General features: G+C 39.9%; 2 protein-coding genes across 3 annotated transcripts in view; one reads left to right on the forward strand and one right to left on the reverse strand.

Annotated features, from left to right (window-relative positions):
- The window catches only part of PSMD6 (proteasome (prosome, macropain) 26S subunit, non-ATPase, 6), a 6125-nt gene extending 509 nt beyond the window's left edge, over positions 1–5616 (forward strand). The window contains exons 2-8 of one of the 2 annotated variants that reach the window (XM_009883600.1): positions 110–315; positions 871–1016; positions 2167–2386; positions 2495–2603; positions 3790–3958; positions 5079–5156; positions 5301–5616. In XM_009883600.1, the coding sequence (XP_009881902.1) occupies positions 112–315; positions 871–1016; positions 2167–2386; positions 2495–2603; positions 3790–3958; positions 5079–5156; positions 5301–5397 (1023 nt within the window). In that variant the 5' untranslated portion in view covers positions 110–111 and the 3' untranslated portion in view covers positions 5398–5616. Of the gene's footprint in view, positions 1–96; positions 316–870; positions 1017–2166; positions 2387–2494; positions 2604–3789; positions 3959–5078; positions 5157–5300 lie in introns of those variants that run through there. The other variant, XM_009883601.1, reaches the window with a different exon arrangement.
- Positions 5617–15073: 9457 nt separating this feature from the next.
- Positions 15074–52361, reverse strand: ATXN7 (ataxin 7). The gene is made up of 10 exons (XM_009883602.1): positions 52259–52361; positions 23818–24070; positions 22863–23125; positions 21995–22077; positions 19992–20257; positions 19370–19568; positions 18371–18492; positions 17133–18087; positions 15572–15707; positions 15074–15285 (listed from the first exon to the last, which is right to left on the reverse strand). The coding sequence occupies exons 1-9, from the start codon at positions 52359–52361 to the stop codon at positions 15690–15692; spliced, it is 2262 nt and encodes a 753-aa protein (XP_009881904.1). The 3' UTR covers positions 15074–15285; positions 15572–15689.
- Positions 52362–72089: the final 19728 nt, after the last annotated feature.

Consider the following 72089-nt stretch of genomic DNA (forward strand, 5'->3'; position numbering starts at 1 on the left):
GTGGCTGGCAGTGATGATCAGTTGTGTTGTACTTCAGTGCTCTCCACTAGAAACAGGCACACGCTTATTGCAGTCATTAATAGCAGAAGCCTTCCTACTTTTTTTTCAGATATGGCCCCGTATTATGAAGCCCTCTGCAAGTCTCTTGAATGGCAGATAGACACGGATCTGTTAAACAAAATGAAGAAAGCTAATGAGGAAGAATTGAAACGTCTTGACAACGAATTAGAAGATGCGGAAAAGATCTTGGGGGAGAGTGAAATCCGAGATGCAATGATGGCCAAAGCTGAATACCTGTGCAGGATTGGGGACAAGGTTGGTTCGTGGCAGAGGCTTTATGGACTCATATTAAAAACGCTACACCGTAATCCTCTTAGCTAGGCAGGTTCCAGTGAGCGCTGTTCATAGGAAGGAAGCATTTTCTCCGTGGCAGAACTCAGACATGGATGGGGGATAGACGAGGGTGTTACTGAAATTTAAATTATATAGAAAAAAAACAAGTAGTCCTTGAAAGAAAATATTTTTTTCTTGAAAAGGGAAAAAGTTATTTTCATTTGCAGGTGTTATTTGTTGCTTTCCTTGTCTCTTTAGAGTTTTCTAAGCTATTTACAAAGTGCAACTTAAAATGAAGTTAGAGTAGATTTTCATAGTCCTTAGATTTAGAAGATAAGATAGATAAGATTGGCTCTTTTAACTTGGTTTAAACTTTGATTCTTTAAGATTATTCAGAGTGCATAATGTTGAAGTTCTGTGGGAAACTAACAAAGTCACAACTATCAGCAGAACACAACCTGTGTACTTATGACAGACATTTTGTAAATATTCTAGGTGCTTTTAACATTCTTAGAGTAGAAAATACTGTCTTGTTAGGAGGGAGCTCTGACTGCGTTCCGCAAGACTTACGACAAAACTGTGGCCCTGGGACACCGTCTGGATATCGTGTTCTACCTTCTAAGGATTGGCTTGTTTTATATGGATAACGACCTCATCACACGGAACATTGAAAAGGCAAAAAGGTACTGCTTGGGTTGTTTGAGGGCACTAAAGCACTTTTGAGACAAACTGTAACAAAAGAAATGGAAGATAAATACCTTGCTGTCAAGAAATGACACTGTCTCACTGGTGGTGAGACAGAATCACGGAGTGATGGGTGGGTGTTACTTTGTACTTGAGAGCTTCCTATTCCTCAGGTTTTTTATGAGGGGGAAGAGAAAAGAAAGGTTAATATTTTGTGTCAGCTATTTTCTAGCAGGTGATTTGATTTGTATTTGTAGCCCACCCTCCACTCCCACTTACCTTTCCATAGTGGTTAGAAGACGAATAACTTTGCATGTGATTAGATCGTATGATGAAGTGCAGTGCAGGATTGCCAGCTGAATCCAGCTGCTGCCAGTGCCACCCAGCTGGCTCTATGAAGCATCAGCCTTTCTTCTGGAAGCAAGAGCCCAGTCTCAGCACAGTGTGCTTTGGTGCAGTTCTCCTTCCCTCCTTTCTGCTGCTACTTTCGGTGTCTCCGTGCTCTCTACATTCTGAACTTGAGTGGTTCCTGTAGCAAGCTGCAGTTTCCAATCTCTTTGAGAGACTAAGGCAGAAGGTACAAGCTGCAGTTTCCAGTCTCTTTGCTATCTCTTTGAGAGACTAAGGCAGAAGGTCTTCCCAGTTACCATGTTCCTTCGGCAATGATTTTTTGTGTTGTCTTCTCAGCAGATTTTTCCCTTGGCCTGTGCTCCTGCTTATGGCCACATCAATTTTGTGTTAATATTATTCTTGAGAAGTGGCAACTTTTAATTTTTTTTCTATACTGCTCGTTGGATGGCTTTGAATTTAGCAGTATAGGCAGTGGAAATAAGTTGCCACAGCCAAGTTTGACAGTAATGTTTACCTGCACATCTCGGAAGACTGTTGTCACAATTTAAGAGGCTGTAAACTTTTCCTTTCAGTTGAAACTTGCACTGTGCAAAAGCGTCTGGTCTCACCTGTCCCAAGGAAGCCACTTTCCTACCCCTGACAGGTGTACAAAGCCTGGACTGTTTCAACAAGCTGTAACAAAAACCAAGTTACTCTTCTCTAATCACATGGTATCAGTTGATTTACTGTACTTGTTTCGTGTAACTTATTACATAATAAATTTACCTAAGTAAATATTTATTTTTGTTCTATTTTAAGTCTAATAGAAGAAGGAGGAGACTGGGACAGGAGAAATCGTCTCAAAGTGTACCAGGGCCTTTACTGCGTAGCTATTCGAGATTTCAAACAAGCAGCGGAGCTCTTTCTTGATACAGTTTCGACATTTACATCCTATGAACTTATGGATTACAAAACATTTGTAACATACACTGTCTATGTCAGCATGATTGCATTAGACAGGCCTGACCTTAGGGAAAAGGTAAGGAAAGCAGATGAAAACACCAGTTCAAACAGACACAGCCTTTTTTTAACCTCTTTATCTCCATGCTGAAAGAGACAGCATTTGAACATGTTTGTTTGCTTTCAGGTTATTAAAGGAGCAGAGATTCTGGAAGTGTTACACAGTTTGCCAGCTGTACGACAGTATCTCTTTTCTCTGTACGAATGCCGTTACGCAGCCTTTTTCCAGTCATTAGGTAAGGCTGTGTTCTTTCCTACAACACTATTTTAGGTGCTTCATTTATTTGTTTCAGATCATACACAACTTCTGTAGAGTAGCTATAGTCTAGAACTAAAGCTACTTTATGCAGGAACAAAAATATATTTTTTTTTTTTAAAACAATGCCCTAAAATTTGCTGCTGTTTGATTTTTCAAACAAATTAAAAATCTCTCATACAGTGAGCTTTATGAAAGGTCTCATCTGATTAGGTGGGAAAGCATTTTGAAAATGTCTGTGGAGCACTGTCTTACCTGGAGAGCCAGGTCAGATCAGAAAGTTTTTACCATTGAAACAAGTTATAGGACTTGTAGTCTAAAGGCCCTGAAATCTCAACCTGTAAAAGAAATTACATAGGAAGTTTTCATTGTTGTTGTTACCTTTGGCTTTCTGCTCTGGTTTCTGTGTAAAAGGGTGACACGGAAGAAAAGCTTTTCAGAAAACTCCCATTCTTGCCAGTTCTCAGACTGCTTGCTTTCCTTCTGTGAGATTTAGAATATAAGAAAATAAGGTATTTAGGAAAAAAAAAACCAACAAAAAAACCCCCTTCATTTTGTAGAAGGGTAGACCTGATGAGATTAAAAGCTGAGGACAACATTTTTCTATTGCTGGCCTTATCACTAGCTGAAAACTAAAACTCAGGAGAAAAAGTCACTTCAATGCCTGGAAATACTTGTAACCAAGGTAAGAGCAAGTACCAGAAAGTTAAATCATGTTTCCTTACCCAGCTTTAGGTAACAATGTTTCTTGAAGTAGTTACATACCCAGTACTGCTAATTTCCTGGCCCCACACTGCTGCTGGGTGACAGCAGGTCCCAGCGCTCACCTTCAGTGAGGTTGTCCCCTGCAGCACAGGAAGGGACTAGCCCACACCCTAAAAGAAGGGTTGTCTGCTGGCAAACAGGGTCTCATTAGCTTTGCCACAATACTGTTTGCATGTTAGTACTGCTTCTAGTTCTAGAACTGGTACAGATTATACCAATTTACTGCTCTTTAGTGTAGAATACCTTTCATATCCAGAAGTATGCAAGAATACAATAAGGTTATGTTCACACCGATTACTTATTAACTGGTATTAGGTGTTTTATTTACATAACTGATATTTTACATTTCATACAGATTACTGACTCCTTTTCTTTTTTCTTTTTTTTTTTTGTCTTTTCAGCTATTGTAGAGCAAGAGATGAAAAAAGATTGGTTGTTTGCACCCCACTATCGATACTATGTACGGGAAATGAGAATTCATGCATATAGCCAGCTCCTAGAGTCTTACCGGTCATTGACATTAGGATACATGGCAGAAGCATTTGGAGTCAGTGTAGAATTCATAGATCAGTAAGTTACTCAGCTTTTTAAGTTCATAAAGATCACACTTTACACCTTTTAATTATTTATAATGATCCCATTATGAATAAAAATCTTCGTTCTGCTTTGATTCTAAACGTGCCAATTTATGTTTCTATGGAAGAGCTTGGCTGTTTAAGTGAACCTTATGTTTCAGTAAAGAAAATAATTTGATTTTAATCTCTGATTACAACTTTTCCAGTATTTCTTTCACTCTAAATGCTGCATGAGAAACTAGTCTTTCTAGTGGACAGGATCTGATATTTTTCACTTAAACATACACTGTGTTCTCAATTTGCAATTCTCTTCTAGTGTAAAACCAGAAGATTTAGATCACGTTGAGAACTAATATGAAGAAATTGCCTTTTACTCTATGTACATGAAACGCTTTGTTTCAAATGCTTTCAAAAGAGTCCTTCTTTCATAGAGAAGTTTCAGATTTTCTAACATAGAACAGTGTTACAGAAATATGAACACTGCTTGAAATACTCAGAAATGAATAGGTGTTTCAAGAGAAACCAAATACCATTCAATTCAAAGGTAAATGTTTTAAAGTCATACTAGTTCTTATGCCTCCTAGTAATTCATTACTAGTTGTAACTTGTCTTGCTGTTGATCATGGGAACATTTTCTTCTATCATCAGTAATGTGCTGTAGACCACCAGTTAATTAAGCAAAATAATGATTTTTTAAAAAAGCGCAGCTCTAGTAGAGCTACTAGAGGGTAGGGAACATGAATTGACTGGCATGAAGATACTTAGATCAAGATAAATTCTGAATAGGCACACTATGTGACCGCTGCCTTTGAATTTGAAGAGTAGATGATGCTAAACCAAGTGATAAATTTCACTAGCTCAAGTATGACACTTTGACCTGAGAAGAAAATACTAAGACACTTTGTATTCAGATCGCTAGAATAATTATTCTTCTGTGTAACGTCCAGGCTTTAATAAGATGGGGATGCATAAGACACCTTATGAAAATACATAGGCTCTTGTTTCAGAAATACAGTGTGGTGACAATGTTGTTTTGTAGTAGCAGGTTCAGTACCACTAAGTCTACAAGTCCTTGGTGAAACATGATTTAACCAACTTTTTTTTTCTTTACTTAGGGAGCTTTCAAGATTTATCGCAGCTGGACGATTACACTGCAAAATAGACAAAGTAAATGAGATTGTAGAAACAAACAGGTATGCTAATAATTCCTGGAAATTGTTTTTGACAGCCCAGTTGAATTCTATACATTTTGATGACACTTATTACAGAAACGTAAATGGTTTGGTGTAAAAAATATTCTCACTTCTAAACCTTTTTTTTCCCCCCACAATTCCTAGGCCTGACAGCAAGAATTGGCAGTATCAAGAAACCATCAAGAAAGGAGACTTGCTGCTAAACAGAGTTCAGAAACTTTCAAGAGTAATTAATATGTAATTTTTTTAATGCAAGTGAATGCAAAATTTAGATGTTTAAACCATTTTGGAAGTAACCTATAAATATATTGTATAACTTGGTATACTGTAGGTAAAAAAATTACTAGCGAGAGAGGTAGTGTTTTTACTTTCCACTTCATTATGTAAGCAATGTTCTCTTTTGGTGTATGGATCCCAGTTCATTTATTAAATGTATGATACAGTTGGTGATCTCTTGTAATATACTTTGTTCCTTTACTTGACTGCGTATACAGTGTTCAATATTTAATAGCAAAGCCGGGTCAAGATCTGTGAACAGAGAGAACTAATGGCAATTCTATGCTTGCTTTTTTAAGACACCTGTATTGGAATCAAAGGTGAAAAGAATCAGTCGTGTAATAGCAAAGTAGCCAAAAATTTTAATTTGTGCACCGTCCAGACCGAACAAACTCTTGTTACGGGAGGATTACAGCTTAAGGGAGAAGGAATAAGGATATATATGACTGGTTTGAAGCAATAATATAACCACAAAAATCGTAAAGGACCGTAACTTTGGGAACATCTTTAACTGAAGCGACTTCTCCCTTAAAATGCCATTTTTGCTAGCGGTTGCTAATGTGCTGACTTTCTTTTCAAAGGATTGCATTTGCAATTACTGCCTCTGTTAGATTTGCAGATGTCAGAATGATGGTAGGAATGGTGGAAGATACTATTGCAGTTTGACACAACTGATCACATACTGTAGGGGGTTACGTTTCTTTCTTCACAGCTGCTGAGGAATAAATGTTTCAAGCAGGCTGCTGCCATACTGATGACACATGGTTCCTGGCCGTCGCAGAGCCCACGGCAGCAGCTGTTTACCCTGCTGGCTTGGCTTGAGGTTGCTTTCTTCCTCCCAAAGAAAGTCTGTGACTTAGTTCTGTTTGATGCCACTGCACTTAGCAACAGAATCCATTTACTGTCTGTATTCATTGCGACTTTCGTGCTTGAAGTAACACCAACAGGTAGATATACCCACAGAACCATCCTCACATTTGCAAGCCACTGTGCACCAGTTAAGACAGCAAGAACTTCCCCTGCACGCTCCTCTTACTGGGACGCCACAGAGGGTCTCCCAGCTTTGAATCGCTGCCACCTGCCCAAGTTAGACTCCTCAGCCACAATGTTGAGGGTCCATTCATTTTCTTCTCCGTTGAACTGTTCTGAAACCCAAAATACAACCTCTTAGTACTTACTAGAAGCTGTTTTGGGTTGGTGTTGTGTCCCGCCCTCCGCCCCCCCTCCCCCCCAAAGTAGCTATTTAGCTAGAGTTTAAAGATCTACATTTCAGACAGTACAAATTAGAGGAAAATTATGATCTTCACCTTTTTTAGAGTAGTAAGAGTAATAAAAAAGAACTCTAGTTTGTTTACCATGTGGTCAACTAATGATTTTATATTTTGTGTGTTCACACACATATTACTTCTTCCAAAATTTTAGTTAATTTAGGCCAATATTCAGACTTTTCAGAGCTGCAATAATCTCTCCATTTTTCTAGATAAAGTACTGCTAGCTAGGAAGACTTTAGTTCTGGTTGCCTCTGGCTGGTAATGGCTTTTCCACCTTCCATACGTGCAAACGTTAAGTGCATCAGAAGACCATGCTACAGACGGTATGAGCCGTTGGCTTCAATGAATTGAGGGATTTCATTTCTGGTACACAGATGAATTTTCCATTTCCAACATATTTGTACTTGAACTCGCCTTAATTAACTGTATCAAAGCTACGCGAAATAAATCTCAGGATTTCCATTCAACATATATCAGCATATATATTTTTAACTGTAAGTTGAAGGGAATAAAAAGTTACTCAAGAAAACCAGGCTAACAGAGGCTTCCCTCATGTAAGAGAAATTTTGCTGTTCTTTTAGTGTAAGTAAGAACATCAGGAAAAAACCATGGAAATGTCTACTTTGTGAAGAAAATAAAAGTGTTACTAAAGATTCATAGTGTGCTGTAAAACATTTGCAGAGCTTTCACTTTTTATTTTATTCTGACCATCGCTGTCATCCCGTGGGAGCCAAGCGTTTCAGAATGGGGTGTTCCCTGCTCAGCTGGGTCAAAATCCAGAATGTTCAAAACAGAAGCGCACATATCCTACCAGAGCAAAGTGAGAATTCGTTTTCAGTGTGCCGCCGATAAATTAATTGTAGTACGAATATTTGTCAACATGTCAGCATCATCTCAAAAAATGCTAATTGTGCTAGAGACAATTTTTAAAGACCTCCTCTAAAGATCCCAACTTACTTTGCTCATTTCCTGATCTCGGCCTGTGTCCTGCAAAGGAGGATCCAGGAGGAACCTGCAGAACTTATTGACAAAGCTTTTTGGGCCAAGGCCTGGCAAGAAAGTCACAACAATTTTACCTGAACAATTTTAAGGCTTTCAGCAGCAGTTCAGCCTCTCAGCCGTGCCAAATAGTGGTGGGGTAAAACTGGCCAGTTGTTGGGAACGGCAATGCCTCCTGAAGTCCACAGCTGGAAGCACAAAACATAGCCGGAACAGCTACTTATTGCTCTCCTGAAAAAGAAAAAAAAAAAAGCAATGTGGTACATAGTCTTTTCCAAAGAGTGGGAATGCCGGGGGGGTGCAGGGTGGTCAGGCCTTGACCTGATCAAGGGCATAATTTTTTCTATCATTTTTAACTGCCTCTTTCAATTTCCACATCAGATCAGCAATAGGAACTCTGCTCCCTTTAAACCCTGAAGTAACTTCAGGTTACCTTTCACTGTCCTGTGATCGTGTTTTACCTTTGGTGTATTTCATCTCATGATTTCCGTTTATTTAACTCCGATTGCGAGCGCCGCTCCAGACACACCCTTTCATGCTTCAGTCTTGACACCTCTCCACGGATTTATAGTCCACATGCCAAAGTTGTACATTCTCTCTCGTAATTTAAGCTTGTGCAGTTCCTTGAACTAATGCCATTCTCCAATTTCGCTTTGGAAGGCTGACTTCATGCTGGCAACGAGAATCAGGCACAGGTTTCCAGATGCAGCCGCGCCGCGGGGACGCTTTCCACCTTGCGCTGCACCGCGTGCACTGCCCTCAGCAGTGGGAGCGCGGGAGGGAAGGTCGGGAGATGGAGTGTTTTAGGGTTTCTCAATAAAGTCCTGCGACAAAACGGTTGAGATCTAGTCTGTGCGCAAACGTGTTTTGGCTCACCGCTCTGCTGGCCTGCCAAAGGCTTCGCTGCTTCCCTCGCTGACCGCTGGGCTCGGGGGTTGAAGGTCCGGCCTTGCAGATGAGAGACAAGGCATTTGCTTTTGGAAAAAAAAAAAAAAAAAAGTCCCCTGCTGTTGTTGGGAAGGGACACAGGTGAAGGGAGTTCTCCTGCGAAAATGGAGGACAAAGAAAACTTCCAGCGCTGTGTTGGAGAGCAGCTAAACCCAGCAGCAACGCCCCGTCCCTGCTGATGCTGAAGAAGGCTTTCCTACCGATTTGGTTATAGATGTCGACGACCGTCGTTGCCTACGGGCTTGGATGAGGCTTTTTTGACTGACTGCATCTCTCACACCAGTTTTTGTCCTTTGCAATGAAGTTTTTACTCCAGGTTAGTTTGAACAACTTCACAAAAGGTTTTTGAGATTCCCCTGAAGTTTGGTGGGTCAGAAACCCAAACCCAAAAGAAGCACATGCCGCTTTTCCCCGACAAAGATCCCACGCTGCTTGTTAGGAACAAATCCAGCGGCTCACGCAGTTCCGAGCCAAAGCACTGAGAAAAGCCGTCAGCCAAATTGAGAGTTCCACAAGCCACGTGTGTTTGATTATTTGTCGCAGCAGAAGGCGATAATAATGGACCAACAGGAATTTGCATTTAAATACAGCCGATTGCCAGCCCTTGTATTGGTTGTTTCAGGAGTTGACGTAAGTAACAGCGGCCACGGAGCGCTTCAGCCTACAAAGGCGCCGAGTGTTGGGGCTGTCCGCTGCCGGCCCGGCCGTGCACGGGCAGGGCTGGGGTTTACGAGTTTTCCCACCAAAGGCGGGTTGTAGCCTTTGAGCCCAACGCGTCTCCGCCAGGAGAAGGCTGACACCTTCGGGCTCAAGGGAGGCATCACCGGCTTCCATTTTAAATGCACGGGGCAGTGACAGTCCGTGCCCAAAAGCGTACACACCAAGGAACGCCAACACCGGGATTTGTGTTTCACGCCCCATCGGGCTCAAACTCCATCGTCACACAGTAACCCTTCCTGGATATCAACCGGGGTGTTTTCGGGGTGTTTTCGTAGAATCACAGAAAGGTCTTTTCCAGCCGTAACAATTAAGATCATCAAGTCCAACCATTATCTAACTCTACCGGGCCCACTTCTAAACCATGTCCCTGAGCACCATATCTAGACGGCTTTTAAATACATCCAAGGATGGCGATTCAACCACTCCCCTGGGCAGCCTCTTCCAGTCTCTGATAACCCTTTCAGTGCAGAAGTTTTTCCTAATGTCTGACCTAAACCTCCCCTGGCCCAACTTGAGGTTGTTCCCTCTTGTCATATCGATTGTAACTTGGGAGAAGAGACCAAGGCCCACCTCTCTACAACCTCTTTTCAGGAAGTTGTAGAAAGCAATAAGGTCTCCCCTCAGCCTCCTTTTCTCCAGGCTAAACCGCCCCAAATCCCTCAGCCACTCATAAGACTTATTCTGAAGACCCTTCACCAGCTCCATTTTCCCATGGGACAATCAGAGACAGGAGAGAAACTGCTTTCTACCCACTTCAGGGGAGTCCATGTCTGCGGGGCTCTACTCCAGCACTGGGTCAAAAAGGCATTTGTCACAACAAACCCCTTTTTATGGAACTGATGGAGCCGCCGGGAAAAGCGCTACCCCACGGAGCGGCTCTGCTCTCTGCCCCGAGGTGGGGGCTGCCACGCTCTCGCTGCAGCGCCGGGAGCGATGCTCGACGCAGCGAGGGACGGGCAGAGGGGACACTCCAAACCCGCAGAGCTCCCAGATGCCTCAAAGACCTCAGGCTTATACGGGATAAACCCAACTTCCCCCCACCTTTCTTCACCTTCCCAGTTTTAGAGGATACAGAACCCTATTTTAAAACGCTGAGTTAATCCTTCAATTTTGAGTGAAGAACTTGCCTGAATGTGATGGGGAGCGCAGAGCTCTGCTCCAGCTCCTGCCACCGCTGGCACAGCCCATCGCCGCCAACCTCAGGGCCAGCAGCTTCCAGCGGGGGGAGCAGACCTTAGAAACCGCGACTAGAAAGGAAAGGTATTTGCAGGAAGGTGAAACAAAAACTAAATAAAAACCTTCGGTCAACACAAAAGGTAAGTTAAATGGAGAAATGTAAGGAATACTTATAAAAAGGCAAAGCAGAACCTGCTCGCTGCCTGACCCCCCCTTTGTATCTCGGAGCATTTGTTCTAAATACTAAAGAAAACTTTGTTCTTACTGTTGTAAGAGGAGAACAGAGAGAGAGAGAATAGAACGGAAGCATCGCCTATGAATTCGTATCCCACTATCAGGAGTTTTACCAGTTTTTTTTTTTTTTTTTTTTTTTTTTTTTTTTTTTTTTTTTTTTTTTTTTTTACAAACCGCTCCTCCGAAGTCATCCTCCACAGGCGAGACCCGGGTCCTGGGCAGAAAAGAGTCTGCGAGAGTGTTTAACCCCCTGAATTCACACACCGGATCTTTAAACCGTGAAAACACGAAGATGCTTTTTTGGAAACAAACAAACAAACAAAAAAAAAGATGATGCAACATAGCGCATTTGGGGTTGTCATTTGGGGTTGTAAGAGCCGCTTCTCGTTATTCTATTTAGAAAACAATGAAGCGTGACCCTTCAGGAACAAAACATCCTTTGCACGGGAAAAACACAGCGGAGTTGACAGAGGCGCCTCTCAAAACCAGGTACCAGACCCCCACGGCGCGTGAAGAGCCGATCCTACCAGGCGGGCTCTGCAGCCGCCCACGTGATGCTGACGTGCAGGGACAGAATTTGACCACATCCAATTCTCCGAAATTAGTTCACATAGGCACCGATACAGATAATGTTTTCCTTTAATGGTGAATGATTTCATAATGAAGCAGAAACATATAATGTATTCCATGCAACCAACCTCATTTATTGAAAAGTCCTAATTTTATTGCCTTGTTTAGTAACATGTTTGTTCAACAAACTAATCTTTTTCATGAAGCAAAGCACAACTTTTTCTTATAAATAGTATAAATTATTTTATTTACAGAAACTTGTTACAAAACAAATAGACTATATATTTATTTTTCTTTTAAATATCCAAAGTAATTTTTCTATCCCATGACATTTGTTCATGTACTATACAGCAGCCAACACAGAGTTCAGCTGATCAGATGCTCTTGATTATGTATACAAATTATCAAACTATTCACACATTTTACACAGGAGATTGCTTTTAGAACCAGGCTCAACACCGAGCAAGATGCTTTCAAGGCCTACATTCACATTGACATTATGTAGTGCTCATTTTAAAATTACCTTTAAAACGTAAAATATCTTGCACAAAAGGTAAAAATGATTATTTTCTGCTGAACAGTGAAACGTTTAAGAATCTTTCTAAGCCCAATTCCCTCCTCCAGGACAGAATGAGTGAAAGATGAGAGAGAGATTCCTTGGCAAGAGAACTCTTACAGGAAGACAACTGCCTTAGAAATGTCATGTGGAGATCACGTCTGTATTTTCTAATGGTTTAAAGAGGTACTTACTTGTTTTGTTTTCCTGGAATACCAACTCTTTTTGAACAATTTCTAAGTTATTTCACTTATGATTTAATACCCCCCCCCCTTCCCGAAATGAGACAGTTAAATAAACTGCTGGTTAAAACCATATTTCAAAGTCTTGGCGTTGTATTAAATATGAGTTATGGATGAGATTGTTCCAACACAAGGTATTCTAACGAAAAGATTTTACAGAAGTTACCGGCATCATTCACTTTCTTTTGTCAACCCCTCTCATTACGTTCAGACAATATATATATGTATGTGTATATACATATACACGCACACATACATATATATACACACGCACACATATATTATATATAGGTGGAAAAAGCAAGCTCCAAAATTTCAACTGAACATTCAAGTCTTTTAAGGAGAAGCTGTCTAAACAGTCCAAGCTTAAAACTAGTTATATCAGGCACTTTCAGTTTTTCCGTTAGTTTTAAACCACATGAGACCCACACAAATGCGCACGCACACACACGCACACGAACACTAAAAAAAGAGAAGCAGTGTGTCACTTAACTAAATGTAGTCTTCTGGGAATCAGGCAACTGATAAGCAATGCCGTCTCGACCATTTCGGCTCCAATCCTGCGCTCGGGTTCCCGCGGCAGAACCCGACCGCAGGACCCGGGCAATCGGTTTGCGTGTCTCCGCTCCCAAGACATGAAAAAGGGACGCAGCTTTCACAAAACCGAGGCATCCCTTAAGTTGCAAAGTAGGCATGTTAGCTATTGGCTTGGCAGTGAACCACTTCAAATTATAAAAAGGTATTTGCTTTTTTTTTTTTTTTAATTAATTAATAAATAAATACTAGATGATCTCAATTGTACCAAAACTGGATATAAGAAAAAAAGACCTGTGCAAAAATACATATTTAAATATGTACAATCAATTAACAAAATATGTCTTCTGAAATAGGGATACTTCAATATTTATAATAGAACAAGAAATTCCAAAATAAAGATACAAAAGTATGCTTTTTTTTTTCCTTGTATAATTCTTTGTTCATCATTGCAGCAATTTTTTAGGTTAAGAAAACTGCAGGAGTCATAATGAGAAGTTGGAAAGACTATAAAAACTGTATCTCTTAAATTAATACCAAAATCTGTCTAGAAACAACCCAGCCACTGCAAATTCAATTTTGCAAGGAAAATTAATTTTAAGCTTCCTTAATTATTTACAGTAAGAACTATGTGACAATAAAAGCTTCAGGAACAAATGTTCTGCTTATAACCAAGATCTAAAACATAATATTGAAGCAGGTCTATGCTCAAGGGCAGACAGAATTTACGATGCTCTAACTCTTGACCCCCAATGGCTTAAACCCCCAGGACGCAGGTGACCGCAGACACTGGCTCTGTACCGGCAGCGGTCAGGAATTCATTTTTTTAATGCGTCTGCTTGCTATCGAAGGAGCGCAAATTTGCCATTTATGCTTTCAGATCAACAGAACCTTAAAAAAAAAAAAAAAGAAAAAAAAAAAAGAAAAGGAGAGTTCGATCACAAACTCGCTAGCGTGCACTCTCGCCAAATTGTTGTTTCCTTTACCTTTGTGTCCATCAAGAGCCAAACCGCCCCTGTGAGTGACGCTACCCTGAAGGGGAAGCTCTGCACCAGGGACGTCATCAGAGCATGGATTGCACTCCAAACACGCAGGATTTAATACGCTTTGATTTCTCTTTGTGGCATATCACTTTGGTTCCTTTTACGTTGGGTCCTTTTACGCAGTCCCAACAATCCTTTCAATTCTTATTAAACACAAATCCTTTTGTTCCTGAAAAGTTGGTTTGCTTTTTGTTTGTTTTTAAAGTTTGCATAATAAGTGTCTCTAGTACGTTGCTTTCTCAATGTGATCTTTTGTATCAATTCAAAGCTAAAGTGTCTGCATAGAGGCTTCTTGTTGTGTTGCTGTGTAAGAATGATTTCGTAGCAAGTTCAGGTTAAACTGAAAGCATCGTTAGGTAAACAACTAAGCAACTGCTACTCAGAGTGGCTTTGGATTCCCTGATGTACTACTTGCCACCAGAACTGGGGAGAAGGCAGCGCTACACGAACAACTGGACAGGCTCAGATTGTCTCTTCTCAGCAATAGCTGGTGCCCCTTTAAGGCAGAAAAAAAAAATGTCATCTTGGTTAGGATTTTGTTTTCCTTCGCTTTGCCCCTTAATAAAAGTTTAGTCAGTTTTGAGACTTTACCTGATGTTTAAAAACTTAACAGAAACATCCAGACGAATCAATTCATAATACAATAAGCCCTTTAGCAGAATTCACTTTTGAGGTGTTTTGAAGCAAGACAAAATATTTCATAAAAACTGACTGGACTATATAAAACTGTGTAAAGCCCCCTTTATTCATAAAGCCTGGGGAGGTGTGGGATGACTGCGATGCACACATCCATGCTTTACGGTGAACTCAGCTATCAAATTGGCATTTATTTCAGAATTTTGGAAAAAAAAAATACTCTTGCTGAGTGGTTGAAAGCATAACATGTTAAGGATTTAGTTATACAAACAAGGCATAAAGTAATTGACTTGTATGTTTTTTAGAAAATATTTAAATACTTTAAATACTTAGTTTTAAAAGGGCTATTTTTATAGGCTGGAAGGCAAATCCAGCCTAATTTAACCAATACAGTTGTTATTTTATTTAAATAACAAAGGCCTATGGTATACAGTATAGGTCAATAAATACGTTCTTTGGGGATATAGTTTTAGAGGTTATTTGCCTTTGTCTGCTGTTTTTGCATTTTTTAAAAAACAAACTTGACTTTCATTTTCTTCTGCAATCAAATCTTATTCAAAAGAATAGAAAACAGGTTTTGTATCATGCAAGTATGACATTTTTATACTTGTTTTCGGAGCGATGGCCTCAAACAAGTTTTTCTGGTTTCTGTTGGGTTTGTTTTGTTGTTTGTTTTGTTGGTTTGTTTTGTTTTTTTTTTGTAAACTCCTGATAGCTTCTTATCCCAAATTACTTGCAAAAGGCTGGGCAAAACACAGACTATTTTTTGAATTGTGCTATTTTTATATTCCATTAAAGAAACATTGCTATAAAAACACTAAAGCCATATTCCCTTCTTGAGGGCTTCTTTCCATTGTGCCTCACACATTTTTCCCCCTTGTCGCGGGGTCCTCTCCGTTGAGGGTGTCTCTGGTTAGCTATCACCTACAAAAGACACCATCAGTATAAAAATAAGTCCACAGTAACGTTTATTTCCCCCCAGAAAACATTCGTTTGCCCAACCAATCTATGTCAAATAGTGGCAAGATGATGTACCCCTGTAAGTAAAATCTCACAGGTTTGTAGCAAACAGTCCAGACCACCCTTAACACTGATAAGAGCAATTATGTGACTGAACTTCATCCAGTGTCCATTTCTAGTATATTCGCTGCTACAGACATGGCTTCAGGGAAATTCCTTGTTTAAGTGACAGTCCAGTAGATTTCCACACCTGAGGACCATGGGAAGTTGGGAAAACTCAAGGCATCTTGGAGTCCAGAAATCCAGATGGAGGTTTTGCTTGTAGTGAAAACTGTCCAGTTCGTTTCTCACCACGGTGCGTTCAGCTATCAGGGACGTGCCTTTGGCTTTTGAGGAAGCAAAAGAAAGAGAAGGATGAGTGAGCCAGGCTGTTATAGCAGATGCCCTTAAAGGTCATTTTCTGGATAACGAGAGCATATTTGGGGCAGAATCAGCAGGCACAGTGCGACACCACTAACATGCGGTTGGCTTCTCCCAGACTTGACAATTCTCAAGCTAAAGCTCTTCAAAGTTATAACAGTTTCAGACATGATTTCTTTCCTTAATTCAGTGAAATTATATTTATCCTTTATTTATATTGCATAGCTGAAATAGTTACTATTAGATCAGTCCAAAAATAATTCAGCCATCTGAATGCCTTTTTTTGTTTGTTTGTTTATTACAGTAAACATACTGTAATAAACAACATAATGGTGAATATCTTCCTCTCAAAAATACTTCAGCCATCTGAATGCCTTTTTTTTTGTTTGTTTATTACAGTAAACACAACATAATGGTGAATATCTTCCTCTGTGGCTGAAACTGAGTATTAAGAAACCATTCTGAAAAAGCTCTTACTGACCTCCTTAGCTCTCCAGATACACAGATTTCAGGTTATTAACGCCAGAGGGAACAAAAAGTTTCTTGGCTTTTCAATCTCAAAAAAAATCTAGTTCTAAAGCTACTCTCTAAAATTCCATCTTCTATACTCTCCTCGAGTTGTATCAAATTATTTTTACCCTTCCAAGCGATCCTCCAAGTCAACTTGAATAGTATTACTAAGAAGTCTGAGCTACCGGTTTCTAAATTATCTCTCATCCTCACTTATCAAGAACTTTCTCTCCCAATACACAACTTTTCCAGTGTAATTCATTTAAAAAAACCAAAACCCCAAACTAATTTTTAAAACGGGATCTTACCTATTCATGAGATCTGCTTCCTTTATAGTAAATCTGTTTGCTCTACTGACTAAAAAGGTTTCTATTTTATTTATAACATTTAATCTTGTTATTACTAAGAAGTTAGTCAATGACACCTTGGGATAATAGGCTTATTTTATCACAGTATCACAGTTCTGTTATCAGCATCATTATGTTCCACTTCATAGAATGTTTGCTACTGACACAGAAACAAGAAGTCAGGCTGAGACGTGCAGCTCGGTTCCATGGCTGGCTGGCAAGATTTACTTTTTAAATTACTTTTTTAAAAATGTGAGGACTGAATGTCATCTTAGAGCAATTCACAGGCAACAGCTGAGGAATTGTCATATTGAAGGTTACTTTAAAAAAGGCCACTCTTTATGAGAGTGTTTATAAAAATCTTGTGTAAACGTACCATAAAACCACTCCAACTGAGCAGTGGAGGAATAAGAGAACTATCTTTTACTTGAACAGGATCTGGAATTGGCTAGCTAATAATTAAGAGAACACATGTAATACAAGCATGTGAAGAGGCATGTTCACACTGGCTTAGTTGGAGACCAAATTCCATACCTGATGAAAAAGAGAATTGTTCATCAGTCCTTGCGTCCCTGGGATTGCACCAGTGTGTTTTGCATGAACATTGTTCACCGATGTCAGTTTGGCAACTTTGTTTGATTTGCTGCTGCTGCTGCTGTTTATGCTGCTTGAACCAGGTGAGCACTTTCTTTTCTTTCCTATTAATTTGTCAAGGGAAGTATGCGAATGTGAAAAACTGCTGTGTGAGTTTACAGTCAGCTCGCTGGACTGATGAACAAACGGCCCTAAGGAGAGCGTGGAGTCGCTGCTGTTCATCATCACACTCATTCTCTTTATCGATTCTGCAGGGCTTCCAGTCGGAGGACCCCTCCCTGATTGGTCATGTTTGAGGCTAACAGAGTTAGCTTTGCTAGTCATACAGTTGAGGCCAACGCTGTGGGACGAAGCTGTCACCGACGGATGATAGGAGGTCCCAGAGTTTCCAGAGTTAACCACACAGTTTTTTCTAAAGGACTCTGTGGAATGAGAAGGTGCTAGCAGTGCGGAACTGTTTTTACGCTTCTTTCCTGAGCCGCCGCTGCTACTGACACTGCCGGTACTGTTACAGGTGCCACTGCCAGCAGAAGATTCCTTAGGTTTAAAAGACTTGCTGGATTTCATTTTCTGAGGTTTGCTGGGCATAGGTGAAGGTACAGAGGAAAGCACTGTAGGTGTTGAAGGGGACGAAGACACTTGTCTTGATTGCATACTGCAGACAGGATCCACTGCACCCAAAGTAGCAGGATTGGCATTTAGTGTTGTTCCATGTGATGGTACCGATTTATTATTCAAAGACACACAGGAAGGAGATACCAATGCTGGCGATGACATAACCGTGGTGGGTAAGAGGAACCCTGCTGCACTGACACCGTACTGTGAAGCAGGCATCGAGTTTGTCCGATGCGGTGCACGAACTGATGCCGTGTTACCAGACGCCGGAGGAATTTTCCTGCAGGTGAAGAGAAAAACAAACAAAACCTGCATGGCTACCATTCTTTGGAATAATACCCAGTCTAGTAATGCTACACTACAGCGATTGTATCTTGAGGTCGATTAATGCCACTAAAATATTTTATTAAATAGTTAATTGTTGCAAAAAATGTAAAGCATAGACTATCAACCTTTGATCCGATTAATCTGAACACAAGATTACTGTTCTTTAAGTAGAATCACAGGCTTGATGTATTTCTACAAATACCAAGAAGAATAAGAACTCTTTCACGTCTACTCACTTCCACATCTGTGAATTAAGATGCTTCTCCAACATGAAGTCAAGTGCACATCGAATATGGTTCCACCGCTTGTCGAACACATAATAACCTCTTCCAATTTGCCGACTACCAAATGTGCAAAACTGAAAAGACAGATTTTTATTGGTGTTTTCTACTTTCAGTAACAACTCTCTGAATGACAATGCACTTGTCTATAAATAAGTATTGCTAAATGAATATGCTTTTAGATGTTTAAATCAAGGATAAAAAAACGAATTAGAATTTTTATTCCTATGATACAACTACTTTAGATTTTTGGCCTTGGTATATTGGGATCAGTTTCTTCCCATCTGATACTCCCATACTTTATGACCAAAAGCAGCGGTCAAATTTGAATCACTCTGATTAAACAGGGAAGGACAGTAGTGTGCGTGTGTGTGTGTACAAAACCATAATCTATATATGCAACACCTGCTTCTGAGGAGCTATCAGCTATCTGCTTGTAGTCTGTTTAAAAAAAAATGAGACCATTTGACATATAGACAGTTAGGCAATAAAGCTTGCGCTTTTAAGCTAGACTGACTAGTTCTTGTCAAAATTTAAGTGTTGAAACAACACGTTACTGCTACCTTTACTGTGACAATTGGCACCTTCAGTAAAACATGTACGTGTGTCTGGGAAGTCCAATAACAAAATCTCACCAGAAGGGGACTGTTTACATGTCCTTATTCCACAACCACAGCCCTTCAGAGCTGTCACCAATTTCACCTTCAGTATTTTGTCATTTTGATTTCTTTTGGATTGGGGAAGAGAGCTCCAAACACATTTCTTTAGCCCATTTACTTTGCAACTGCAGTTAAACCTTCACTGCCTACTAGGCAACAAAACAATTTTCTTAAAATCTAGGAAAACGAATAAATTCACGTACCCCATAGAAAGCTACCCTTACAACTCCCAAGTAATTTGTTTACAAGTACAGAGCCAGCAAAAGACCAAGGTTAACTTTTACTTGAAACGTACAGCGGCTGGTTGAGGATGATGACCTGAATAATGACAATCCAGTTTTTCAACAGGCTCTTCTTTTTCGTCACATTCTCCCTCATCACTGGATAACCGAGATGCTGGCTCAGCTGCAGGCAAGGGAGGGTGCGGGGACTCGTGGACAGAAGGAGACTCGCTAGGGGCATTTCCACTGTGCTGGGCTGGACAGCCTGGAGGCCTGGGCAAGGCAAGCGGTAAAGGTGTTATTGAACTACATCGAGTTAAAAATGCCAAGCTTAAGTGCGTACTGTTACTGACAGAAGGAAATCTACGTTAACAGATTTCTGATATTTTCCATAGTCTCATAACACATCTAACAAGAGGAAGGACAGGAGGCACTGCAGCCCCGGAAAAGCAGCATTGCCCAATCGTTGCTGAACCATTTTCATTGATGCAAGTCAGCTTTTACTATTTCAAACACCAAACCCTCCTCGCTAGGAGTTCCAGCTCAACATGTTAATTGCTAATTGCAGACAGTCAGTCACCAGGCGTAGAGCAAAAATGCTGCCCCATCCAAGAGATGCATATCGCTCTTTCAAAATCCGCCTGATAAAGCTACCAGTATGAGTTTCATACCATTGGATCTGCAGATTTTCCTTACCTTGGAAGACTGGGGGGGTGAGGTTTGGGTTTATTAGGTAATAAAGGCTTTGATTCTGTAAGAGTAACTCCATGAGAATTTTGGTGCAGCTCCTGGGAAGTTTTAGTAGGTGAGGGATGTGGTTCCCTGAGAGGGGGCATCTGCTGATGATGATCCGAATGTCGAAGAAGTTCCTTTTCCCTGGTTTTGCTTTTGTGCTCGGCTAATAACACATCAAATCGTTTTCTTCGACCCTGTACAGCCCTCCGCTGGGTTAAGGAATGTGTCTGCAAAATCATGAATAAATCATTAATCCCAGGCTGTTAGATTTGTGGAAGTCAAACACTCAAAACACGTGTATGGAGCTCTAAAAACAGAGAAAATCATCACACTCATGGTTTAGTAAACAAATGGGAGAATGACTTAGAAAACAAACTTTAAAATCGCTTGGTGGTTGATTGTATCTTTGTCTGATAAAAAATAACAGAAACCAGCCCTTACGTAAAAGGCTTCTTTCAGATTTCTTTTCAAAAAAGAAACCACCAAAGTTCTTATAAGGTTAAGATTAAACTTGAAAATATTTTTTTTTTTACATTGCACAACCAAAAAATGCTAAATACTTTCATAAGTGAAAGTAAATATTTAACGCAACAATGTTTAAAATCAGACTTTTAATGGGAGACATGAAAAATATTTATAAAAATACTTTGGTTCCCTCTATATACTAACATATTCCTTGAAAACTAATGTAATGAAATAGATACTAAGGAATGCAAAAAAACCCCAAAAAACCAGCAGAATCCAGTCAGACAGAACTCAAAAGTCCTCCAAGTCTCCTGAATGCTACACATCACAAGACATATATGTGTATATATGGCACAAATTCTAGGTAAAGTGAAATAGATGGAAGTTATTTTTCTGAATTGTTAAAAGTCACATACAGTACATCTTTTTCACATGGCATAAAAGGTTTGACTGGGTTCATTTTAGTAGGTAAAAATTATTGTTACATAATCCAGACAAATAGCAATGCTGAAAAATATTTCATGAGTAGGTACAATATAAGGAATTGCTGAGAAATGTTTTTACTTTCTTTCTCCTTTACACCTTTGATTTGTGTAGGTCTCTTGTAACATCCTGAAGCTTTTCCCTCCTCTATTAGCAAACCAATTGCCTCCCCCTTGTAATTCCAAAAGGGCAATGTGTTCAAGTTCAGTTCCTCTGGGTCATTAGTACCAGCTTCATTTACCTTTGTTCTGTAGGTGGTTTATTTACCAGATGCTTCCCCTACTGACAGTTTAGCTGCTTTGCAGGAAAGCAGCTAAACATTACACAATTGCAGGGGATCTGGATTTTTGGTTCCTTGGGACTAAGTGATACCCCTCTATCCCCCAAGATTTTTGAGCCAGAGGACACATTTCAGCTGACCAAAAATTTTTATGCATTGTTTAATTTAGAGTTTGACCTTTAGGCACACTCCGTGGCTTTTTCAGAAGACTCATTTCTGAGTTGGCTGTGGTTGCACATCAAGCAGCATTAGCATTTACACAAATACCTCCCAAGTACCTGCTGGAGACTCTGCTGGGGGGCGGGGAGGAAGGGGTGTGAGAGGGGAGGAGCTTGATTTATTTAAATTCTGCACAAACAAATAATACTTTTAATGCTTATGAGGAATTTTAAAATTCATGATCTATGACCCAAAGGTTATCCCCCAAAAGAAGAACATGCTGGCCCCCTACTACCTCCATGAGGAGTAACACAAGCTGTCCTATGTCAACATCCATGTTTAAAGGCTTAATACAAAAATACAAACCTCCAAGGTACTTTAGGAAATATGTTTTTGAATAAATAATTAACAACTTTGAAAACAACTCATTCTTGGTTCTGGGCAACATGTTTTGAGAGGTACCATTTACAGTGGTAATTACTGACAGCAAAAAATTGTAGTTTTCTGTTTTCTATCATAATTGTCAGGAAAATGAATTAAAACTTTACACAACCTTATTCTGATGAAGATATCCTACCTTGCATGTCAAAGACCTAGTACAAGGTTTCCTGGTTTCCACATCAATGACACCACAGTATATATCAGGATCAAATTCTCTCTCTGTCAAAGGCACAGAGTATTGAAAAGTTATCAAAAGACATTCTGAAATACTAACACTTATTTTCTTCATAAAAATTAACCCTATTGGAAACTGTTTTCAAATGTACCACAGGCAAACGTACAAATAAAAATGCAGAATAAAATTGTGCAAATAAAAATTTCTACACTCTCTGCAAGTTTATGGTGTGCCGGAAATACAGATCACAAGTCTACAAACAGAATAGAGAAATTTACAGCTGTAAAGGCCCCAAAGGAGGCGCAGATCCTGCATGTCAGGATCAATATGATCAATATGAACTATGACAAACAAACGATGGTTTCTTTGTTGTTGTTTTTTGTGTTAAGAACTTTTCTACCAATCTACTAACACTCAAAGTCATTGTGTTTTAAAACTGTAAAGAGCAGACTGGGTTTACATTTTTGAGTTTATGAGGTGCTAGCTGTTCCGTTTTCTATGTACATTTGGACTTTCCATACAGAAAAAAGGAAAAGAAAAATCTTTAAAGATAGAAGCGTGTAATTTCAAAACTTTAAGAACTGACAGGCCCCTGAGGTCTGTATGGTTTCTGAAAGCAATAGCCCCATTTCAAGTCGTTTGCATCATTTAAGAGTATGTCGAGTTATAGATCTAAATTCTTACACATAAAACATACCTAACTACAAGTTACAGTGTTATAAAAGCGTTTCACTTACTTTTGAAACTTTTTTTCTATATAGCCTATATATGTGTTTCTACAGATACACTACTAAGAGGAATATAGCAAATAACAATTAAAAACAATTACCTGACAATCTTTTATGTAAAAATTTCCTATTATTTGTATTTTCTTCAGGTTTCTTTTCCAAAAATGGAGGCACAGAGAGAAGACCTTTACCATTCAGTATCTGTCCAGGGGAAGGCAAGGGTGGCTTTGGTATTGAGGGACAATTAAGGCCAGTCTTTATTGAGGAACTCACAGTAGTAGAACAAGTTGGACCAACAGCAGCTTTCAGTTGGGCACCATCTATCTTTGGATGAATCTTTTCCACTTTGACAGATGGAGTCATACTATTATTTATGAAAAACAAAGGGGGGAAATTTGAAAATTATAGTAATAAATTATAAAAGAATATGTAAGTTATTACTCAACAATACTCTGATCTATTCACAATTCAAATAAATGTAGACCTTCCTCCTTTATTCCCAGTTTTATTCTTCTTATCTTTTTTATTTTCACATTTTTTTTGGTGATGTCTCTGCTGTCCTCTTTTCCCCATTTCTTTGTTAAGTATTTCAGAGAGTCATCAGGGACTTCAGAAACTGTTATTTGGATTCACAGATACAGTGCATCACCAAAGCAACTGGAATGGGCCTGTTATGTCCAGTGAGAAATACCCCATTCTGCGACAGTAAATTATATTATCAGGTCTGCAATCACACGCGTGCAGGTCAAAAATCACCTGGATTAGAGGTAAAACTCCTTTACGATCAAAGTATGCTGATTAGATCAAAGGACTAAGAGCCCCTAGCAAAACGACCTTTATTTATAGCGATTTAAGATGCAGCTTTGCAAGAGTTCTTGTTCAACATAGTCCTGAGTATTACCTATAATCTTAGACTAGGCTGCTGGAAAAGATCTGGAGGAGTTTACAGCAGTTATCACTTAAACCAAAAACCCTCTGAAACAAAGGAAATTCTACTGATACAGCAGTGTCTATGCAAGCACTAACGTTTAATTCTTTGTCAAAACGCATACTCACATTTTATCGTGGGGAACTTTGCTATGCTGTACCGAATGCATTAACCTGTTGTTTCCGCTGATCTGCAGCTTGTCTTTGGGTGATTTCAACAACTTGGAATTTGATGATGATGCACTAGTACCTCCACTGGATGAACGATTGCTCCCACTTCCACTGCTACCTTTGTTTTTTGAAGGGAAAGATGAAATGAGGGAAAATACTGAAGAGGAGGGAGGAGTCAAAGGCGGCTTGCTGGAGGAGCTGTGTCTTCTTTCTGAAAATGAGGGAAAAAAGGGATGTTTAAGATCCCATACAGAAACAGTTCTTAAATACTTCATTGCTGTCATTTAGTCCATTAACATTTTTCCTTTATTGGCTTGGGAGGTCCCCTGCCACACACAGAGCGTAGAGGATTCAAGTCTCACTGTAATCCACGAGGCTCCACTCCTTGCTGGTCCCCAGCCGGTTACAGGAGTCTCTTAACTTTAGGAGCTACATTCCTCAGCCACTAAAGCTTAGCTTTTCATAACACTCCCCACTCTCTCTCCATCTTAAAGAACAAGAAAGTGAGAATCAGACCTAGACCTCAGACACACAAAAGCAAAGAGACCCCATCCTCAGGCCAAGCAAGCTTAAATATCGTATTTCCTCAAAAGATAACAATTCTCTGTAAGTATATCTCCTAATGGTCAAAAGGAGATCGGAGCCAACACTTAAACTTTCACTTCATGACAGCCTTGTGGCACGGCTTACTAGACCTTCAGCGTGAAATGCCCCTAACAACAGCAGCTCAAGTATTGACCTAGATTGGGTTTTGGGGTGTTGTGGTTTTTGTTTTGCTTTCCTCTTATCCATTCTACAGGATTTCTATTTAGGAACAACATCAAAAGGAGCAACAAATGATCTTATAAAAAAAAAATAAATCTGAACATTTGAATTAAGAGTGGTCAGGCTCCATCAATTACCGTGGTGGGAAAGAAACTATTTAATTAACATTAAACCATTAACATTAATATATTGCTAGCACTGTTTGAGTTAAAATAGTGTATATGATAAAGGCAGTTCTTTGGAACAATGAATTCTCAGTCACAAAACACCTGACAGCTTCAGGGAGTACCCAGCTCTGCCTACACACGGACATGTTAATTGACCTCTTGCTTGACTGATACTTGGACACCTGCGATTCCTCGATGATCTGTGTAATCAACACCTGCTTAAGAGACATGTCTGGCAATTGGCTATATGCAAACCACACATCTAAGAGAGAACCAAGAATTAGCAGGTCTGTCAGGGGAGTGGAAAGGCACCTTTCTCCTCGACAGCGGTAACACCTCTTTCTCAGCCAAGAATTGTTAAAGGTCCTCAAAACCACCACCGATCAATGCCTGGATCAGCTTACGTATTTTGACTTAAACTGCCAAAGAAGCAGGCTACTCATGAAGTTGCAACAACTATAGCCAAGAGTGAAAGTCAAATCCAGTGCAACCTGTACGGAAGTCTGTAACGCTCTAGCAAATGTAAGTTAATACATCTGTGTTCTGCTTACGTGACCTATTTTCCCCCCAATCTCAAATACAGCAATCGTATGCCACTCAGATGATGAGCAACCAGGACTCCATCGAACGAGTCAGCATCAGCCCTGCACCAACGTCGCCAGGCACATCGCCCACAGCGCGGCGCCGGCACGCGAGACTGCAACACAGCGCACCAGCAATGGCCAGGGGGAAAAAAGTCACGTCGCTCCAGCAGCGCAAGAGGAAGACATAGGAGTCTCACACCTGGCAAGCTGATTTCTTACAAAGGTGGGGAAGCGGCATTTTAAATACGTTTATTAGCTCAGGACACACACACAAAAATAATTAAAAAGCACAGAGCTCAGATGAGGAACCTCTGGCCAAGAAATTATTTCCGAGACTGAACCAAGCCCTGTGTGTTTCTCTGTTTAACTGCAAAATGGGTGCAAACTACCTAACGAACCTCCTGCAAGAGAGTCATCACTTCTTAATCAGTATTTACCAAAAAGCTCAGAGAGGCCAGGTGAAATGTTCAACAGAAATAGTAAAAAATGCCACAATTTATCGCCTGTCTCGAGAAACAACCGCTTTAAAATTATAGTACTTAGAACAACTAGTTATCAGTGATGTTCAAAACCATCTACCTAGTTTTCTAGAACCAGATCACAGAATGGTTTAGGTTGGAAAGGACCTTGAAGATCATCGAGTTCCGACCCCCCTGCCATAGACAGATGCCATTGAAGAGTTTCTAAGAGCAGTATGTTAGCATATTTATGTTCTAGTCAATGGCTGAGCTTCTAATATGACATACTGCTTATTGCCAAACGCCTTTTTATAGCAATGGCAAGAATCCCTGAGCAGCTCTGATAAATTACTATTTGAGGGGCATTAGTTCAGCGATGCTACACCCTGTGAGATTACTCTGCGAGATAATGAGAAAAGTTGCTCAATACCCTTCCACCTTCTGAATTTAGAAAATTCAAAGTCCAAGTTCTTATCACAGTTACAAATAACCTCTAATAATCCAGTGGATGACTAATGCAATGTTTGGGAGTTTGTTTTGATTATTTTTTTTTTAAAGGAAGAGAGGGTGTTACTTCCCTGGAGAAAACTTGGCAAACGAGAAGAGAAAGTGACTAGAGTAAGATTAAGACTAACTCCCTGCATCCCATCATTAGGAATAAACTAGCCACAATATTAATCTGAGATACTAATCTAAATTATATAAACACCTCTTTTCTGGCAATTTTAACCGGTACTGTTCTGGTACTACTCTGAGATGTTAATGACTGCTATTTGCATGAATGTTTCATAGCAACAGTCTCAAAAAAAGTGAGTTAATATAGAAAGAAAGAGTTTTAAGCTGCTGATAATAATAAAAAAAAATGACCTAAGAGAATTATGGCTAATGGCTGATCACACACCAAGGTTACTGTCTACCTGCCAGAGAGAATTTCCATTCTCTAGACAGACATATGATTCAGAACGCACAAAGAAAGCCAAATGAGCTTTTTCTAGAATTTGAGGACAATTTCTGAAGGAAATGTTATAACAATTTAAGCTGATCAACAAAACGAGAAGACTTTTCAGCTAATTTTTCAAAACCTGCCCGGACCTGTGTCACGTTGACTTACGTACAAGTAGAGGCAGGGCTGCTACTGGGATCTGCTTGTATTTAATGTTTCAAACTTTTTATAAAATTCATGGTTTGAAGTGAAATCTGCTTAAGGTCTGTTTTGTAAACCATCTGAAGACTACTGATGTCTCATTTTATTGGAGAAAGCTAGTATTATTTTTGAAACCAGACATGTGTTAAGCATGGCATACTTGCTCTAACAAATGTATTTATTGACAGACTGACATAGGCGTTTAATGGAAAAATTACTACACAAACTGTCACTGAATAATCAAGACCACCATGCTTATTATGCTAAGCATATTATAATGATAAATTCTACTAATCATCTGCCAATCTAATATGGTTCCCATTTGCCACTAACTCTGACTCAGCCTGAAAACATTTTAAAATATAATTATCTCCAGGTGTTCAGTTTCCAAATTTTAAAAGTTAGCACTCATGTCCCTTCCCTTCACATAACTCTTGAAAGAAAAAAAAAAAAAAAAAAATGTCATGATTGCTTTTACAGCGCTGCATAGTGGTATTTCAAATATTGCACCTGAATAACAGTTCTAAACTAAACTGTGGGGGGAGGATTTTTTTTTTTAAAGTTTTTGTTGTCATTTTTTTGTTTTTTAAATATCAGAAAGGTGTAAGTTTTTGTTTTGGACAAAGAACCAGAAAGCCTTCCTTCATCCCACAGCACTGGGTAGAATCTGACCTAAAATGAAAGCTGCATTCAACACTAAACCTTAACAGATAAACTCCTCCCTAAATATCTTTGCATTTATGTAGCATCTTTGTGACCCTGAGGAGAAGGGCTGTGCAGAGAGTCAGGGAGCTGTGAAAAGAGATGGCAATCCCAGCAAAGGCTGTCTCTACTCGGTGACTGGGATATCTGTTAACTATCAGTTTGGAAAAATACAGTGATAGTTTGTGTGCTACTGCACTCGGGGTTGAGCAAGAATTATATGTGCATACTGCCAAAGCTCACAGGACTTCTTGATAAAGTGGATATTGGTAATTTAAATCTCTTCAAGAGGTTAAAAAAAAAAAATATAATTAAACATCTTCACTTGGCCCTTACTCTGGCTGCCAATTTTCTTGGGTTTAAAAATCTTATTTTCCATTGTATATTTCCCTCTAAAGAGGCACTGATTTCTGACAAAATGCAAACAATAACCTGGAAGGGGAATTAAAACAGGGGAAAGTAAAATGAAAACTTCTCACCATGTTTGACTACTACTTCTTATTCTTCCATCAATGAGTAAACACTTGGACTTACTGTGATTTGCAACCTTTTTTCTATATTAAAATAAAAAAGATCACTCTTCTCTATAAAAGGCGATCTTTTTTTCACCAAAGGCTACTTTCTTTCCTGTATGCTTAACAAAAAAAAAAAAAAAGAAAGTAACTATACTCTTAGAATTTTTCAAAAACGTTCCTCCCAGGTCTACACTTAGTTCCCAAAATCTAGGAAGTGTTTTGTGCTGTTCATTCTCTCTGGGCATGAATTAATAGCTTTGGGCAGCACATACAAGATGTACAGATCAAATTTCATAAACCCCTTTTTTTTTTTATACTGACTTCTTACGTAAGTACCGGGCAAAAAGTCAAACTGACCTGTGTCAGTGCTAGCAGAGCCGTCATTAATAATGAAGCACACCCATTTGAACACACAGGTTTAGTTCAGTGAAACACGTTGCAACTTCAGTTAACACTCAGAAGACAGTTTTAATATAGGTTAGCCTAGGTGTAAAATCATTCAGACTACAGAATTAAATGTGTATATTGAAACAAAGCATGAAGATAACTTTTATGTTTAATTATTTCAAATATGTCTCACCTAAAGTATAAGCATGATAAAAGTGCAACTTAAAACAAACTTATTTTTTTTTCCACCATACTCAGCTACCGTTTGACTTGTCATTTGAGAACTTACTTAGTAGAGCGATATTAAAACAAACATCTTTTACCTGAGGATAAAATTTATTTTCTCTCAGTATGCCTGTTCCATTTCTGGAGTAATTGTGGCGAGCTAATTTACTTGATCTTCTAAATTCTCCAGAAGGATCAGATCCATGACACGATAGGAGAGCCCAGACTGGGACACTGCCCTGGAAGGGCACCTCACTGTAACTATAGACATCACTGCAGCAAGCAACTAAAATCCCTTTCGCGGCCCTAACCCGAACGCCTGTGTCTGATCCATCCCTCTGACCTCACCACGACAAAGAAAAAAGAAAAGAGTTCGATCCATGAGGATTTTGCAGGGAAAACTGGGGAGCTAAACCAATCGCGGGCACAGCCGGCAAATTACTCTTCCTCCGATGCCACGCTGGCAGCGTGCAGCTGCTTGGGAGCAATCGCCTGTGCGGGATCTTGATCCGCTGCTCACTCACTTATTGCTGCTTCATTATCCTGCTCTAATCACAGGGCCTAGATACCAAGGATTCTGCCTTAATCTTCCGCTGATGTCCTTTTAATCATCCCATCAGTTCTGTTTGCACTGTAAGTCAGGTTGAGGTCACTCCATCTTCCATTGTGCGGTGTTTGAACTCCCACTCTCAGCTGAACAGACAACATCTAAACAAGGTCACATTCCTCACTCCAGCAAGAAAATTACAGAAAAGAATATTTATGGAGTCCAAGCTATGAGTATGACTGACTGCCAAGGCTTGATTGGCACCAGTACAATCTGTCACGTCTCTAGAGAGAATTCTTCTTACTATTTCATAAAAACAACACTGCCTTGCAACTGACAGCTGATATTATTGTTTATCACTCAGTGTTAGCAAAACCACAAAGGGGATCTGACTGATAGTCATGTATGCTTATGGCACTCCATTCACAGAAAAATAACATTGTAGCAGAAGAGAAACCAAAAAAAAAAAGCATATAATTTATATTTCAGCATACCAAATGTGAGTCAGGGTAGCACATACGTAAGCATTACGTTGCTTTATGTATTTACATCACTTACCACAATGGTCTTCCTTATCTTGACCAGAGTTCTTCAGTATTATAAATAAATAGTAATAGGTATAAACTATTTAGCTAAGAAATAAGTTTATGTAGTATCTTTTACACAGACTATGGCCAAGTTGGCAATACTGATGCAATCTTATGCCCTGCACTTCCTCACCTAAAAAATATTCAGCGCAACTGCAGTCCAGGATGTTTCTATTGGTGTAGACACCATCACGTAAAAACGCAGTTAAGCTACAGTGATACAGCTTTACTTAAAATGTGTCTCTTCTCAAAAATCTATTAACATGCAATACCTAGCCAATTTTGAAGACTATATTTGAAAACCCAGAGCTCACCTCCAGAATTTGATATGTTAATAGCTTTCCTTTGCCTAGCAGAGATTTAAAATGTGCTGGTTTATATGTTTTTGCATTACATCTTCACCACATATGTGCTACAGCATTGTTCAAAGGCAATCTTACATTTACATTGAGACGGTTAATACCCAAGAAGGTAAAATAACCTTCTTAGGGGCAAAAGATAGAATTGAAGTCACACATTACAGAGCAAAACATAACTACAGAGATCAATGATTTTTAAAATTCCCTTTCACATTAAAGTAATTTGTGGAGGCTTCAGCTTGGTAAGCTCCATGAAACATTTATGCTCTCCCACAATAAGAACTCAGAAAATTACATTCCTCTCAGGAAAATGCTTTGTTGAAGCCAACAGACAAATAAAGCAAATACACCAAGACCTTTCTAATTGCTGGTAGGTATGCTCCAAAACTATGTCAGTTCCTAGAACATTTTTACCTCAAATGAGGGCTGTATCACCACTAAGCTGTACATGTCATCTGTTTTCTGCATCTTTGTTTGATGGCAGCATTGGTGTGTGTACCTCCCACTCTGCTGTCCAGCGCTCCTCCTCAGGGCGAAGGTCCCACTGTTCCAAGTACGAATTCCTGCACCGTTCTCTTGTCAATCACCTTCAAAACACACACTACAAGTTTCCCTAAAAAGCATATAAAATCTGGCTATGCTTTAACTCGGGTGCACTGATTTATTACAAAAACCTCATAACGACAGAGAACAAATTTCTTCATAAGATATGCTTTGGTTACAAATGCTCAATTCAGAACCCAAAGCTCTCACATATATTTGGGTTTTGGTGTATCATTCCAGTTTCAAAATCCCTTCTAAGCAATTCACGCCGACTTAAGACATGCAAATAAAACATAGCTGGATGTTTATGATGGTCTGGCACACTTAATTAATTTTCCTCATGAAATCCAAACTTCAATGCAACCAAAAGCCACCGATCTTTTTGAACGATGTATTTGTACTTTAACTAGAAGTTTCATATAACCTACTTCCCGTCAGACCAGAAGTCCTAGACTGACAGATTTTAGCTCAACTTTCACTTTGGTTTGTTTTTTAAAAGCCGGTTTCCCAGAGCACTTAACAGGAAACACGAGCAAAGCTGGGAACTGGAAAACATCCTCTGAGAAGCATTCCGGCTTTCCGCTTCCCCAGCCCCCCCCCGCCACTGCAGCCCCTCCGAAGTTTCCCCAGCATTTAAATTTGAATATTTGCAAATTATTTACTCAGCTCCCAAGAGGTGTTACGACGGTTAGTCAACCACATCCCTTTGAACAGAAACAGAATGCAAGCATTAGCTATTATTATTTCGTTCATCTCATTACAGTAGTGATAGAGAAGCACTGGCTACTTTTAAAACTGTAAAACCAATTTATCGACTTCTGATTTCTAAATTCGTGTGTTTATAGTTTTCCTTGAGATTTACTTTAGAGAACCAAAATCCACTCACAAGTTACCACTGTGCAAAACATGTTAGATAAAGAAGCATGAAATTCTATGTGAGCAGGGTTGAAGAAAACGGAGGGAGGAGTGGAAAACAGATCATTTTCACCAGCGAGATTCTGAATGCCAACTTCAATACTTTAAAATCGTATTTCAAAAAGGAGACGATCCTATAACTATAATTTAGGGTATTTAAATGATGCTTTTAAAAATGGTACTACAACTTAGTACTACAGTAGTACTACTAATAGTACTACTATACTATAGTATATACTATATACTACTCTATAGTATATACTATATACTACTCTATAGTACTCCTATGAGGAGAGGCTGAGAGAGCTGGGGCTGTTCAGCCTGGAGAAGAGAAGGCTCCGGGGAGATCTTATTGCTGCCTTCCAGTACCTAAAGGGGCTACAGGAGAGGTGGGGAAGGACCTTTTACTAGGGCATGTAGTGACAGGACGAGGGGGAATGGCTCTAAACTGGAAGAGGGCAGGTTTAGATTAAACATTGGGAAGAAGTTTTTCCACTTTGAGGGTGGTAAGGCACTGGAACAGGTTGCCCAGAGAGGTTGTTGAGGCCCCATCCCTGGAGGTGTTCAAGGCCAGGCTGGACGTGGCCTTGGGCAACCTGGTCTGGTGGGAGGTGTCCCTGCCCATGGCAGGGGGGTTGGAACTCGATGATCTTTAAGGTCCTTTCCAACCTAAACCATTCTATGATACTATTTAGTAGTACTACTAAAATGGTACTGCAACTACAGCTTAGCAGGGTGGTGGTGTAATTCTCCAACAGCACAACACTAACTGGGCAGGAACGGCCATCTCCACTACGGTCAACTGCTGCAAAACAGCCCCAGACCCCGCACACCACCCCTGCCCCCCTGAGATTGCCACCACAGAAAGGAGGGCAAGGAGCAGATTGCAAACACGGTTATTAAGTACGTAGCAAAATAAATTGTATTTAAATAAATAACCTTCAAGTACATCCCTTTCTCCACGCTGCCTCTCCACAACTCTGTGCATTACTAAAGCTAGTTTTTCAATTTTTCCATATTTATTACTAATCCTTTCAAAACCCTTTGTATTCGGCGTACGAGTAGTTCTGTAATCAATTTCCACAGGATTTAAGATTACTCTTCAAATACACAGGGTTTGCCCCCAAGAGATGTAAAATAGCCTTTGAAGCATCAACCGATACACGCTGTCACCCCACGCCTGCAGACAGACTGGGGTTTTGCTGCGTCGAGCAGTGCTCTCATGCAGTGGCAAACTGTAATTAGGGACGCTCCCGGCAGGTTTGCTTCAGCTATTCAGAGCCTCCTGGAGACCAGCAAAACTCTCCAAGAGCAACGTGGGCAAACGGATAGAGGCAGGACATTAAATTAGTTACAGAGCAGAACCAGAAGCAAAATGGAGCCAGGAAGATCAACTGTTGGGAGATCCCCTTTGTCGCCCAGAAGACGACGTTTTCCCCGTCTCTCTCCATCCCTGTCTTTGCTCAGGTAAACCCAAACACAAGGGCTTTAACATCTCAAAAAGACTCCAGCATGATATCCAGGATCAAACTTGTGGTATGCTTTGCAAAGCAACTTCCAAGAGGTAGAGGAAAGGACAGATTTCTCAGCAGGGAACCGGCCCTGCACCTTTCGGTCGGTAGCTGTCTTGTAAATCTGTCAAGCGCTGGAATATAAATTGCAAAGTTATTACGGAAGGAGTTTAGAGTGTCTTAGATGGTAATCGGGCCATGAAGAGATTATAATGTCCACATCATGAGCACTAATCTCTGTGTAGCCCGTTGACGACATGACAATACCTGCACTGTCTGATTAAAAAGCAGGTATTGAGTAAATCTTTTTTTGCTATTAAAAAAATTTGTTATTTGGAAAAAACTTTGGAGAAGCCACAGTGATAATAAAGGAAAATATCGAACAAGGGTAACCAGCACAGTTCAGCATTGTATCAAGATGCAGTACAGGTCAGCTTCCTCAGAAATACAGCTGGAAAACTGTTGTCTCTTGCCCTGAATGACATTAAAGAAAAGCTTCAGTTTTTCAAAACAAGCAGCAAACTAAAAATAAAAAAAAAGTTATACCACACTTTTTATTAGAAGTTGAATAAACAAAAGTTTAATAAAGAACTGTGTGTTGAAAGCATAGGAATAAAGAATTAAGGGGAAGAACCACCACCTAATTCTGATTTTTTTCTCTCTGTCCATTTTCTACCCAGAAATCAGGTTTACACCTTTAACAACATGCTCTTCCCCTTCAGCATCAACAATACTCCTTACAAGACCTTATCGCATAGTATTATAATATTGTGTAATGTATTCAGATGAGTTCACATATCCAAATGCCTGTCTAGCTTTCATCTCGCTAATGCTTCTATTCACACCACAATCAGGAATTTTAATGTTTTCCCCTGTAGCTATTTCTTTACATGTAGCAAACTTTAATCATTGTATGTTGACTTTCAGACTCCGCTCCGCTACAAAAAATTATGCTGATGTTGAAAACTTGCTTAAAAGCTGTTAGTGAACCAAAATACAAAGGGGATTCCGGGCTAACTGATAAATTCCTGGAGATAGGTGTAAAAAAAAAAAAAAGAAAAGAAAAAAGTCTTGAAATGGAAAACTCTCTGTACGAAAGAGATCAAGAAGAGTGAATTGACTTTGGTTTGAGCAGGAGAATAAGAGGAAATATCACAGGATATACAAAAACAGTAGCGTCAGCTAAGTAAATCACATTCTTTGATTTTGTCATTAAGAAACACCAGGATAAAAAGACATGAGCACAAATATTTTTCTTACATACTGCATGACTAATGAATGACATCCACTGCCACACAATATGAAAGCTTTGCAAGATTAAAAAAAAAAAAAAAAGAAGATAAACGTGTACATGGCTACATAGAACTAGCCACACGCCAACTACAACGGCCCCTCCTCTCCCCCGAGGTGTTACTGCTCACGGCAGGACGAGGCAATGCCGAGTGATGGAGCTGAGAAAGAAGCTCCCGTCGCTATCTCTGACATTACCCTCCTCTCACCTCTGTCTCCGTACGTACCACACTACGGATGTGACAACCCATGTGCTTCCCTACAGCCAACGGGACAAAAGCGTTACTGAGCCTCTGTACCCACAGGCAGTGCCCACTTGCAGGAAAACCTCGTGGAGAAATGAGAACAGCGTGAGGGATCCACGCTGGGCTTCTGCCTGCGTGGCTAACAGACCTTCTTATGGGCAAGTCCCTAAACACAAGAAATGTTGAACTTTTTCAGGATCGAAAATGAAGATGGGAAGCAAACCCGCAGTAGGGAAAACTGCAGTATTTTTAAAAGCTGTTTCAAGAGTCAAATAACTTTCCAAAATTTGAAATCTCTTGGAACATAAATACTCAATCTGCAACATCCATGGAAAACAGAGAATAAATATTTTGGTTTCTTGTTTTAAGTCGGCTCCTTACGTTATTTTACATGGATTTAATGTTTTTAGGCATTAGTCATTTTTCAATTATAAAAAAGGGATCATAACAGCTAATTTCATTAACACTGGTCAATCACAATTGGCATGAAACAACTGTTTTCACGTCTACAAACACTGACCATGTTAACTATACACTAATTAAAATTTTACAGCAGCATTAGCACAGCAAAGTCTCACAGAAATCACTAATACAGTCAAACGAGGGCACGAACCTACTGTGCTTGCACAATAATGTCTTTCAAATTAAATAAACCAGCCTTTTCACATTTCACTTTGAAAGAACCAAGCAATGCTGTAATTAGGATGTGTTAAATAAAATGTTTGTGCAAGTTTAACCTTTCAGATAAAAACACAACTGCACTTGACGCATCCAGGCTGTGTCTGCATTTCCCGTGTCCTCCACAACGGAGACACGAGGGCACAGACACGCTGCCCGCTGCCAGCCGTCCCCACAGCCCTAACAAGGAATGCATTTGCCCTCTGATTTATAAATTACACAGATGAGCGCACTCAGGAAAACAAGCTAAAACGAACGCTCTTAATGGTTTCTTTCTTTAATTAACACTTTGATTAACAGTCGCCAATTTATCCAGAGGCTTGATAGCATTGCAAGCGGCTGTCTACAATTTTATCACTGTTGTCTCCATTCCCGCTTTACCCGCCAGAGCTGTGGCTTCAGAGCGCTTTTTGGGGATTTCAAGTTTCTGCGGAGTGCGTTTGGAGCGGGGCCAGACCGCCCCGGTGACATTTCACAAGGGCTCACGCCGGCCGCTGGCAGCACGTAATCCCTTCGCTGCCAGATGATCCACGGCGAACTCCGCCTGGGTACCGCGATACCCATGGGCAACAGCCACCTCGCCACCCGTGCTGGGGGCTCCGGCCAGCCTCGGGCACCCTGTGGCCAACAGCTGCCCCCGGGCCTCTGGCCAGCCTCAGCTATCCCTATGAGCCCGCTGCCGACCACGGGCACTGGAGCCACCGAGGTGGCATCGGTGCTGGTCAGATCCAGCCATGGTGGTGGGCTGTGGGGATGGAGGATAATCCCCTCTGGGATTCCCACGGCCAGCTGCCAGACCCGTGCCGGCGGCACTGGGATGGTTCCTCTGGTGGATGCACTCGCCGCCCCACATCGCGACGGTTCCCCTGCGGCTGTGTCGCCCAGCCCAGGGGCGTCCAGCACCCCCAGCACTGTCGGTGGCCTGGGGGGACACGGCACTTGCCACCCCAGAGGACACTCCTGCTGCGCTTCTCCAGCGGCACACATTCACTCTGGTGTTTACTGTACTGATCTTCCAGACAGGTCTCAACATCCTAAATTTCCAGACTCTGATGTCTCAACATTAAGGTCTGACTTCCACCTGAAGTCAGCACATGGATACCAACATCTAAATTTTTACCGAATTACTAATTTCTGGACCATTTCCTAAGTAATCACTCGTAAAAATTACAGTGTATCTGCTGACAAAACAGAAAAAAAACCCACAACACAAAAACAAGCAAAAAAAAAGAATCGGAAGAAAGAGCTTGTGGCTTTTGCTCTTGGTTTAAATTACCATAATCAAAGCTGAAATTTCTGGTCTTTCCTCACTTATCATATTACACCCAAATTTGTTTTTAAAACCAAGCTAGTTTGATTTTGATTTTTCAATCAAATCAAGTTTGCCAGGAGGAAAGGCAGCTGGCTTGTACAAATGCCTTTGTTTATTGGTATCAGCGTGTAAGCATATTACTTTCTTTCCATTAAGAAGGGTTAAACAGAAGCAGGGAGTACCATTTCAGCAGGTCATATTTTCTTTGGGTTGTTTTTTTCTTTTTCTAAAGGAACATACAAAAACCTGGAAACTACTGCTCCCACTAACAAGCTTAGAAATGAGTCCCAGATCTTAAACTACAAATCCTAAATACTACCTTTCCTATGTCTATGCACTCAGAATACGAGGCGGGAGCCAGTTCCTCTTTTGCTCTGAATTTCAAGAGAAGTTGACAGCTCATGTCACCTACTCATTAATTGTTAAGGACAACTCGGGAATACAAAGACATTTCCTTGGATTACTCTGTTTTTAAAAGACATCTCCTTCCATTGCTAAAATTAGTACCAGAAGCATGTGTGTTTTTGGAGGATTTGTTTCTACTGTATACTCTTCTACTTGACACCCATAATTAAGACTGGGTAAGTCTCCAACAGATTTTAGCGGTTTACAAAATTCTTGAGTTTAAACTACTACGTGGGGAACCAGCACTGATACACTTGTTTTCTTACCAACTAGAATTTATTCTTCTTTAGTCTTTGATTTGGTCTAGTCTCATTTTAGGACCAAGAGGGCGAGTAACTTCTATTTTATTTTTTTTCTTTTTTCTTTTTCCACAAAAAAAATCCCGTGTGGAACAATACAGAAAGCTGTCTTCCCTCTGAGTAAGAGCGAGGACAAAAAGCCCGATCACTAAGAAGCCCCAGCAGCTGGGCATCAAGGCAGGAGCTGGAATGGAAGGGAGAGGCATGACGGTACATTCACACGGGCAGAGGACGGCAACGGCCCATGCGAAGCCACACAATGGCCGAGAGAGAATGCAACAGGATTTTATGCTTGCTTATGTTATAGTAGCAGCATATATGCCAACTGTCTCAATCCGTGCGTTTGTTTTTATTTACTATTTTGGAATGACTAAAGGCTTCTAAGTAACTTTATAGAATAAATACTCACGGGGTTTCACCTTGGAACAGATTGATGCATGTGCAACAGTTAAGTCACACGTTGCAATTGTACTCTGACAAATGCAAAAGTAATTTTACTTAATGTTGTAAAAACAACCCATTATATAAGGCAATGAAATTATGAAGTTCTTTTCCTGGTAATAAATATCGCAAGAGGTTTTAACTTTTATTTTCTATCAACACCACTTAAAGTCATCCAGAAAAAAATCCCCGAAACACCAACAACATTAGATTGAATCTAAACACTTATATCATCAGTTAATACCCGAGTTCAGAGGCCTAAAATTAGCCTTGCGAGCTGTGATAATACTTTCTGCAGATACATGCACAAAGGGAGATGCACGCACTGCTTGCTCCCAGGGAACGAGGCTGAAGCGATGAGGCTCCTGCTCAAACATCAGCTGAGAAGGACAGCGCAGGCAGGGCAGAAGGGAGAGAAGCAGTTCAACATCCATCACTGCCACTGCAGAGAACCTAATTTCCAGGTCTTTGGTGTTGCAAGATCATCCAAGAAGGACAACCGGAATTGTGTTGAAACCACTGTCATGGTAGAAAGTTTGCTTCCTACTACTTGCGATAACGTGAAGAACAGCATCAACCCTCTCCTTTCTTTGTTTCCTCACTGAACACATGTAACACGAAAAGATATTTATATCATGTGTGATGCTATCACTACACACACACACACAGTAGCTCCCTAAGTATGAATGAGTACTGCATAATGTTAAGAAATGCCGGGGAGGTGGGGGGAATCATTCTACAACCTCAAGTATTGTGCACATTTTGCGTTGCCAAGAAAATTGTTTTTAAGACTAGCTAGAGAATTTTTAATCTTTTACTTACATTATATTTTCTTGTCTGGTTTTGTAAAGTGAGATAAACGCAACTCTGACATGTCTCCTTCCCAACGTCTACATTTTAGTCTTCTGTATTTTGAAACAATAGGTTAATTTTAAGAAAACAGGAGGGCGAGATTTGAGGTGGTGTGCCCTCCTGCCCTCCCCCCGCACCGACAGAGGTCCTAAAGATCCCGGGGTTTATCATTAGCATTAAAATCAGCATTCAGACAGCAAAGGTAGGACCACTCAGCGCTCTAAGGAAAGAAGGCAGGAAGCTCTTCACTGGCCCATCATCACATGCACACTCCAGCCCAGTTGTGGCATGTGTATGTCTTGAAAAAGAAAAAAAAAAGAAAGAAAAAAAAAAAGGCAAAACATGCCATGAAACCTGAAGCTATGTATGTGTGCTGAGCAGGAGGTGTTGCAACAGGAGGGAGAGAGATGGCAAAATACACAGGACAAAGCCACAGACGACCAGGCTTCATTATCTCCACTGCACATGAAACAACTCATTTATCCTTTCTCAAAATTCAGCAATCTCAGGCACCAATTTCGCAATCCCTGGCTGGTGCGAGCTAATACCGCCACAGCAAAAAGCATCCCTGCCCTCTCCCCCAATCCTGACCGCTCAGTTCGAGCCTTCGCACCATCTGCTCTCTCCGTAACAAAGAGCAAAACCATCCGTTCAAAGACCTGCCAGTCTCACAAACCACAAACCTTCTTGTGCCAAAGACAGCAATTAACCGAGCGAGGACTAGCAAGAATTAAAGTGTGACTCGATCCCAGGGAACAGGCTGGAGGTCTAAGCAACCGGGGATGACAAAGAACTGTGTTGTGAGCTGCAGCAATGATCAGTTTGCCAAATCCTAGAAGTTTTGAGGGGTCCATTAAAAAAAAAAAAAAAAAAAAAATTAGATTTCCAAAGAATTTCATCTGATTGATATCAACACTGCATAATCTGGGTTTGCTTATGCTGCAGCCTGCTTATGTTTACATTTAGTACTTTCTAAAATGATTTTGTTGTAAATATTTTGCTTTAAAGAGATTGTTTGGTTACTGGCTACTATTATTATTCTTCCTGGAAGGAAGAGAATGATGGGCCTTGAGCCAACACCAAACTTCTTAAAGTTGATCAATTGAGAACTCCAGCGTGGTTACTTGGAAAACCCACTTTGCTGCTCTGGGGGGTACATGGAAAGAACGCTGCCATATGCTGTGTGACACCACAAAATCAGCCTAAGCGAAGGGAGCAGCAGAATCATACAAAAAGTAGTGCTACTGACTTGTATGTAAGGCCTCATGTCTCTTTTTTTCTGAATCCGGGAATGAGTGCTCTGAAGTACCATCATGAATGAAATTCCCAGAACCTCCAGAACCACAGGGCAATGGATTTTGAAATTAGTGGATTTTTCTCTGTAGTAGCTGTCACTTTGGAGAGTGTCTTACATGCTACAGAAAACACAAATATATCAGGCAAGATTTCTAGTTTTGGTGTTTCCTTTTCTTTTCCAAGTGGGCATGCTCAGAAGTTCCTCAGGTTTCAGAAAAGTGGAGACAGTCCAAAATAAAATGGATGACTGCGTACAGAACAACTTGACAGGCTTGTTGGTGCACAATCTAGTGACAGCATTTTATGCCTTAGTATCAACTTCACTTACACAACATGCTTGTTTATACCAGAAATACAAAATATAACTGCTACCCATATAGTACACGTGTAAACACAGACAGTGAAGGCTGAAAATACCTTCTATGTAGACTTATGCCATTTTCAGGAACTATAAACCAGAAAAAGACATTCAGCACATTAGATTTCAAGTCTACAGCCACAGCTATTGTGGACCACTGCCACCTGGACAACTGGGACAGGGCAGAGGAAATAGCAAGCAGCCCAGGAGCTCATCAGGGCTTTCAGCACGTCCTAACGATCTGCCAAGCCTGCAGCCTCCCGGGGTACATTCTTCTGGTCACGGAAAAAGGTGATGGGTATGATCCTAAAGGTCAGTACCCATCCTCGTTCTGAACACCGATCGATCCTATGGAGAGCACGCTGGACAGAGAGCAACTGGCCACTACCAAAATTAAGTGAGACTAGCTGTCATTCTCAATTGTGACAGGCAAGACATGAGCATCAAGCCTTATAATACTATGCCCGTATACAAGTTTATACCACTTCTATGGCTATCAAAGCAGTCCTGGGTATTTTTAGAAGCTGGCTGGTGGATAGCTTTGTGACCCACACGATGACCTTTGGTCAAAGAGTACATGGCACTATGACGGGGAGGGGACTGAACCGTGGCAGTTTTAAAACCTTTCCTTTGACCTTAGAGGCCAGGAAAGGGCCAACATGGCACGCTTCCAGGCGTATACATGGTTATGTGTGGCTTGTCAGAGGCTGTAAGCCAAAATGAAACTAAAGAAAATGAGTGCTAGCTAGTCCAATGCCAACGATGAGAAGGGCCAGAGCCTTACAGAGTACTGTAAGGCTTCTTATTATTATCTAGAAAAGCAAAAGAAATGAAAACAATTACTTCGCTAAGTCCACCCTAATACAGCAGAACATCAAAATACTTTGCCTACAAACTCAAATGAAGTCTTCAGCCATGCAGTAACAAAGAAGAGACAGCCAAATTTTGTCTTAGCAATGAGAGGAGCTATGAACTCCACGTGAATATCTATGGACAAAAATCAACAGCTCTTAGAACTATCCTCAAAACTTCTGATCAGCTCAAATCCAGCTCTACAAATAATCCACAAACATCTGAAAGTTTCAAGCTCAAAGGTGGAAGGGCACGCTGAAAGGGGTACACCTTCTACCTAACCCACAGAATTAGCCCCAACGCACCGCAGAGACTAGCCCTTTTCCCACCGCCAGACATGACAAACAGGTTCTTTGCAACCCACGGGGTCACATAAAGAGGACACGGCACAATGCAACTTCTGCCTGGCAGAAGAAGAAAATCCTATGGGCTAAAAACATAAGAAGGTGATCTGGCTAAAAGAGGCGGCTTCCTTCTGAAAAGCTACTCTATACAGAATTGGGAGTTAAAGATTTTCTGACAATCTTGCCAAACAACAAGGAAAAACTCAGTTATGTAGGAACTGCTTCAACTCTCCAGGAGCCTGGTCTAATTGCATCCTGTACAAACCAGCGTAAAGAGTGAGAGTTTCATACCAACATGGGCAGCTCATTATTTGGGAAACAGAGAATAGAAAAGAGGACAAGAATCTCTTGATGATGGCTCTTCTTTCTCCAATACAACCTGGGGAAACAAGTTAAAATGTAATTGCAATCTCTGTGGCCAGCAGCGCTCTCAGATATTGCAGAAGCTGTATGAGGCAGCAGAATAGGCAAAGTTTATTAGGAGTTTATACATTAGACACACTGATGGCTTTTTCTCCTACATCAATTTGCTATTGTTCAAAGGATTAACCCGTTGCCCTGCTGCATGACAACTGGAGGAACACCTACATAAATTATACAGTAAAAGTATTGATTTTCTATACAAGCACTACATTTGGGGTTTGTTTCATCAATAACAGATAATAGGGTTTGGAAGTATTTTGGCAGTTAACTGCCTGAGATAGCTAATGATGGCCTATTTAGTCAATAGTAGTACCACAGACTCACGTGCAATTTAACGTCATATTTATCTCTGTTTCTCATTTTCTACATTTTTAAAATTTATTTGTAATTGTTTAAGTTTCATATCATCATGGAGCTCTTATAGACCTGACTACTGCAAGACCTAATCCAAGACTGCCACTGAAAAGCTGTTTGAATCTTGTTACAGGTAGACACAACACAACATTTAGGAATCTGAATTGACCTTCAAGGCCATTTACATTACTTGGATATAACTATTTAGTGTTAAATTGAATTAAGCCTAATGAGGAGCTTTAAAAGTTGGCATTAATTGTGCTCTTTTGAAAGTGAATTACAGTCTGAAACGTTGTTTTTTGTTTTTTTGGGGGGTTTTTGGGTTTTTTTTTTTTTTTTTTTTTTTACTTATTACATAAGTCGTGCTTATTGATTGCTATTCATCAATAAACTTACAGGTTTCATTGTATACAAAATGGTATACACTCCCTCTTCTGGTAATATCTTAAAAACACAGTTTGTAGACTTTATGTGTATCAAATGTTAAGATTTTAAGTGATCATACTGCCTGGAAGCAGAACCACCAAAGCAGTATCATGTCAATACCTGGAAGTTTGCTTTTAAAAAGCCAGCAAACTGGTGATCAAAAATGAGCGAGTAAATAAATAGCAGGTGAAAATGACTTGATGCAATACCTAAGTAAATTACATAGCAGCTTACCTACTTTGTAGCTGTGCCTAAAACCAAAATGTTACTGATATCTTTTACTTTGGTAAAAATAATATTGTCTCAAGTTTTTCCAAAAGCACAACACTGACATACACACCCGGTTATCATTTGATGCGCTACTACTGTAGGTGAGAATATAGCTTTTCAGAATGCTGCCTACTTTTCCTGAGGCAGTAGATGAAGAAGTTCCTACAAAACACTGCTTTTACGTAGGTCCAGCATGGGTAACTTTCTTCTATCTAGTACACTACCTTCTTTTCTCTCTGCTTGCAGGGAACCAGTGGGTGTTCCTCTTGCTGCAAAGCTGCGTGAAAGCTACATGTATGTCTTATGCACCTCCTACTCTCTAAAAAAACAAATACTATTTAGAGTACAGAAAATAAGAATTTTTAAATAAACTCGAGAAGTCCAGCGAGAAACAGTAAAAGGGATGTGTAAGAAAACAAGCATAAGGTGACCCATTAATAAATGCACACACATGCACATATCCATCTCTCTCCTCGATGGTCAGTGCCTGGTAAAGCCAGGAGAGGTGTCTTAAGTAGGACGCTTTGTTGTTCCACCCGCCCCCCCCACCCCCAAAACGTACAAAATCCAAGAATGCCAGGGCGTTACACAAACCACACTAATAGCATTGCTGCCAAAACGTTAAGAGAGGAAAAACTAGTAGAAAAGCTTTTTTGTTTGTATTGCCCTGTTAAATCTCTCCTTTCTTCCACTTTTCTCCCTCAATACAGAGCAATAAAACCAGCACCATACCTCCTTCATTCTCCCTCCTGCAAGGTCATTCTTCCTTATTTAGCTTCCTCCTTATTGTCTTCATCTATTTCTTTTTATACGTATTTTACTTCAGTTCTTTGTTTTACATTTCCCTTTTTAGCTATTCCCCCGTGTCCTCTCTTTCCCCTCCTCGGACACACACACCCCCAGACTGCAAACCACTTAATTCTAGCTGTGCTGAACCAGCCCTGCCAAAGCTGCCATCCTCCTGCCCGCGCTAACTGGCCACTGCTGCCCCAGCCAGGTGCTGCACCGCTCTGCGCTGGGAGCAGCGGTATCTTGGCAAAAAAAAAAAAAAAAAAAAAAGTGTAATTGATGGTTACTGATGAGATTTCCTATCTGACCTTTGTAGCTGTGCTTGCGGAGAAAAAGCCTATGTGCAAATCCTCTCTCTTCCAAGCGCAGCAATTGTTTGAGAGTCGGCTGGTGGGATGAGAGGGTACAGTCTGTGCCACTCGAAACTATGTGCTTCCATTAAAAAAAAAAAAAAAAGGCAAAAACCAACCCAAACTATTTTGTTCATGACAGTTCAATACTCAACATTGTTTTACAAGTTTCCCAGAATACTCCTCCCCGGAATCACGAAGCGCTGTGGTGTTCATCTGAGGTTTTGCAGTTCTTGGAATAATCTACACAGTTCATGAAAACACATACTTCTCCCTCAAAAATAAGTTAGGAAGTCCTTATAAATAATTGATCTGCATGTGGTTAGCTTTTGAAATTAAACTACTCCTAACCCCACCCTCCAACACCAAGTTCGCATCTCGATGGCTCTGACACATTCCCAACCCTCCTCCACAACAGCAGAAGTCCTGCCTTTTTTTTTTTTTTTTTTTTTAAAACCTCAGATTCAGGCTTCGTGAACCTCCCCAGCGCTGAAACACGCTGCAGCTTCGTTCTTCTGCACTCAGCCTAGGGCTGCGTGCCAAACCCTGCGTGCCCATGGCCTGCCCTCGCGATGCGTGCCACCTCCACTGGCCGAGCTCCAGCCTGAAGGAGTGGCTTAGGCGTTAGAAAGAGCCCTTTTAGCTGTGAAGGAAACCTTCCGAGGACATGGAACATGTAAGCCGATGCAGAACAGCCTTCCCTGAACCTGCAGAAAATCTGAAATGATGGTTATGACAGCTGCGTTCTGCTCCACGTGCCGTTTCATCACTCAAAATGGATTTTGAATGATGAAACTTAACACCGACTTTTAGATTGGTTAACTCTCTTATTGTCAATCATTTTTAATCGTAGACCTGATGCGACTATTCCAGCTGGCGTCTTCCAAAGTGAAGCAGTAGTCAAATATACTCAGCAGCTACTTTTTAGTAGAACTACTTGTTCTCTTTACATCTTACTCAAATCTATCGACCAATACAACGTTCGCCGTGCTGCTGAACAACTATTTCTGTAAGCGACAGTGAACGTGGCACTGCTTCCTCTTTTCCCACAAAGATAAATATCTGTTTTCTTTCTTTGCACTCGTTCTTCCTCGTCAATGTTTACCTTGAAAAGGGAGCACTCGGTCCCAGTCTCTAAATATCTTGCAAGAAGATCACTATAAGAGAAGAGCATTTCCATGGAACCCTTGTATATTTTTGTATGTTAGCCTTGTTTCAAAATACTTCAATGTTTTAGTAAGAATAGAATTAAAAAAAAAGAAAAGAAAAAGAAAAGATACTCTCTATCCAGCCAGTAATAAAAGACAAGGATTTCTGCATGTAGTTGTTCTGCTGTGGCAGAACAGCATGAAATTCGATTCACACTAACTAAAGGGAAGAAAATCCAAAAGCACACCAAAGCACTTTTAGAATTTGAAATATTCTAAAAATATTTGAAATAACACGAGTTACATGGTAGGCAGTAAATTGATCAATGGATTTAGTTTTAAAATCTGAAGCTGAATATCCCCTTTTTTGTTAGCTGATGTTGAAAATCGCTTTATGTCTTCAACTAGAGGTTGACAAATCCATGCACCCACAAAAAAGGAGGAAGTTTTACTAGAAAACTGCCATCAACCTCTCAAACAGACTCCCTGTGCTTTCATGTAATACACAGAGACCACAGCCATTACGCTTACAAAAATAACCTTCTGCACATGAACCGTTTGCGATGTTACAATTAACCACAGCACCTAACTTCACTGCTCCTTAAAACCTGCATGGCAGAACTTGTTTGTGACTTTAAATCCCAAATAGCACATTTGGTATTCAGCTAATGGCTTTGGGGTACGCGTTTCAAACCCTGTAATATATTTACATGGTTTCTTTCCAGGTGGTAATACTTTCTTATTTAATGAGGCATTATTTAAAAACAACCAAATAATCAGCTGAAACGTTTTTGAGTTTTTTGGGGTTTTTTTTGTTTGCTTTTTCTAAGATGAATCCTGCACTGACCTCTGAGCCCATTCCCTTCTGGGAATATGCCAAGATGATTCTTGCAAAAGCTACAGAATTTCTCAAATCTCTGCCACGAAGAAATTAAACTAGTTGTTGCTGGACCCAGAGACTAAGACCCAACTGCTGGAATCTGGACTGTGCGAACTACTGAGAGAGGACTCTGTATTTAAACAGAAGCCGCTGAAGCTGCCAATGATAATGTGTTCAATCATATACATTAACTCGAGCCATAATATGCCAAATGCCACCTGTGCGCGTTTGGCAATATGCTTTGCAGATTACTCCAGCACATCTGTGACACGCCACATAATATTTAAGTTTTATTTTGGTTATTAGACTACTACATAAGATTACCGATGCCCAAGAAAATTCCTATGATTTATATAAAACGTTCCCTACTGCTTTAAAAAGACATTAGCGAACAGTGAACACTTAATTACTGAAACAAATTGCTCGCTGCCAAAAGTTTGCAGGCCATAATGAAAACTTATCCCTCCAAAATGCTGATGAGCTCAGGCAATCTCCCAGAGTTAAAAAAGAAACAAACAAAAAAACCCCACAACACAAAGCAAAACAAAAACTCCCACCAAACAACAAACCCCAAAATCATCAGGTCCAAAGGCTTTGGAACAAGATTCAGTACATTCCTTTCTTTTCCTATCTGCTTCAAATGCTGCCTTGTACAGACACTTTATCTTGGAGTTGGTAATCCATGCTAAACACTCTCTCTATTCTGTTCTAAACAAACACCATCTGCAGAACTTCGAAAAATAAAGCTTAAAAAATATTAAATAGTGATGTCAGATTTTTCAGAACAATTAGCTGATGCCAAATTTGAGGTAACAGAAAGAAGGTAGGACAAAATCATACTCAGTTCACAGTATGTCAGAAGACACCAAATATGTGACGCTGCAGGGACTGTAATACTTAAATTACATATGATAAAAGATCCAAAATACAAAAGCTTATTAGTGGGGATAGTTAACAGATCATTTATCCCAATTAAAATCACAACAAATATCACGTGTTCTCTCCAAATCCAAGCACTTAACACCAACACCAAAATACCCCTTATGACTAGCCAAAGTAGTAAACGTGCTCAGTAACGGTGGGTGTGAGAACTGGCTGAGGGAGGAAGGAGTACAGTTATACAATTAGATGAAGGAGATTCATGACAGACCTTACACTGACTTGCAGGATGGACCCAAGTAACACAAGTGACCATCTCTTTCTCTGCTGCCAGGATCTGCCCTCCAAGTCTCTCCAGGCTGAGCATAAGGTTGTGAGATGACCGTCTCTATCCCAATCTCACAGCCTCCTAGAAATCACATACGGTGGGCAAGTCCATATGATAATTCCATTTCTGAATGCTATGCTTCAGGTTTAAACATGCACTGATAGGAAACTGAAATGCTCGAGTGATTTGCCACCAGCTCACAGAGCAGCAAAGCAAAGCTCACGGTACTGCTCACCTTTGCCACCGTGTGCCAAACCTATGGAAGTTAATCAAAACACTAGACATAGCTTTTTAATGACTCAACAGCCCGACACACTATCATCATCTCTTTCCAATACGTACTGTATTAATGGTTTTCACAATCACTACGTGACTCACAGGCACTCTCAGTTTAAGTTTTACAAGTAGCCTTCATTACTATTGCTGAGAGTTTAACCCCACTTGGTCTTTAAGGAAACCAAGTCACAGAGGAAACAACCCTGCAAAAAAAAAAAAACCAAAACCAAAAAAAAAACCCCCTAGGAAAAATTAGAAGGAAGAAACCCCACATCTCTACACTGATGCTACTTCCACGCTGCTGAGCTCTCTCCTCTCTCTGAGCCACAAAGCAGCCCAGATGGCGCAGAGAAGCAGCTCTCCTCCGACAGGAGGCTGATAACCACAGGGAGATGCGATAAACCCGTGGAACGGCTGAAACACCAACGAAAGGTCATACGGCCCGAAAACCACGTCACTTCAGGGTTTCCACAAACAACCCGAAATAACTGTCGCAATGGCTTCTTCCAAGAGCAACCTTTTGGTGCCGTAAAAGAACCGTATCTAGCACATTTTTGTGGGAAGGAGAGAGAAGAAATAAATGGGACACAGGCACATCCCTCTGTCTGCCGAGGGGGCATTCTTGAGGAACACGACGGTTTGCAATTTGACAGACAGCAGAGTCATCTGTACTGTAAGAATTTATACATTAAGAGAGAAAATTGTGCAGGGACTTCAGAAATATACTTGATTTGAATACAGAGGGAGGGTCTATGTGGCGTGGAAGTTGGAGAGGCTGGCACACGATCATCCAGAGTGTAGAGAAATACTCCAGCTGGAGAAAAATACCTTATTTTCTCTGAATAAATCATCATGACAAGTGATCTCAGGTGCTTCACCCACAAGACTGAATGCCTGAACATTATACTTTTTTTCCCCATTTTTCCCCTCTGAATTGATCTTGAGCCATCCAAGGAAGACACTGATACCATGAAAGCGTAACCACTCAAAAAGCAGCAGCAAGAATACTGGCAATGAAGGACTTAAATCACTCGTCCGGCCCCACAAATGAAGTGGCTGAGATCTGACAAACACAGGATGTGTCTTGAAACAACTCTCCTCGTCTGCCCAGCCTGCTTCTGCCCTGCCAGATCCCCAGTATCACTGCCACCCTAAGCCAAGAGGGGAAAACCAGTCAAGTGCACTGACAGCTGCTGTTCACAGGCTAGAAGAAATACCACAAGCAGACTTCAGATATCCCATTATATTAAATTGATTTTAAAAACTAACCTAAACGTGGCATTATGCATACCAAATGCATCAACAAATTTTACAAATCAATGATAGTATGTATACCAGCAGTATAAAATAATTAAAATGGCAATTCATACTCCAAAGGCACACTTAGATTGCCTTAAAAAGTAGAATTTAATTTTGAATTAATATCTCTTCTGGTAAAACCCACGAAATATGTAAGTATCAGTTACATACAAAAATCTGTGATTTGTATCAATATTTTTCTAACAAGGTCAAATATTCCGATGAACAAGGTTACACTTACATTATTTCTGACTACTTGTGGTCCAAGGAAAAAAGCCAACGTATGTCCTGCAATGCACTTTCAGCCTAACTAGTTAAGTAGTTCATCACAAATATGCTTTGGAAGAAATTAATTAGCTCATTAGGTTTAGCTAATAGTTTGTTTAGCCTTCTTTTCACAAAAGTGACATTTTAAAAGAGCATATTCTACTTCAGAAAACAAAATCCCATGTGACAAGTTTCAAAGAACACCAAGTACAAGCGACACATACCATCAGTTGTAGAATATTCTAAGAGATTACTATTTCTCTGGTAACAATTAAAAATAACTTTTAAAGACTATAAAAACATCACAAAGGTACAGCTTCATTGATGCACTGTAATTTTTCAGAACTTGTTGAAGTAATCTCTCCTTTATCAATCCCTCAAATAATGCCACAAATAAAAGACTTAATTCAGGGAAAACTGACTGTGATAAATCCAAAGAGTGTTTTATTTTATTGTTATCATGATAGTGTACTTTGTTTTACAAGAACTGTGCGTTTTGAGTACTTCAGCAATTTCCTGAAGTACACTGTGTTAAAAAAATAAAAATAAAAATACACCACTGCCTGGTAATCAATCACCTGCTTTCACATTCAATTTGCTCACAGGAGGGACAACTGCGTAAGGATTTCAAGAATGTGAAGGCGGATAAAAAGCAATGGGAGCTAGCGCTACACAAAAAAAAAAAAAAAGAAAAATCACCAAGTCAACCTTCTTACCTTTCTGAGGCCATTAGTTTGGCATACTAAAGTCCTTTAATGACATTCACCCCACCCAAGCCTGTTTTTCTCATCAGAATGACCCCGCCTGTTTCCTCTGCACGCCGCAGCCCTCGCCGGGCGTCCTCATTGTTCAGAATGGGCTTAAGAAATACTAAGAATAACCTCATCATTTCCATCCCCTCCTTCCACATTTCTCTCAAAGTATCAATCTGCCAGTGATGTAAGGCTTACGTTAGAGAATGTTTCAGGGTTAGAGATCACACTCCTGCAACGTGAACGTTACATTAGTTGTTGGGGTTTTTTTTAATACTTTCCATACCTTCATTTTGTAGTTCCCTCTTCACTCTGTCCCTTGTAAATGGCAAGTAGTACTTACAGAAGAGTTTGAATTAACTTCACATAACAATTTAGCACTGGTAGAAGCAGTGTTACAACACCCCATGTTTTCACGTCCGTGCTCAAGAAGCAATGCTGTACCTATTCACTTCTTTAACTGCTTCCTCAATCCACCCGTAAGGCTCTCATGCCAACAACTATGATACTGGTTCCTACAGTACAGATACCTGTTTATCAGACAGTATTTGAGATCACCTGCTCATTTCAGAAAGACAACCCAAAGTGTCCACAGATATCCACAGCTCTCCATCACTACCAACCTGAGCCAGTTCCATATTACTGACCTCAAGATGGAAGATGCAATATGCCAAGACTAAGAACTGGGTACCATCCAGTCCTCCCCCATAAATTTATTTTTAACTGTCAGAATCATTTTAATATGATATTTTAGGAGGACTTACTGGACATCCCAAACTGATATCCAGTGACAGGTGAGGAATCGTGCTGGCAAGGGGTGGACTTGCTCTCAGCCGATACAAAGGCTTATAGCAACCAAAGTAAGAAAAGCTGAAACCCTTCTGTTCTTCCAGCTCCCTGCAGCTCTGAAGACTTACATCCACAAAATTCTAAATTTTTAAAAAATATTATTACTACTGCCATCCACAGAACAACCACCAAACTATTAAGAATTATGTCATAACACCTATTCTTCTCCAAGACATTCTGTGTGACACGACTGCAGAGATCCAGCAGCGAGGGCAGGGGTATAATCCATAAGGCATTATAACACAACCACCCCCAGTGAGAGGCGGAGAGGGTAAGGAGTTCACCCTCTGCACAGCGTAGGTAGGAAGACCCCCTTCCAGTCTCCAGGAAGCAGCAGAAGCAAGTATGCCTTTTCTTGCCGAAGGGCTGGAGTATTTGAGATGCAAGAAAAGTTATCCCTTGCTCCAAACACTAGAAGAGCCTCCCCACCCGTATCCAGGATCTTCTACCCTTTTAAACACTGAGGCAATCGGTAGGTGCACTGGGCTAGAAAAAAGCAAACCCATACAAATACACACACACACAGAGGGAGGAAGGAGTAGTTCTGAAGATGCTTTGCCCATCTTTTTTATTAGCACTTGGTTAGAAAACATCTCCTGAATTTCTCAAGAAACAAGAAGCTGAATACCCAAAACCTCTCATCCAAACATTGGCATGAAATTGTTTGAGATTAATTTCTAGTCTTGAGAGAAGTGTGGAAAAGAAGAACTGCCAACCTCCCCCAGTTCAGGTTTGCAGGAAGCAATGGAGCACTTGAACTTGCACAGCACTTCACAGCCTTTCAGTCCTCTATAAACACGGGCTAACACCAACCAACACAACAAAAGCTTCCTCGCATAGTTTATATACAAAGCCATTGGACCAGTAAAACAAATACAAATTGATACTTCTGAAAATAAATAAGCAAGCTTACTGGCCACTGGAAGCATATGATGTTTTACAACAACATTGCTAAGTTCAGCTTTTAGCTGAAGTTGACAGTTCACTCTGTAACAGAACCCATGTAAAAAAAAATCTGTATAAATACACAAGGAGAAATGACACACACAGACAAAAACACACTACACACACTGTCTGTGAAACAGACTATATTATGTCATTTCAAAACTGAACGGTATGTATGCAGCATTTCAAGAAGGCATTAAAAATTAAAAGGAACAAGATCTTTATGTAACTGCATTATAATGTATATAAAATGATTAAACACAGGTTATGTTCTTTGACATTTATAATGTAATGATCTATGTACCATCAATTTAAAAAAAAATTGCCAGGCTTAATCCTGATTTAACCTCACCCTTAGTTATTAAAAATAGTTAAGCACTTACCATAATGTGATTGAAATGCCTGTGGTTTTACGACCTGATTACAGTGGTTACACATCACCAAATAGAAATCATCATGAGCCGGGCAAAGACCAAATATTGGCATATCTAAAAACAAAAAGACAAAATGGCATCTCTCAGCTGCTGACAATTATTGAAAAACAGTTTAATTACAGAGCCACGACACTAGTGTTGAATCATAATTTTAATACATTTGTATCAAATTTGAAAAGGAGGAAAAAAAGAGCATATAATGCAATAGATAATTTTGTGCTGGAGTATTACAAAAGTAAAAATCTTCCTACAAAGATAAATGTAAAATGAGCGATTACTTGTAGAAAACATCTATTAGAAAACTGATTTAGGACTGATGATCTTATACCAGATGCAAGAATGTAATAAAAAAAAAGACTGACTTCAAATGACAAACACAACATAAGAGGGGATGTTTTATGTATTCTGAAAGGGGTTTGGATTTTATTCCAATTTCATTAAATGAATTCAAAAATGAACTTTATTTTCTATTTAATTTTTTTTAAACCATTTTAAACACACAGTCGTTTACCAGGCAGTATTACATGCCTAATGGTTTTATTTGTTTAACAGTGCATTATAGTCCAGCCATCTGCTGCCAGAGATCTGTGTAACAGCTATATGAGAGAGAAATACAGATAACAGTATGTCAGAGCATGTGTGGATTTCAGAGATAACACACATACTTGCAGACTTTTACTAATAAAATTAGTTTCTAAAATTGTTTTTTAAGAATACAGTTTCTTAAAACTATATTTTAATAGTTAAAACTGCATTCAGAGACTATCAGAGCATTAAATACAACATTTACTACACAACTTAAAGGTATATTACATTTATGTAACTAAAAATGTTATTGGATCATCAGAAGACAAAAAATAAGAAACTGCAAACATAACAGTATAAATTCACTATTGCCAAAACACGTGGCTAACAGATCTCTAACACTACTGAAAGGTTTGAAATTGGTATAAGAAAACTTATTTTCCTAAAAAAAAAACCCAACCAACAAACCAACCCTCAAGAAACTGATTTATGTTAAGAGTAACTTAATTTCTAAGTTAGACTTCTTTCCCTCTGTGCTAGACCTGACCCCAGAGTTTCATGTTAAAGCTGCTCATTTGCCTATGTGTATTTTTAACACCACCCATATTTTTCGTTCATTAATGCAACACCAATTACGAAATAAACTGAGAGGGTTGCATTTTAAGAGCGAGCGTGCCATAACCCCAGGTAAGCGCTGGCAGTGCGACACTGGCAGCCCTGGAGAGTCCCACGGACTCCACTTTGCTCCCCGCGGACAAGGCAACATACCCACACCGAATGGCTTCTAGAATTAAGGGCACCCCTTTGTAATAAGTATCTTAATCGTAAAAATTTCATTACTTTTCTTTGAAAAATAAGGTCTATGCCAGGTTTTCCAAAAACTTTCTAAGTGCTACATTAAAATTAAGCACGGTACCCGCAATAACAGCAGCAACAGGATTTTGCGGTTGGACGCAAATACAATGGCCACGGACATCTGACGTGGCTGTGCTAGATCAGAGCTACGCTCACCTAAATCCCAGGCACCTTTTTGCAACTGAAGCTACGTGAAATAAATTTTAAACTGGTTTGCACTTCATTAAGGAATGAATCTTGCTGATTTTTTAATATATTTATTAAAAAAAAGTATTAAGGCCTCAGGGACACCTAACTTAGAGCAAACTAGGCAAAACAGGAAATATATGCTGGGGGAGGGGACCAGATAGGAATAATAAAGTTCTATTTTTCAATATCTACTTTCTGGGATGTAATATTAAGCTAGTTAAGGAAAAAACCAACCAAACAAACTTAAATGTCATTGCTGCTATTCCATACAGGATATCTTTGGGCATGCCTGCGTAAAAAAGTTTCCACACAGCAAGCAAATGCTCCAGGGTCACTTCCATTTGACTACTCGTACACCGTGATGAATGGGACAATAACAGCGCGCGCTGCCTGCTATTTACATTGTTAATAGCACACCGACAGGCTACTACTGTGTCATATCTAACAAAGTGTAAACGCACACCCTGTAACCTGTTCTCATAACCGTACCTTTCCAGACAACACTGGATTCGCAGACTTTACACCAGCTTGTGCAGCCTTCGGGCAATCGTTAGCACAAGGAAAGGACTGCCTACTTCTGTGTCTCTTGCAAGATGGAGCACTCCTTGACACTAGTCTGAGACATCACGCTTGCACTATTTAAGTACCCTTTTATGAATATTTGCTGGCGATACAGAGCTGCAATTTTAAACAAGTGAAACAAATTGGCAGAAATTGATGTAAACAAAAATGCTTTCCTATTTCAGTTTGGGGATCGCGAGAAATCTGAATAATTTACAAGCGTCCTTTACACTCTGAAGCACATCTTCAGAGTTTTAAAATCAGAGCTCCAAGCGACAGAAAGCAATGCCAAAATACCAGGGAATACAGAAACTTTTAAAGAATCATTTTAATAGTAAAACCAGCTGACACAGAAAAAAAGGATCTGCTGGACACCCAAAATCACAACCGTGATTTCAAAGGAAGTCACGCACAAGACTCCAGCCAGATTACACAAATCGATGTAAAAGATCTCCTACTCCCACAGCACTCTCCTACACTACTGATAATAGAGCAGCATCTACACGTAACCGGCGAGGGAGTAGTGAGGTTAAGAGTCCTACACACAATTCCTTTTGTTTTCTCACATGAGATAAAATAAACTATAGGTTTGTTATTATCAAAGCCTTTATTTAAAATTCATACAATCAAATCCTTCTGTTAGAGGAACCCATAGGGCCCCAAAAAAGACTGGAACCTGACCGTGCTGCACACTGCGTGAACACGAGACCAGCCCCGACGGGCGGCCACGGGCTAGATTCCGGTGGGCAAAATGTAGTATCCACACTTCACAGAGGCCTAAACATTAGTTTTAGCAACGGGTTTGGAACTGTAAAGAGTGTGACCCAACCAAGGTCAGTTAAGAGGACTGGAAGAGACCTGCATCCACGCTTCCCAACCCAGGAGCCTCAGCCTTAGGCAGGTAAGCTCCCACGCGTTTAAAGCGCTTCGCTGTCATTTCAGTCAAGCAGAGCCCGAGCAGGTTTCAGGGTAATCTTATTTCTGTCTCTGCGTTCCAATGGAACAAGCACCTAAGTGGTATTGTTATGAAAATTACATAAATTAGACCATGCAAATATTAGAGAATATACAGAACAGTTTATCAGAACTTACATAAGAAGCATGTACCAAAAGCTTAGGCGACGGATGCCTAATTTTTCTGTTCTCCCTTCAAACACTTCTGAAAGTTCACAGGTCTTACAGTTGATATTTTTATAATACTTCATACCTATTTCATTTAATGACATGCAAATTCTCTATTTAAAAGTCTAATGAAATTTATAGTATTTCACCAGTGTCATTTCAAATGCACTGTTCCTCCGAGTTTAAAGATTACTTTTTGAAATACTTCACTGTAAATGTAAAGCCCGTGCCTCTCAAGGAAGAGCCTAGCAACCATGATTCACATGTTCCTCTTTCGACGCTGGGCTCATTTAACTCTCTCCATCTGGGAATGTTTTTCAAGGTCAAACTAAACATTTAAACCAAGACCTCAGACTTTCCATTTATTTTTCCATAAATACAGTATTTATATAGTATCAATATACAAATAGTGTTATAGGAGCTGCTAGTTCCATTGATTCTATTAACACCATAAAGAAAAACAACTTCATTTACATAAATAATATGAAACCTCTGAATGTTTTGACCTCCAGAAATCACTTCTCCTTTCAAATGTAACTTATTTACACTGTTTTTAAAAAGGTAACTTCAACATGTAATAAGGAAAATGCTTCTTATTTGGAAAAGGACAACATAGCGTATTTTCTAATAAAAAAAGGAAAACCAGTAATGGACAAACTAGCACACCACACATGAAGTAACACGAAGCTCAGCCTGTCTACTCTGAAAAACTTTCTTAAACCCAGCTGCCATCTCCTCATTCCTCTAGAGGAATGTAGAAGCACACAAGTGATCTAGTAGTTTCTTCGCATTTCCAGCATTCGCTTTCAGGACAGTTACACTACAGAAATTCACGCTCGTGGTCATTAAAAGATAACTGTGCCTGTGTACTTAATTCTATCAATTAACATCATAGACAACAGAACAAATAAAAACAAGCTAAAAATCACACAGGTAGAGAACAGGTCCACAGTCTGCATTTATGGAGCCACTTGACTCAGTGACTACCACAGCTCCACCGCGCGTTTTTATTGGATTGGTTTTTTAACCAGATTTCCTACAAATCTTGTTGTCCCTTTTCAGACTGGGCCCATTGCACAGTCCATCTATCCTATCTATCCCATCTAAGGCGACCACAACCCTTCTAGAAATGAAACGAAACATCACCAAAAAAAGTGAGGTCGAGATCTTCTCCAAGACAGCAAACTCTAGAGGAAGAGGGTAAAAGCAGCCCTAACCCTGGCTGTTCGCAGAGACCAGAACACAAGTTTCCTATTTTGCAGAAGTCTGCTCACCGCGACTGAAAAAAACGAGGAGAGTGAAAACTGAAACAGAGGAAGAGAAAGCAAAACTAGAATGGGCTGAAATGAAAGGGCAGAGAACAAACTCTGTCCGAGTCAGGGCAAAAGAATAGAAAGCTTCATCAAGCGACAAGAATAAGTAAGAGTGCTGCAGAAATCTTTTTTTAAGCCAGAACACTACTAATGCTCACGTCTTCCGTATCCATTCCCAGCATAAACAACTTGCTTATTAAGACTATTTTTAAAAGTCTGAGTGTGCTTTATCACAAATATGTACAAACCGCTTGCCATTTAGTGTAATTTGACAATGGGCGTTTCTCGCCGATGCCCGATGAGAACAGTAAAATGTGTCGACTACAAAGATCCCCACGGCATAGCATAACACACCTTCAGCACACCAGCCTGGTTATACTTCCAGAATCTTTTTTAATCACTATAGTTAATAATAGCTGCATTAAAAATGTGATGCCCTATACTATTAACTTTACACTCACAACAGATATAACCCCCTATTATCTTTACAACTCCCCAAACACAGAATTTATGTTTTCTTTTTACTGAGGCCTGATCCAAATCCACCCTAAGTAAATGTACCAACTTCTATTGATTCACGAGGCTTTCCATTAAGACATCAGGGAACTGTTTTCAAGGTACTACATAAGGAAATTGTAAATATATCCCACTATTTTGAAATGTTGCCAAATCTGGATTGTTTGAACTATTTACTTCACGGACCAAGTATGTTCAAATAATGTCCACAAAAGCTATCTTGAATACATTTGCTCCGTACTAGCTGTGTTTTCTCTTCTCATAAGAGAAGAATTAGTCTTGATCATACTAAGGTAAAAAATATGTGAGTAAACCTTGTTTTAACTTAACTGGTAGATCTTTTTCCCTAAAGCTTTTGTCTTATCTGAAAAAAAAGTTCTAATAACTTTTCACTAGCATCTGAAAAAATGTCTAAGAGGAGGAAAAAAAAAAACCCACAGCTGCAGTAACTTAAAACTAGTTGGCATCTTGAAGGAAAAGAATTTTGGTGCCACATCCCGTAATTTGCTTAGAACAGTTGTCCCAGCTACTGTCAGATCCTGTTAAAGTAATAAAAATATTTCTATTGTTTTACCCTTTATGGTTGTGGAGAACACGAATGTCATTTTAATATCTGAAAGCAGACAGAACCTCCCAAATTACTGTTTTTAAGCACTTGTGATTTGGGTAGAAGCACGAAGAGGGAGAAGGAAGGCAACTAAGCAGCGTTTAGGACTACATGAAACAGCCTGCAACAAATGCGGGCAGGTTTCAGACAAAAAGCTGAGTTTGGTTACAACCAGACTAACGGTTTATAGTCAGCCCAAAAAGCTAAAATTCTGCCAAGAAATCTGCACAGCGGGAGGCCTGCTGGATCTAGTGCTGACATCAGTTTCTTGGTTGTTTTTTTGTTTTGTTTTGTGGTGTTTTTTTTTTTTTTTTTTTTAACAAGTAAAATTACAACAAGTAATTTTCAGGTGCAAGGAGGATCTTAGATGCAAGCCTGAGGCAGCAAGCTTTCTGCACAGATAGTGCTACAAGGTATCTGAACTAAGCTAGTTATCCTCAGTAAAGCTCCTATCAATTCTAAGTCATATAGTCCCTTATTTTAATTGATGTGAATGTTTTTAAAAAAAGTTAGCATCTCAAAACTTACCTCTCATACACAAACACCTCACTTTCTGCAACTAAAATATTATTTTCTACACAATATTTTTCCAAACTATTTTCCAGAAACGCTCAAGTGCTTATCATTCATGAACACACGTGTGTTTTTGTATACTTATCAATGTTGAAATTAAACTAAACTTCTGGCAACTTTTTTACTGGGTACTATGCAAGATGAGAATAAAAAAAAAAAATTCCTGAACAGATACTGTGAACAAAATAACTAAAACCACATAATATTCAGAGTGCTCTGGGTTACACAAGTTTTAAACCAACATAAGAGATTCTAGTAAAATGTACATATTTGAGGGTTTTCCGCAAAATTTCATGTAATGAACACTTATGTATTAATAGAACACAAGTATTTCATGAACCATATGTGCAGGCATAACAAATTTGCGCTCGCAAAGAACATATGCGTAATCGAACAATCCAAACATAAACCGATCAAATTTACATACACTTGTTTTAAAAAAATCTCTCCCATAAGGTTTGTGCTTACATCGCCTCAGATACAAAAGAACCTTTTAATACAAAATAAAGCAAAACAAATGGACGTTCCCATACCTGAGCTGTTTCATTTAGGCTCAGAGGGAAGCGTTGCTAAACTATTTTCTGCAAGGTTATCTATTTTTTAAATTCCTCACCAACTCCGCTCTGTCCATTGAGTAACTTACATTTTTTGCACCCAGAGCTGTGAAAGCGCAGCTATTTGAGGAGACGTTTGAAAGGCACAGCTCTCCTTGAGTTCTGAGCACAAGTGCGTGAACTTTGTTTCACCGTGCAGTTGCTGATTGATCGGATGAAGGAAGGAACAGCTGAAGACTTGATTAAATGTTTTCACTTCATTTTCCACTTTGGCAAATACAGTAATTGCACAGCATTTTATTAAAGTCCTAAGAATACCCAAACCTCAAAGTTTTGGCTCAGAGAAATGACTTTCACTTCAAAAACCCCCACAATCTAGTTGAACTAGGCACAGGAGCTGCCTTACGAGATTTGATCGGTCATAAATCTTTCCCAGTGTTAGAAGGCTCTATCTCTAAGCGCAGAGTCCTCCTTTCTGCCCAGTCTCCCTCTGAAACTCAAGACAGTCTATTTTTCCAAAGCTACGGTTCTGTAGTTTTTATGTTGCTTTCCTAAATTCAAGGCAAAGTCTCGCCTAGTGAAACCTGAAAGGGTGAAGAACCACCTACCTCTCCTGGCTCACGTTTTCCGTGGGTTCAGCCATGCTGCATTTCCAAAATCCCACCCCCTGCACTCCCCCCTCTAGCAAAAAGGTTTGCCGCACGCTGCAGGCAGTAACACTCCTCCCTGCATACCCAAGCGGCAAATCCAAACACCGGTCCTTTTGCAAGACTACAAGAACAAGGTCACTGATCACTCCAACTCTCCTGTAGCCTTTTCTCCTTCTCTCTCTCTCCGAGGATGCAAAATGCAACACTGACAGTCGCTACATCTCCTGTTCTCTAAAATTTAACGGTCTTGGGAAATTTCTGCATCGTGCCCACCGATAAAAAAACTGAGCAGCAGATACCAAAGAGAAGTGTGTCACGCACACGCGCACCTGCAGCCTAGCGTGCAGCTGGGAGTTCTAATTTTAGGCTCCCACTATTTGAATGTTCCTGTAATTATATATAAAACACATATTAAAGCAGACATCTAAGTATTCAGTCAAATTCTTTGTATACAAATTCAGCTACACACAATTAATCTTTTAGAAAATCTAACACAAAACATATGTCATATTGTTCATTCAAACCTATTAAACAGTTTTTCTAAGTTTATTATAGAGAATAATACAAAATTTCAGTGAGAAAGTTTACAGAAGATTGTTTGTAGAAAGACTGATTAATAAATTTCTCAATGAAACACAAGTAGCATATTGAAAGCTTTTCAACAGATGAAGGTCTCCTCACACACATTGTATTCTCTTACACCAAGTTTTCACCAGCAATTTGAATGAAGTCAGTCATCTGCAAAAACTATTCCCATTTGCTCATTAATTAGTTTTCAGAGTTGAAGGTATTTTAAATTTCTCCAGCCAATTCGTATATTACATAAATGCTGAACATGCAATCTGTCATAGAAGAAATCTTCAAACTAATGCATTATTTTTAGGTCTCATCTCATATGATCTCATCATGCTTCTACTGCTATATTTTAGTCAAAGTACTATTTATGTTTTTGTGGCAAACCCCCCTATTTATTACATACCTAATCCTAAAATACCTTAAGGAACCCTCAACATTGAGTTTAATTTTGCAATTATGACACAAAAATTAAACAAAAATAAGGAAATAAACTTGGGGTTTACACAGCAATATTAAAATCTGGGGTAATTTAATATGAAAAGGTACACAGAAATACTTCTGTTATTATGCAGAAAAACGGGGTCTATTACGAGGGGAAAAAAGTTCTGGACAAGCAACTAGTCACAATTACAATTAACTGTATCATCCAGAGAATATTCTGCATTGTATCTTAGGTCATATACCCCAAAGCATGCTACTGTTATGAATTGTTTTAACATCAACAGGTTTGGTACTTTCTCCTCTTTCACCCACAGCACTCCGTGTACTTTGCAGCAGCTGTACTTTTGGAGTAGGAAAAAGGAAGTTTGTTTTATTTAAATCTAAACTCACAGTTTACATAAAACTGCTCATTGCAGCAGAACTATTTCGATACATCGTGACTGCAAATGGTGAATGTGTTCCGAACTCCTCACCCTTTCCCATTTCTTATCTTGGCTATTGAGGGGGGAAAAAAAAGAAAAAAAAAAGAAAAAAAAAAAAAAAAATCATCGGCATGTGTGTGTTTTGCCATGTTTTCCGGTGTAACTGTCCATACCACAGCAACGCAGGTGGGTGCTGACTGTACCTGGGCAGCCGGTAACTGAGGAAGTAGAGTGGTAACAACCACTCACTCTTAAATTTACACACTTTCTTACTAACTGAGAACTGAAGGAATACAACGTACCCATGACTATACATCCTTTGTGATGGGAGAATAACAACAAGACGTAAAGCAACATTGAAAAATAAACAAAAGTGACATCAGAAACACCGCAGGCAATATAGTCTTAAAAATACCAACTTTTTCAAATAAAAATAAGAACTAGAGACACTTATGCATCTCTTGCACGATGGCATTATTGCGATCCTCATATTAAAAGCATCACCAGTTAACACATTATTTTCCCTGCTACATAGGACATGCGCAACGCTCGTCTTTGAACCCTTCCTACCCTCTTCCCTGCTGACCACGGCCCCAGGTCCTGTGCGACAGCAGCACAGCATTATTCTTTAATTGTGCAAAGACAATCCATCTTTGCACAAAGAATACTCTGTATACATTTTACATTACGCACCTGATACTGGAGGGAGCAAATCAGCATATGCAAAAAAAAAAAAAAAAAGGAAAAGAATACAGATGACCTGTCAACTGAATTCTGTTTCAGTATTTTCTTTTATTAGGCAACCCAACTACCTAAAACCACCCCACCCCTGCCACTCCCATTCTCCATGCACTGGAACATCCACTTCAAAAATAAGACTGTTTCAATCACGTCTATTACAGCTATAAGGAAACCGATACCTGTTGATTTTCACATGTCAACTTACATTTCTACACCCCTCTCAATTTGGTAGGCACTATTAGTTTTTCCATTAAAATTTACTTTCTTTGCTTTACAGATTTACTAGCAGTTGATTTGATACAATTTAAAAAAAAAAAAACACATGCAAGTTGCACAGCAACAGGCATATAAATGTCCTATAGCAAAAAAACCCAACAGTACCGTGATATTTAATAAGATTAAAAGATAAAGTGGAAAATAAAACAATGTTTTTGTTGTTGTAGCGAAGTAAAAGAGCTAACCCACTTCTAATGTATTTGAACACGCGTGTAGTGAGACAAAATATTTTAAACTTGGCCATTGCATACCTTTAGGCAACTAAATACGACTATTTCAATTATCTAGCTGAGGAATCAGTAAAATGTAAAGTCTTTATTTCTCACAAATGATATATTGCAGCACATAGAGAGCTAAAGTCCTCAGAGCTTCCCTCTCGAAAGGGCATCTGCCTGCTCAGAGGCGTTAGGCTCTAAACCAGTGCTAGCTGTCCTCTGACACACAGGTACATTAATTCAATAGGTAAACACTGAAGAAAATCAGGCTACCTGTTCACCTGGTCAATAATTCCACTGCTACCTGTTTGTTATACAATACAAACCCAGATTAGCCTTAAAACTCTTATGGAAGTGAAACTTCTCTACTGTTATGGATTTTCAAATTTTTCTAAAGAAGAAATACAAGTTTTGCCTTTTTAAGTCATCTCCCTTTTGGAATGAGCCCATCACCATCCTTATTTCGAGATACATTTCTTCACTGTTAAAGAGTGGTTCGCTTTATTTTAGGAGCCTGCCTTCACAAAATTTTCCAGAATTCCATCTCCAAACATTACACATAAAATACACAATACCTGTTACAGAATAACAAAAAAGGCTTTGAAAACACTGGGTGAACAAATCTGTACCAGGTATGATTCTTCCATATCTGGCACTAGTTCCCTGCTACTGAAATCACTCATTTCACACTTAAATATAAACAGGTTGGGAAGGGCTGCAACTTTTAATATTTTTAAATTTAGACACATTCAAAAATGAAGATGGCTTAGATCATATTATACATGCAGCAGATCCGAAAGGGCTGACATGCTTTAAAGTAATTTTTCTGCTCTTTCATGGTCTGGGCCTCTATAACATAACTGGACCACCAGCCCACTTGTGATGTGCAGGGAAGGCAATACCTGTGACAAAACAAAAGGGAAGGAGAAAAGAATTTGCTCAGACTACTTAATGTACTGATTTGGTTGGTTTGGTCTAACTCACGTTTTTGACAGATGCTTCTAAGATTACTATTCTCCTCTGGTCCCTCTGCAGCTACCAGAGCTCATCACACTTGGGAAGATGGTATATGGATACATATGAATGGACCTAAATACACAGGGGGATGGGGAAAAGGGAACTTTTTTCCCTTTCGTAGGCCAGCTAGGAAGCAAAATGCTCTACTCTTGGGGAAAAAAAACCCAAAACACAGAATTGGTCGCACATTTTAATATTTAGACATCTCATGTCAAAAAGGACATAAGAATAAAACCAATTATACAATCAGCAAGACAGAGAAAGGCATCCTTATGGAGATACAAGAAGATTAGACATATTTGGTGCGTGACCGTGCAGTGAGACCCAGGCAAGCGGTATCCTGCACCCCCCGAGTGCCCCACAGACCTCAAGCGGTGGTCCTGGCACATCGTGTTACAAGACCAGGCCTGTTTGCAAAAAGTCTGTAGAGGAGATGTCACAGAAGACATACGGAGTCAGTATTAAGCAAGAGGCACAGCAAAGAACATACGGAGTTGGTATTTAAAGAAAGGCACAGAAAAGAACATTTCAGAGCACTATTTAACTGCCCCTCGATGACTCAGGATGACAACGGTAAGATTAAATAGATAACAGAAAATTGAAAGGTAAACAGGATCCTTTGATATTATAACCAATTTGTAGAGTTTACCACCCTCCAGTACACTGAAAACAAACAACACATCCACCTTCCCAAAGCAGACACAAGATAACTACTGCAAACATATCTAGGATAACAAAACTGTGGTCTCCAACAGAAGGAGATCTATTGCCAGATGCAGGAGTTGCGCGCACGTGAATTTCAGGACCGGAGCTGAGGCCTTCAGCTCAAACCTGCCCGAAGACTATGGCAATCTCTACTGGTGCCTATCCAGGGTAGGCAGGAAGCCAAAGCCACTGCTGCCAAACTCGTTGAGCCAGTCTTCCCAGCGCTGGCCCACAATGCACCGCTTTGTGTTTGGAAATTGCTCAAAAGCTTTTGCTTCCAGCAACAGCGCGGAGCACTTGGGGAAAGATGCCAAAGGAGTCCAAGAAAGGGTATCACAGGGCCACCATGACAGTACGGGCACCCCAAATGCTCCCGTCAGTTGGTGACATCACCCTGAATCGCTGCGATGATGAAGGACCCAGCGCTTCCTGCGAAGCCTGGATCTCACAACACCGCTCAGGAATACTCTGGGTGTACTCTGAGTGCAGGAATACGCTGGGTGTGATTAAACTATAAATAAAACTGCTGATGCTGCACCTTACTGTCACGTCTTCCCATTTTACAATGAAGAGCACCATCTATCCAGGCGGTGATTTTGGTCCTTTCCCAGGACAGGGGCCTTCCTTCACATCGTCATGTTTATCTACGAAAACGCTGCACGGTGTCAGGAGGAGGACCGGGAATTGCAGTGTTGCACAGAGAACCCCTTTCTCTTCCCAAGCGGTTGTAAACAAGCCTCAGACGAGACACACTGACAGCGCACTCAAGATTTTACTCTTGCGTTCTACCTACTCCGTGGATAAAAATAGCATTCTTATCTCCAAGGCTATCAATCTAACACTTCAGATCATTAAATTCAGGCCACTAAAACAACAGAAGAGACTCGCAAGTTTTATTCCAGCAAAATGACACGGTGGTCCGTGCCCCTGCATCCTCAGGGCACACGCTGATAGTTGGGCAGAACCAAAAGGAAATTTCCCAAACAAGGGCCGATGCGTTTTGGACTTCTCCAAACACCCCACGGAGATAGCAGTGTTGAAATAGCCAGGCAAAGCAAACCAAGGCAGCTGGTTATTAAAGCAGGTCGTACAGAAGGAAGAACAGATAAGGAGAGGGCTCTGCCCAGCCTACATACAAATCATCATCAAACCGTATCAGGTATAGTTCAGACATCAGTATTTCCCCCAGAGTCTCGTAACACAACTGGTAGTAGAAGTCCTCCTTCAATCACTTAGCCACAAAAAAAAAAAAAAAAAAAGTATTTAGGACAAAAATTTGCCATCTATTATATAAGCACTATTACACTAGCTTTGGTAGGGAACATGCAGATATTTTAATTTACAGAGAAGTTTTGAGTCAAATTCAAGCTGTAAGATGGAAGAGAAGTTCCGTAACAAGCATGATTTCCAGACTGTTGCTTTGGGTAACACAACTTACACAGAAATGAAAAACAAAACTGCTTCCTGAAATTTGTCTTTAAGCACTTTTATGAAGTAAATGCTACCTATCAGGAAATTCATTTAAGCCTTTCCTCTCAAATGTTTCCCTGTACCACCAGTGAGAGCAGGATGACTGCCATCTCACTCAGCAGAGCAGAATAGGCACATTCAAACACAGATTCTACATTAAAAGAACTCCAAATTATTAAAGAAAACATCCTAAACCCCAAAATTATATTCCTTAGAAACCAACCAAAGCCCAGCTAAGCCTTCCAGTTGTCAGAGGCAAGTTAAACTCCTTTAATACATTTCTAGAGTCATTCTAATTGAACAGGAACGAAATGGACAATTTTAACATTTTGCGGGAAAAATCCTGGGAAAATTTATAAATTTTGAAAACTGCTTTCCAAACTATTTCTCGACACTATTTTACATGGCTGTCTCAATAATCCAACACCCACACTGCCTGGCTATTGGCAACACTTTTCGTTCCTCTGCCACACCAATCAAAAATACAGCCAGTTAACCCAAATCTTTGCAGAGTTTGAGGCCTCTGGATAGTCCACATTACTAGAGGTTTCTTCTGAAGGGATAAGAATATTTGTAGTGGTTCACATTTACGTATATTGTACAGATGATGCCTCTTTCTCCTTTCGGCAACGTTTGCAACAGCCCTCCAATAAGAGATAAAAATAGATGGTGCCGTAACTCTTCCTCAGCAGAGTAACCCAGATTCAAACGGTATTCTCTCCAGTTCACAAAGTTACTGGGAACCACCTCGAGAATTTCAGTCAAAGAAACTTTTCAATTCTATTATCTAGTTTTCTAACATAGCTAATAACTGAAAATAAATTGAAAAACTAACCAATATGATAAATAATATAAACTAATTCTTACTTGTTGTTTAATTTTCAAAATACACTTGCATATTATGACTGGAGCTGACTCGCACTGCAGTTATTCACCAATACGGCATCTCCAACACTCTTAAAGATAATCAAGATACAAAATCTACTATATCATACAATCACGTAGGCAGCCATGTGAAAATCAGATCGGGCTCGCTCTGGAAAGATACATAAGCAAGTACAGCCCGATGGATTCTAGGATTACCAGACCAAATATGTGCTGGAAAATTCAATATCTTCTTTAAGCAACCATCACCTTCTTTTGGAAAACAACTTTAAAGTTAGAATGTAACCATTATTGCACAAATGTTTCGCTCGGCAGAGATGGAGGAGTAACGCTTATCCACCTTACTGGGAGGAAGTTAAAAAAAAAAAAAAAGATTGTAGAACCACACCCTAGGTGTAAAACTGATACAGATTTTCTTCTGTATTTTAGCCTGAAACAATAGCCAGAGGGTGTCATTTAGGCTATATACACCTTGACAAAGCAATGGCTACAATATCTAGGGACTGACAATTAAAATGTTTGCATAGGGAAGTACTACTCTGCTGGCTGCCTGATCACAAGGTTGTAGCGAACGTGGCTGTCTCAAACATGCAAACTCTCTCGCCCGCTGAACCCCATGACCTGCTCCTGCATCCTCCCTCCACTCCCAAGCAAACCCCTTGTTGACTTCAGTGGCACGCAACAAGACCTCGCATCCCCAGATACCACTTAATAAACTGGCAGAACTCCATTTTTCCCACTGACATCTACTACATCCTTTACGCAGTCAATGAAAAAAAACTGTAGACACAACACTGAATTCATGAAGGGCAAAATACAACAGAAATCGATGTTAAAGGAAAACAAACATCCAATTTACTGCGCCTTCAGTGTATTATTTGTGTTACAGATTTAACTCAAAGCTTCCCTACTTCATTTTAATGCACACTGCCATAAGACTTTCAGGCAACCATATCAGTGGGAAATTGTCCAAAAAAACTTTCTTGCAAACAAAACCATAAGAGCTCTAGATTTCAGAACAAAAGCACACATCAGACTTACAACCTCAAAGCTGCTCCCTATTAGATTTTAGCCCTTCAGCTGTTTTGTATATGTTTTTTCACTGCCAGTTGAGAACATTGCATTTCCTATTATGCTACAAGCAGTTGATGAAAGATGCGAGTCCTGCTTAGCCACAGAAAAGCAGATCAAGAACACTGCATAAGTTTTTCTGGCTGTTATAATCCCACCATCAGAGAAGGGAAGCATAATCAATTATCCCTTTCACCTTTTATTACCAATGAAGTTCGCCTATGGGCTACGCTAAAGCTATCGGAAGTCAAAATCAAGGCGGCGACAAGCTTGTAAATAAATGATCTTTCTCATGGGAAAACAGGTTGCCACAAAACAGCTTATTCCACACGAGCTGACAAGCAGCGTTTACAGACAACTAACTGAGCATCCGCGTATTTATAATCTACTTGAGCCAATAACCTAGAATATTTACTATCCCAGTGACCGTTTCTAGAGCTAGCCATCGTGACTCCAAGTGATGTGGGAGCAGCTGCGCGTGCAGTTTACTTTGATGAAGTCATACCCCACTGTATCTGGGGCTACCACGAGTATCTGACTTGCCACGAGACTCAGTTTGAGAGCCACTGCTCCTGGTTCACAGCTGCACACAGCCCGCACAAGCGGGGAGAACTCCTGACTGCGCAAAGCCTTCTAGCAACAGGAACACCGATTACAATCAATTCATTGCCTTCCATGACAACTGCTTTTACAGTGCTACCTTGAATTCCCTTTGCCAGATTTTAACACTTGCTGCTAAAAACGTAAAGTCTAAGTACAAAGCTGTATTCATCTCTGTGCTGTCACCTACACTGAAAGAATGTCCAGGAAATAATTTGAGTATCACACATACAGGCAACTTCCACAGAAGTGATGATTTTGTGCATTAAAAAGAAAGAGAAAGAATTTTTAAGCATCTTATAGACTACTTAGAATACTTAATTACAAATCAAATATTAACATGATTTGTGAAAGATGAAACCTTTTCTGCCTTCGGCAGTTACAGTCGTAGGCCAGGCATAGTCAGAAAAGGTGTAAGAACTGTGTGCCTGTGCTTTTAGAGATCCATGGCAATGGAAGAAATAGCTTTTAAAAGAGTTACCTTAGAGAGAGTAATCTGCATCCTCTTAACCCAATTTATTTAAAAGTACCCTTCACTAAGCCTTTTTGTCTTTCCTGCTCTACTTAGATGATAGTGTTATCAACTCTTGTGAAAGTCATATTTCTACATAATATTTATCACATTGTTCTTCTCTTACCGAGCTTTTGTTGTTAAATATAGAACAGAAACTATACAAAAAGCAATATTTAATCAAGTATTATCAAGATATCACCTCTTCTGCATAGGGATAACCTAACTAATCATACCTACCACTTAAGAAGCATTAGATAACAGTCAATTCCTGACTGTTATGCGTGTATGGACAACTATTTCAAAGGTTCTTATAAAAAAAAAATATAACCTGCTTTCTCACATATTACGGACAGATTGAGGCAGTTTTGTGGCTGCAGTTCCAGTGAAAGTCCCCAAGGCCTTGCAATATCACACTAATACTATGGTAATACCCCAAACCTGCAAAGTATCTTTAAAGCATAAAAGATGACACAGTTCTAACTTGCAGTCTAACATCACAATATTCTATTTTTAACATGTGACTCATCTCGCCAGAAATAATTAAATATTGTAAACAGAACTTGGATAAGGGGAAAAAAATAACAAGAAGAAAACGAGGGCCAGTCACTGCAGATAATCTCAAAAGTAGCATCCTTTCAAATTGCATGTTTTTCAAGCTATCTCATAAAATCTCTACAATTTTCTTAAACAGTTCAATGCACTCTTAAAGTCTCCTTGTAATTGTTTTACAATAATCAGTCCACAAATTCTTAAAACGCTTTGTGTAAACAGTCAATTAAAATGCAATGAAATGAAGACTAGATTTATCTGATTACAGACTGTGAATAGCTATGCAGAATGTCAAAAAAGAAGCACGGCACTTTGTACTGCTACCTTAAAATATTTATTTCAATCTATTAAAAATTCTCACAGTGTATTTGCAGGCAGTCAAGGACTATAGAGCCCTCTAAGCATCTTTGACATGATTTAACACAAGAAAAATCAACTCAACTGAGCACCTCCCAAGGCTGAATAAAAACAAATTTAAATTTGAAATAAGATGCTGTCTCTTACTTTTATTTACAACTTAATATTGGAACAAAAGTTTCACCAGTGCTTTAATTATTTATTGAACCTGCTGCTGAGAAAATTCTAGACCTTGGGTCTATGTGATAAAGATGCTTCTAGCGAGCTCTCCTGGCCTGGTCCTGGATTTCACTGCTCATCCCTGCCCAGCGTGGGCTCAAGAAGAGCCAGGGTTCGTTGCATAGCTCTCAGCACCCTCACAGCTCTGGTAACTTCCAAATATAATCAAATCTCAAAACTTCTGCTGAATGCACTAGAGGTCCATGGAGTCTCTCTCCCGCCTCCCAGGACATAGTAACTGTCCAAGACCAGAAGTTCAATTGTTATCAGGTGACACGATGCTGAACAGAATTTGCTCCCACCTGCTCTCCTCATAGATTCCTATGGTGACAAAGTCTTCTGGAGTGTCTTCTGAAGGTGCCCACTAAAACCTGATGATCTGCGTTCCCACAGAAAATTCAACACTTGCTTTATTAAGACCAGTACAGTCTAAAAACTGTAAGACTGGTACCATGCTACATCACCACACAACCATCATTAATTCTGACCTGTGATACCTCCAAACGCATCTAATGCGTCACTGACCATCACTCAACTAACCTCAACCTACGACAAAAGTAATTGCCTCCTCTGCATCTCCCTCCATGACCATTGAGAGGACCACCTCATATAAAATAGCTCAGTTATGTACAGAGAGCAATCAGAAACTTCCTCGGGATTCTCAGAAGCACTAAGTACCAACAAAACAAATCACTGGCAGACTGTATGGATGCTGTAAGAGTGGCAAAGATCTCTTCTTAGCCAAGATTCAACAATCTTGATCAGTGAAAATTGATCAAATCGAGCTCAAGACCCAAGTTACAAACGTTCTGTCCTCCTCCTCCTCCTATACTTTGTTGTCAGTTAGCTATGAACTATGGTGACAGTGCTAGTAAAGTGCTTGAAATAGGCAGTACCAAGGGATTCACCTCTTAAAGGATGTTAAAAAATAAAAAAGGGGGGACTGCATCTGTAACTGAAAGAATAAGATGCTTAAGCTCTAGTAAAGACAGCCCATGGTTTCAGCATGCACTGAATACGCTATTAAACACTCAAACAATTTTAAGCTAACCAAATCTCTCTTCTGTTCTTCACGCTTTTATTTTCCATTCTGAGATGCTATAGTTCGCTTTGCGTTTTTATTATTATACATATTTCAAAATTATTTAATGAGTCAATAAAAGAATCTAACAGACTTTCACCCCAGCCACTTCAAAAGGGTTGCACACACAAGTATCACTGCAAGGAACAATGATGACCTGTGCTAAGAGCAGATAGGTTCTTTCTCTGTCTCTCCATTACTGCCTTGCGGGGAGGAGGGATGGAGTTTTTTGTTTTATTTAGAACAACATACAAGATAACTGGTAGCAACTGGAAATTTACTGTGGGGAGAGTCAGAGTTTCTTGGGTGGTGAGGGAGGGTTAAGCCCCCAGTCCCAACGAACAGCTCTGGGCCTTGTCGTATCTACTCAGAGCTTCTCTACTCTTCCACAGAGTGAAACGAGCCAACCTGTTGTCCAATTTTGCAAGAAGCAAAAGTTCACTCTGTTGAAGCCTGTCAAAGTTACCACGAATGAACTCTATGCTTACAAACACAGTTCTATTTAGAGATCACCTTCACAACGATAATGGGCTAGAAATTTTTTTTTTTTTAAAAGAAAACCAAATTCACACAGGTTAGCGAGAATTTCCTGAAAAATGGACTTGTTTGACAAAATGTTTCAAGCACCAATTAGAAAGTTTGACACTTGGAATCATTTTCTTCAAATGAAAAAGTATCAGATGCTACAGACACATCAACCTCCTTTTGAGACCTGCTGCATCTCCAAGATGAACTGGGTGTATACGAGCATGTTGGCTGTATCCGCTGGCACCACGCTCCCAGGATCACACAAACATATTTCAAAGATAGACTTTAGCAAAATTTCGTTTTGAAATACATGAAAAATGCATGAAGGAGACTAGATTTTCTGCCCCTCTGTCTTAGAACGCATTCACAGATTATAATGCAACATCCTATACTTGCTTCATCACCACAAAATCTGTGTGGCAGGGGAATCACACCTTGAGCTGTTCACAAGCAGCAAGTAATTAAGTGACTGTATGAGCTAAAAGATTCTGTCATGTGAACTACACATGCAAATAACTGAAATACATTTGCTTCTAAAATGCTCTTACATTGATAGTATTGCTCATCACAAGGAGACTTCAGTGTACAAAGTCAAAGTAAATTTTAAAATGTCTTTCAAAGTTAAATTTTCCCGTGATGAAGGATGCC

This window comes from Charadrius vociferus, unplaced genomic scaffold, assembly GCF_000708025.1.
Source record: "Charadrius vociferus isolate BGI_N301 unplaced genomic scaffold, ASM70802v2 scaffold324, whole genome shotgun sequence".
NCBI classification, from domain to species: domain Eukaryota; kingdom Metazoa; phylum Chordata; class Aves; order Charadriiformes; family Charadriidae; genus Charadrius; species Charadrius vociferus.

Excerpts from the sequence above, each read along its gene's own strand:
- ATXN7 (XM_009883602.1), bottom strand. The coding sequence starts at position 52,361 with ATGCCAATATTTGGTCTTTGCCCGGCTCATGATGATTTCTATTTGGTG. Across the intron at positions 20,258-21,994 it reads CTAGGTCTTTGACATGCAAG|ACACATTCCTTAACCCAGCG; the intron begins GTAGGATATCTT and ends ATGATTTTGCAG. Across the intron at positions 18,088-18,370 it reads CTTAATTCACAGATGTGGAA|GAAAATTCCTCCGGCGTCTG; the intron begins GTGAGTAGACGT and ends CTTCACCTGCAG.